Genomic DNA, 68024 nt, shown 5'->3' with positions numbered 1-68024 from the left:
TGTCCACTCAGGAGGCTCCGCAGGGGCAAGAGTCCTGGGAAGCTGGGAAGGGAGACTGGTAGAACCCACGGAAAAGCAGGCGGAGGCCTGGAACGTGTAGCCTGGCCCAGAAACTATGGATTCTGAGGCAGCGTAGGGCCAGCCGGGGCTGGGGGGCACTTATCACAGGCTCCACACCACCACCAAGCCCCTCACAGGACCTCAACAGGCCCTGTATCAGCACCAGGCCCACTGGGGCGTGGCTCCTCTAGGCTGGTCAGACCCTCAGAAATCATCTGCCTGGTCGGCCATAGCTGGAAAATGACAACGGAGCTAGGCCCAACATCAGTATCACCCATATGCCATGGGCTTATCGGGCTCAGCTTCCACCAGGCCTCCCTGCCTCCAGGCCTCCCCGTAGGGGTTGGCCATGCGGCAGTACAAGAGGTCAGTGGACACCCCGTCCCGCCCCAGCCCCCAACTGGGATTTCCCCCATTGCACAGACCTCCTGGGGGCTGAGTGCTAGCTGGGCACCGGGGCTGCAGAGGAGGGGACAGAGGCAGGTCTCTGCCAGCGGACGTCTCGGCCGGCGTGCCAGCCCTTTGTAACAGGCTGTTGCTGTTTCAGGTCACCTGCACGCTGCTGCTCCTTGCCGACCCCGAATCCCCCTCCCCCACGTTGACTCTGGCCTTACCCTTTGGTGCTGTGGTTGGACCTCTCCCCCACGGTGGCCTCTTGGGCCCCACAAACCCTGGAGACCCAGCTCAGGTCATAATGATGACCACGGAGACGGACAGAGCCCCCTCCTCAGCCCCCTCGCAGCATGACGGGGCTGTCCCGGGATTGTGAGAATGCTGGAGATGGCAGTGTTCTTGGAAAGGCACCGCACAAATGCCCAGCCAGCCTGCCAGCTAGCCTTGCACCCTCCATCTGGCATCCATGCCCACCCTGAAGGGGCTAACCTGGGCAGCATGGGCATGTGCTCGGGAAGGCAGGGAGCCACTCCTGAGGCTGGGCCACAAGCACAGCACCCCCTCCGCCCGCTTTGCTCTCGCAACCCTGGCACAGGGGAGGCAGCTACCACATCATCAGGATGCTCAGCAGCCTGTAAGCAGGCCCATGTGGGAGGAGCAGGGTCCCAGCCAACAGTGGCACTGACACTTGAGCCGCCCTGGAAGTAGGTCCCCTGAGTCAAGCCTTCAGGCGATGCAGCCGTGCTCCCAGGGCAGCCTTGGGGCAGCCCTGAGCCAGAACCCGTAGCCAAGCCACCACCCAGTCCCTCACCCCAGAAATCACATTTAAAATACATTTGTTTTACTTCCCTAAGTGCTAGGCGGTTTGTTCTGCAGCGGTTTATAACTAACACACAAACCATTTGCTTTGTGAACCAATATAATAACAACAGTGAAGTCTGTTTGTAGGACCCTGGAGGCCCCTTCCCTGGGAGCCACTCTGAGGTGTCAAGTGGGGCCTCCCTCTGAGGACAAGGGGCTTACATGGGCCTAAGGTGCGGAGGCCCCCAAACTTAGCAGCTTCGCCCAGGGAAGGGGCAGAGGAGCTGCTCAGAAGCCGCCTTTCTACCCCCTTCCACCCTATTCCCCACCCTCCCGTGTCCAATTACTGCCCCCTTTGGGGCAGGTAAAAGGCCCTCACAGTTTTCCACACTTTACAGCTCACACCAATAAAGCCTGTGTTCTCATTCAAAAACCCTTTCTTTCTCAAAAAGCCTTGCCCTTGCAAAAGAAATCCTTTGCGCTTTCAGAATATTGCCTCTGCTGAGTTTTTAAAAATTCATATAGAAAGTCAATTGATTTCTTTGTTCTTAGCTGTGTCTGCCTCCCCCCTGAGGCAGCCAGGGCCCTGATCCAATGGTCAAAGACCACAGAGCAACAAGAAAACTGTGGAAAATATTAAAAACCCCTGTTATTAACTCCAAACTATGTGGTACCATGACTGGAGCCAGGCTGCTCGGGACGTCAGGGCAAGGCAAGTCCCCCAGTCCTGCGGGAGATGGGGCTGGGGCGCGTGGGAAGGGGGTCAGCTGCCTCCACACCCTGCCCTGCCTCCCTTCTGCCTCAAGGACACCCCCTGGGAGGTTGACCCTGCCTAGCACAGCCTGGCCAGGGGCACAGCTGAGATGGGGAGGTACAGGCCAACATCCAATAGCAGTGCCCACAACCAGGCTGTAAGGCTGATGGTGGCATCGGCCCAGGAGCTCCAGATGCCCTGGGCCTGGACCCCCCTGGGGCAGGATAAGCCTGACCCTCTCGAGGCCCTGCCCTGCCCCCACTGCTGGTCTCAGTCCTCTGCCCTCAGTCGTGCTCCCTCCAGGTACTGTGGCTACAGAGGAAGGAGCAGGCTCCCACTGGGCACGGATGGCTAGGGATGCCCTCTGGGTGCCCAGTTAATGCTACCTGTGCCAACTGGGGCCATCTCCAGGATGCCCGCTGCACTTACCCTGTGATAGGGACCTCAGTGCCTGGGATGTCGGCTCAAATAGAGGTAAGTGGTAATCTGTGTGCGTGGGCGTCGGTGGGCATGGGACCCTCTCTCTGACTTGGCCCAGCTCCCTGTCCTTCTTGTGGTGAAGTGTGACCATGTCAGCCAGCGGTTCTGGATGTCCTTCCACAGAAGTCAAAGAAAAGCAGAATATAAAGGGCCCTAGGGAGTCTGTTCATTCAAGCCTCTCATTTAAAGACAGGGAGACAGGTCCTGGAAGGGGCCTCTGTGACCAAGGACCAGCACAGTCAGTGACCAGGAAGGGCTGGGTAGGGGGATGGGTGGGTCGATGGATGGGTCGGTGGATGGGTGGGTGAAGGGTTGGATGGATGGGTTGGTGGAGGGGTGAGAACTTGCAGCATTAAACAGCCCTACTAGCATCCTGATTTTAGTCTAGAATATAAAGGACTTGTCTGGAAATATGATCAAAGCCTTAAGAAAATTCTTCCACGCACCTGATCCTGCTGGCCTCTTTGTGGACTGCAGAGAAAACATGGTCCCAGCCCCACAACGCTCCGTGGGTAAGCAGGGGTCCGGTGTCGCAGTGTAGGGGAGACAAACGTGAATGCTTAAGTCCAAAGAAGGGACATGGAGGTGGAGGGGCCACATCAGGGGAAGACAGAAGCTCCTAGAAAGGTCAGCCAGCAGAAGAGGAAAGACCATAAACCACAGCGACTGCCAACTGCTGCAGGTCAGCACAAGACTGCCATGTTTTGTTTGGTTTGGTTCTGAGAAACTGACAAGCCATTTATGAAATTTATATGGAATGCAAACTACCTAGGAGAGCCAGAACAATCGAAAAAGAACAAGTTGGAGCTCTAACATGATCTAATTTCAAGACAAGCTGTAAAACAATAGTAATCAAGAGAGTGTGGTATTGATATAAATATAGACAAATAGATCAATGGGACAGAACAAGGAATCCAGAAAAATGCACACATATGTGGACACCTACCATTTGGTAAAGACACAAGGCAACTTTGTGGAGGAAAAGACAGTCTTTTGATCAGTTGGTGCTGTGACATTTGGATATCTGTATGCAAGAAAAATGAGCTTTGAGCCATACATCACACTATATACAAAGTTTAATTCAAAATGGATCACAGGCCTAATTATAAAACCTAGAATTAGAAAACTAGCAGAAAACAAAAGAGGAAGTGTTCATGACCTTCTCTTACAGAAGGATTGTTTAGCTATGACATCAGAAATATGATCCATAAAATAAAAATTAATAAATTGGACATCATCAAAATTAAAAATCTCCTGCTCCCTAAAGTCACAGTAAAGAGAATCAAAGGACAACTCACAGACTGGGAAAAAAATATTGCAAACCATATATCTGATAAAAGATTTATATATATAGTATATATTTTAAAAATCTCAAAATTCACCAGTAAGAAAACAGACAACTCAATTTAAAAATGGGCAGAAGATATAAACAGATATTTCACCAAAGAAGATCTACAAATGGCAAATAAGCACCTGAAATCATTAGGGAAATACACATTAAAACCACAATGAGATACATATTAGCACCTATTAGACCGGCTAAAATTAAAAAGACAGACCATAAAACTGTGCATTTTAAATCTTGGCAGCTGCTTCTAATTTTTGAAGAAATATTGTGCTTTTCAAACAAAGTCCCTGTCTGGGCCACCCTTCAGGACCCTTGGGAAAAGGGTGACTGACCGTGGCTGACCCCTGCCACTGGCCCCCTGGATTAGGCTGCCCCCTCCTCTCCTCCTCCCTGCCCCCAGGTGCCCACATGAAATCCCCTCAAGGTCAAAAGAAGTCCCCTGATACCCAGGGGCTCAGCAGCCTTGAGCTCACACAGTACCTCCTCTCACCCCTAATCTCCACTGTCCACCACTGCCAGGCCCACGTGGGACTGGGATTCTGGAGCCAGGAGCCAGGCTGAGGGAACCAAGGTGCGAGGCAAGCAGGGACGTCCTGTGTGGGCACCTCCCCACCTCCCCGCTCCAAGGCTCTACGTGGTCCCAGCCTGGGATCCCATCAGCCCTCCTTCGAGCCCCAGGCTGAGCTCAGCCTCCAGATCCGGTTCCAGGCCCAGGAGGAGCCCTTGGGGATGGGGCACAGCAGGGACCCTCCTGTTCCAGGCACCACACAGTGGTACCCAGCTCTGTAGCCTGCCAGGGACCCCTGGGTAAGGGGACACTGACCCACTGCAACTCGAGCCTTTCTCTCCTGGCATGGAGGAACTGGTCTTTTTCTGTGACTTCACCCCAAGCCCTGGGGGAAATGTGTGGCCCCCAGGAGAGGCAACGAGGCCCAGCCCCCATACAGGGTGGCCCAGAAAGCAAAGATAGACCAGGAAAGGGCCACATGTGCTTTCTCATGGCTCAGCTGATGGTTGGCCTTGAGGCACGGCTTCTCCTAGGTGGTCTGGGCCCCCTCCTGCCTCCTTGCAAAGTTGGTCGGAGTCCTTACTGGCAGGAGGAGGGGGTGGCATTGGATCTCTGCCTGCCACGGTGTGGTCTCCATCCTCAGAGGCCCCCAAGGCACCCTCATCACTGTGGTCACCTGGTCTCCAGGTCTCTCTGCTCCTCCTTCTCCACTCTGTGGCCCCAGGGACAGCATGCTGCCTACACCTGTCAGCAGGAGGGCCCTGGTGCTGCCCAAGGCCCCAGCGGACTGGACCTACCCCCCCGCACCAACACCCCCTCTGATACCATGCCCCCATTGCCCCACATGTCCCATGCGCCACACCCTGCACATGTCCGCCCAAACCCAGACCCCCCAACAAGGCTCAGAGCAGGTAACAAGGGTCAGGCCCCCCTGCTCTGAACCCCTGGCCCCAGCCCAGCCCCCACATCGCTCCCTCCCTGACCCCCTGTCACTGGCTAAGCGGTGTTCCTGAGTTGACATGTTGCAGCACTGACCCCCCACCCCTCAGCATGGACTGTATTTGAATTCAGTGCCTTAAAAGGCAGAGTTAAGGTAGATGAGGTCATGGCGTGGGTAGGTGATCTGGTGGAACTGGTGTCCCCATGAGAGACCAGGACACCAACGCACTGTGTAAGGACCCAGCGGGGAGATGGCGTCCACACAGGCAGAGCAGAGGCCCGCACCTGGGTATGGGACGTCCAGCCTCCAGGGGCCTGATACCCCATCCCAGGGCTCCTGCCTGCTGGGGCAGCCCCCCAGTGTCTCTGTCTGAGCCCAGTCAGCCTCCTGGACCCCTCTGGCATGACGACTCGGAGCTGGTGGCTGAGTGAGGGGGGGCCTCCGTGGGACAGACGTACCACCAGGGTTTCTGAGTACCCTCCCCTGGGTTGGGGTGGCTTGGGGCCCTTCTGGAAGCCCAGAGTCCTGGGGGTCTGCTTTGTCCTAACTCCCTGTGTGGCCTTGAGCAAGTGCCTGCCCTCGTGGGCCTTGGCCAGCAGCGGATGACAAGGCTGGGCTGACACTGAGAGCACACGGCCACTGTCCACCACACCTCAGGCCCGGCGGCGGGGGGCCGGCAGGAGGCCAGGGTTAGGGGACAGGTCCCACAGACAGGCCCACTGGGCCTCTGCTCTGCCCACCCCCAGAGGCCTGACCCCGGAGCAAAGCCTTTGTGTGTGAAGCAGACTCATCAGAAGGTTGGGGGGCCAATGAAGCACACATCACAGAACTCAGACAGCAGAGCCCACGCCATCTGTCCCTTCTGGATGTCCCCTTCTGGTTCGCTGCTGTTCCCGCACACCCTGCCCTGGGAATGGCCCTGCACCCACTCCCAGTGTCACAGCCACCCCCACCTGCTCCCTTGGGTTCCCACTGCTCTCTGCCCCTCTGTTTCCTAGGCTCCCCGACGGCTTCCAGAAACAGAAGGTGCCCTGTCTGCCATGACGAGATGATGAGCAGACCAGGACCCAGAAGGAAGCCACACGTGGGGCCTAATGAGGGCGGTTACACTAGTCAGGGGGAGACGGGCTGCGCAGTGAGTGGTCCGGGGACACCGGCTGGCTAGGCAAGCTCCCTACCTTGTACCTTTACAGCAGTCATCCCAGGTGGGCTGAGAGACGTGGAAGGGCAGAGCAAACTCTTTTTACAAGCTCTGGGCAAGGCAAGGCTTCTTATACAAACACAAAAGCACAAATCATGAAGGGAAAGATACATGAATCCAATGAGAGTGAAATTAGAAAATGCTGTATGACAAAGCACTCCATAAACGAAGCAATAAGACAACCACAGACACAGAGAAGATGTTTGCAATACAGATAACCAACCGAGGATTGATACCCAGGATAGATGAAGGCTCCTCCATGCCAGTAAAGACGCACAGTTGGGCTCCTGGCGACAAGGAAACGGCTCGTCCAGGAGGGGAAGCCTGGGGTCTGGAGCCACAGGAACTCTCCCGCTGATGGGCGTGGGGGGCACAGATTGCTACTGTCACTCTGGGATCCCTTTGGCTGTCCCTCCTACAGTGGTGCACACAGTGCCCCAAGGACACGGAGATTCCACTCCAACTATTGTGCGTGTGTCTCAAACAGTTTTGGAGCCAGCTCCCTGTGGCGCGTCTGTGAGAGTGAATTGTGCATTTCGGGGGAAATGAGGGAATGAGCTGGGTGGGGGTGCTCTGAGGCTGTTACAGAAACAGATGAGCAATCAGCTACACCCACAGCTTCCAACCTGGACAGAGCTGGGAAGGTTAACACTGAGCAGAAGGAAGGCAAGTTGCTGAATGTCAGGGACAGCAAGATACCGTTTGTATAAAGCTCAGCAATATGTCCAGTGGGTTGTTTGGGTGTAGGCCTGTGTTCTTAATACCAGGGATATATGTGTGGGACTTGACACACTGAAAAATCCCTGAAGGGACTGAGTCTGTCATTTGCTCAGCCTGAAGTGTGCACGGAGGTGTGTGTCTGTCACTGTCTTCTCCGCCAGCCTGGGCCCTTCTCCACCCCAAAATTTCCCAGTGTCAGCCCACAGCAGCACCCCCTCCCTTCCTCCCCACCCCTTGGTGCTAAGGCATGTGCAAGGCCCAGGGAGGAGAGGGGCTGCTCCCCCGACCTCTTCAGGACACAGACGTTCCTACACCAGATCTGGTTCTGGGTCACACTTGGTTTCTTTTTTCCACTGGCCACCCCGTTGGGGACATCTGTGTGCCGGGGCAGCACCCCTTCACTGAGACCCTCCTGAGCCCTGAAGGCTGCAGGGCAACAGCGGCCACAAGCGGCCCCCACCCAGGACAAGACCCTGCAGGTCCCAGATCCCAGGCCAACCTGATGGGCCCAGGTGCCTGGGCTCCTGGGCTAGTCTGGACAGGGGAGGAGAGAGTGGCAGAGGGGCCGTGCCACCAAGCCCAGTGCTTGGGGCACTGGAGCTGGCCACGGGTTAGGGTCTTGTTCACTACCTCCCCACAGGAGCAGGCACAGGCAGGTGGAGCCAGCCAGCACAGCAGCCACACCCAGGAGATGTGGCCCCGCCCATAGCCAGGGACATCACAACGCTGCCAAGTAGGTGTGCCCCCACTTCATGACCAGGAAACCGAGTCTCTGAGGCACCCTTGAGGGAGGAATGGACTTGGGTTTGAACTGGGTCTCTGCTCTCGCCACCCCTGCCCACTGATCCCCACTTGGTGTGCACGCTCCCCAGCCAGGCCAGCACTGTGGTGCCTGGCACTGCTCTCTGCCCCGCTCCCTGCCCAGCCCCATCCCAGCTTCTCCCCAGAGCTGTAGCTTCAGACCTACTCAAGTGTGTCCTAACCAAAGCTCACGTTCTCCGCATCTCTGCTGTGCCACTAACCCCCCAGCGGCTCGGGCCAAAGCCATTCATTGTTGCTCTTAACCTCCCCCAATCCCGGAGTCCCGGAGCAAGCCCAGCGAGCTCACCTCACAAAGAACCTCCAGCCTCCCACTTCCAGCTAGTGGCCACCCCACTGATCCACCCAGTCACTGTGGCGGTCCTTCCCTCTGCTCCTTTCCCCAGCTTGCCTCCTCTGCAGAGAAGCCAGGTCCACCTCCTAGAGCAGGATGGGGTCACTCCCACTGCAGCCTGAAGAGAGGCGCCAATAGCCTTGTCTGACTATCTTCCAACTTCTTACTTACGCGCAGTTCACCATGCTCCCCTGAACCCACGGCCACCTTCTGGACCCACCCCAGGGCCTTTGCATTTGCCTGAATGCTTGTCCTCCAGGTTGACACTTGGCCGTCTGAAGGCTGCTCCAAAGCAGCCTCCTTCCTGGCTCTGTGTTGGGCCATCCTGAGCCCATTGTTGAGCACCTTTCCCCGCCTGAAACTGTCTTTATTGTTGGTTTACTTGTTTATGACTGTCTCTCCTAGCTAGGTATATGGCCCAGGTGTGGCGAATGCTGGATAAATGAATGAAACCCCCCAGTTGTGCTGTTCTGATGGAAGCTGCCACCTTCCTACAGCCTTCTCTCCACAGGCACTCACAGCACTGGTCCACTAACAGCCCAGGCCTTTCAGGAACAGAAGCTTGGGATCCCCACCAGTCACACTGCATAAGGCCCACCCTGACGTCCCCATCTTAACTCAGTCGTGTCTTCAAGGCATGATCTTCAAATACATTCTGAGGCTCTGGACATCAGGGATTTTATATGAATTTTAAGGGGAACGCACTACAGCCCCCAACAACAGGCTGCCACAGTAGCTTGGGGTGAGGCCTGACAGGGCAGTATAAGTTGTCAGCCCTGGGATTTTCCAACCAGAGCTAGAGGAAGAGAAGCAGATCCTGTCTGACAGGATGGTATGGGATGCAGGGCTCCTGGAAGCTCAGGGGCTACATGCCCTGCTCGCCCACACACCCTGCCCAGGAGGCTGCCCCGAGGGAGGCCGTGGCCCCAGAGCAGCAGGGTAGAGAGGCGGGGAGCACTCATGGTGGCTTTGCAGACGCTGGAAGCCTGTTTTCCTGTAAATTCTTTGCCTTGCCCATTCAACCTCAGTCTCCATTATTTGCAAACAAAGAGTGGGCACAAAACGTGCAGGGTGGGAGGAGTGGTGGGCTCTCTGTCACAAGAGGGGCTGATGCTAGTCACTGGCTGAGTGCTGGAGAGGGTTTGGATCAGACCCACCTCTAGGGCCTGTTTCAGCCACTTGGACCTCCGTTTCTCCCGTTGTAAAATGAAGGGGTCAACTGGATGGCCCCTTGGGGCCAAGTCTGATGGGATTGGGATATTTGGAACCCATCTCCCAGTAGACAGCCAAGCAGTCTGGCCCATCACCCCAGGAGAAAGGGCGGTCACATGGGGACCCGCACTGGCCAGTCGGGAGGCCGAAGCCCTCGCCGTGGCTGGTTAAGCTGTATCTGCCTGTGCTGTGCCAGTTTAGTCAGCCCCGGCCCTATTACAGCCTGTCGATGCCCAGCTTCTCCTGCCCGGATGACTGGCAGGCCACTCGAGTGGATCTAAGGCCCCCTAATTGGATTCCCAATGACTTGGAAACTAGCGCTGTGCTCAGCTCATCTTTAATTGGCATGGTGCCACCTGAGTGGCCTGCGCGGGCAAGAGCCACGGGGCCAGCGCTGACGTGGCATCATCATTAGTGCTCTTCAGGTGGCACTCTGCGATGAGGGACTGGCCCCCCCAGAGCCATCGTCCTGCAGGGCCTACTCCACCCCCTCTCCCCAGGCTTTTCTCTGCCAGCTGGGCCCCTGGTAGATCTTCTCTCTGGCTCCCCTGGACCCCGGGCCTGTCCCACAGTGGACCTTGGGAAGCCAGTCAAACTCTTGGGTGCTGAGGGGTGTGTCCTTCCCTCCTTGCCAGCACTGGCCTCAGCCATCCGGAAGCAGGTCTCATTAAGTGTGTGGGGAAAGACCACGCAGAGCACTGGGACCTGGACCCTGCCTTCCTCCGAGAGGTCAGGGCTTCCTGGCTCTAAGCTCCATCCAGCACACAGTTCCTTCCCCCTTTTGAGCCTCAGTTTCCTCATATGCAAAACTGGGGTGAAATCTCCTGCCAGCCTCCCCTGCAGAGGCTGGCAGGCAATAGTCATTTTGTGGCCAGAGCCCCAGAAAGACCAAGGGGCATGTGAGGGGTCTGCCACCCACCTCCTTCCATGTGTCCGGGCTGACCACGCATGCACAGCAAGCTCTGGGGGACCTGAGGACAGCCTGAGTCGACGGGCAGCCCAGCACGAGGGGTCCGTGAAAAGCCCAGTGTTGCGTCTGTGCAGTGGGAGGGATCAGGCCCTCCAGGAAAGGGCTACAAGGCAAGCTGGGGGCCCGGGGATGCCACTGGCACCATCCCGCTGACCCCAGCCTGTGACCATCCCCAGCCTGCCTGGTGCCCCTGCTCTGAGCCCAGATGCCCACATCACTCCACACCTTCTCCTCTCCCAGGGGCCCAGCATCTCTGCCATTGCCACCAGCTCCCTCCAAGGCTGTTGCAAGGGTCCCCAGCCCAGGCACAGAGGCTGCTGGGGCAATGCAACAACTGGTTGACCACCTTCACCACATATGAACACTGTTCCCCTGGCTCTGGGATATGAGCACTCACCCTGCTTCCCCTGCCCTCACGGACCTGGCCAGCAGATGCTGGGACTCCTCAGGGCCCACTGACCAACTGAATGACCCCCTCTCCCAGCCATAATGACTGGCTCAGGGATGGCGTATGCCCGATCTTTTCCAAGATTTCTCTTCCGGAGATGATGATTGCTCTTGCTTTCTGGCTCACAGTACTAGAGGGTGTAAGGTGGGAAATCCTGGCGGTCATTGCCCCCAGCTACATGGAGGACACTCATTCTCAGGAGGAGGAGCTCAGGGAGGGGAGGGACAGAGAGAAAGAATACCTTCCACTGTGCTCTTGGACCCAGCCATGCCTGAAGCCGTGGATGTCCAGGTAGGTGAGCACCAGCCTCCCTTTTCCACTTGATCTTGGTGGAGCCCGGCTCTCCTCACTCAAGTCCTGAGCAGCATCTCCCGCAACGGCACCTCGGCTGCCTCGTGCCTTGGTCTATTCTCTGAGAGCTTCCAAAGCACAAACCTGACCTCTTGCCCCACCGTTCAGCAGCTGCTGCTACAGGGTACAGTCCAAACGCTCTGATGTGGCTTCTAAACCAGAGCTGTACCCCCGCCCCCACTGTCCTGTCCCCTTCAGGCTAAAGGCTCGGTTTGGAAGGAACATCCCCCAGCTCTCCAAGGACTCTGGCCTCTGTACCTGTTTCATCTACTTAGAACACTCCTGCAGACCACGTGCCCACGGCATGGCTACCTCCCGGCCGTCCTCCTAGCCTATTCTGCCCCGACCAACCAGGATGGGTGGGTCACAAGGCCCTTCCATGCACCCTGAGCCACTGGGTCCACCCCAGCTAACTACCTGTAGGTTCATCCTCCTCTCCTTTCGGCTGTGCCCCCGCGGCACCCTCCACTCCCGTGCAGTGAGTGTCAATCCTCCACACGGCTATTGGACAGCTGGGAGAACTGTGGGCTCCAGGATGCAGCAGCTCTAGCCACTGCCCTAGCTCTGCCACACCCTGACTGTGGCTTTGGGTAGGTTTCGGGCCTTCCTGAGCCTGGCTGCTCATCTGTAAGTCCAGAGTGGGCACAGCTGACCTCCAGCACTTCCACCATGCATTTCCACACTCTCCAGCCCCGCGTCCTGCACACAGTAGGAACCCAGTAAACATAAAGCTGCCGCTGGTGTACATGCTCCGAGGAGCCCACTTCTCTGGTGGGGCCTCTGGGCTCTCTCCGGACTTGGAGTTCTGGACCAAGGCCACTGCCCAGCCCCCAGCCCGTGGCCGTGCCACCAGCTGCCTGAGACCAAGAACACCACCCCTTGCCCCTCGGGCCCAGGCAGGGTGACTCAGCTCAAGCCTCGGAGGCACACTGGGCACCCCAGGTGGGTCTGGAGGGGCTGATACAGTGATTAATATCAGAGATTAATATCAGAGATGACCTCCTGGTCCTTCCCTGAATTTCCACTGTTTCAAATCCCTTCCTTTCTATTTCTGATTCTCTCTCTTTTGTTGAATTGTTCTGGCTTTGCCTTTAATAAATCTCATTTTATTCTTCTAATTGACGCCAAGTTGGATAGTTTTAATATCATCTAAATTATTAGCCTTTCTGTCAGTTTAATGGTACCTGAAAATGTTCACCCATGGATTTGCCAGCCTGTCCTCTGGGTCAGAACTCCCCAAGCTTAATGGAGGGAGCCCCCAGCCTCAAGGGTGCCCGTCCACCCAAATCACCTGAAGCAGGGAGCAAGCACAGCACAGGGGAGTGGCTGCATGCATGCACACGTGTGACTGGCTGCTGGCCTCACCTGGGTCTGAAGGCCCAGGGCAGCAGGGGAGCTCGGGGTCTGAGGTGAGCAAGTTCGGGCAGGCAAGGATTGGGCACTCCCCAAAGGGGCCGAGTTATCAGAGTGCTGGGCCTGGTGGGCTAGGGCAGGGAGAGGAAGCCAGTGCCAGGGCCCTCAAAGGTCTCTCTGAGACTATGGACAGAAGTGTCTGTGCCTGAAACCCAGAGGTTAAAAAAGATAAAAGGGGTGGGTGGCCATGGACAGTGTCCAGGCCTAGCAGACTTCCTGGAGGAGGCTAGATGTCAAGGGCTTAAAAGGAGCTTACAGTTTCTTAATAGCTAACATTTATTGAGCATTTAACATGGGCCTAGCCCTATTTTAAATATTTTATAGAAAATAACGAATACCCTTAATAACCCCATGAAGATAGGACTGCTATTTTTTAATAGCTCTGCTGAAGCATAACCCACATGCCATGAGGTTCACCCACTCGGAGCGTGCAATTTGATGGCTTTAGTACATCCACGGGGCTGTGCATTCCCCAGCAATAATGTTAGAACAGTTTCATTACCTGGAAGGAAACCCTGCACTCCTTAGCCAACCCCCAACCCCCAGCCCCACTTTCATCTGTGGATTTGCCTGCTCTGGACACTTCATAGAAATGGAATTTCACCCTGGGTGGTCTTTTATGGCTGGATTTTACCGACCACTGTGTTTTCAGGATTCATCCATGCTGAAGCATATATCAAAACATCACTCCTTTTCTCTACTGTATAATATCCCACTCTGCAGGTGGAACTGCATTTATGGCCTATGATCCATTGATGGACATTTGGCGAATATGCTGCTATGAATATTTGAACAGAAATCTTTGTGTGAACAGACATTTCCATTTTTCTTGGCCATACACGGAGGAGCAGACTTGCTGGTCATAGGACAAGTAGTGAGTCTGTGCTTCACTGCCTGAACTGCCTGTTTTAAAAGGAATCTATTTTCGAGATAAATGATAGGAGACAAAAGAAGGGTACGTTAGAGCACAGGCGTGTTCTTCTTCACCTCTGTGTCCTCCAGCACTGATGGGCCCTTCCTGAAGGAAGCGGGGAGGAAGGATGGGAAATGGGAGAAGGGACCCAGGGAAAGAGGGGAGAAGCTAGTTTTCATGGTTGGAAGCTGCTGGTCAGGCTGAAGGAGGGCCAGCCCACTCCACCTGGCCATGCAGCAATGGGGCTCAGACCTGCATCTCGCCCACTGAGTCATTCTCTCTAACCTCTCTCTAACGACACCCCCAGGAAGTGTCATTTCACTCCTTCCCACACCAGCTGCAACAGCCCCTTAGATGGAGTAATGAGAGCCCCAGGCTCACCTCCCGGTTCCTACCACTGCTGGGCTTAGAGAAGCCAGTGGAGTCCTAGGGAGTGACTGCAGGAGGCCAGGTCCTCAGCAGCCCTCCAGGCCCCGTGTCCTGTTACAGGGTTTGGAGCCCCTGCTCTAAGGGGTCCCAGCTGCAGTCCCCACCTGATGCTGGGCCTAGGCACGTGGCTACCCCACAGCTGCCTCCTCTCTGCCCATCACCCTCCCAAGCCCAGGGAACTGCTGTATATGGCACACTGTCCTTCCACAAATCGTGTGCCCATGCCCCATGCTCCCCCAGAGCCCTCCCTTCAAAGGGGGTCTTCTGTGTCCCCTCCTTTAACTTAGGCCTTTGTCACTACCTTGGTGGATAGAGAGCAGCCAGAGATGCTCCACCCATCAGCTCAGGTGCCATAAATGCCACACACCAGGAGGCTTAACCAACAGAAATCCTCCATCTCACAATCTGGAGGCCAGCAGGCCCAGGTGTGGGCAGGGCCGGTTCCTCCTGGGCATGTGGCTGCTGTCTTCCCTGCGTCCTCACAAGGTCGTCCCACTGCGCATGTCTGTGTCCTGATATCCTCTAATAAGGACACCAGCCTGACTGGATTAGGATACATCCATACAAGTTCAGTTTAATTAATCACCTCTCTAAAGACTCCGTCTCCAAACACAGTCCATTCTGAAGTCCGAGGGATTAGGGCTTCAACTTATGAATATGGAGGAGACAGTTCAGCCCATCACAGATGCTGACATCTGACACTGGGTCATGAAAAGGGGATACACTTGCCTTTGGATCCAGGGACCAGTTGTCAGGGAGCCCAGGCCACATGGAGAGGCCCACTGGGAAGGAAATGAGGCCTCTGGTGCCCCACAAAGCTCCCATCCAACAGCCAGCAGCAGCGTGCCAGCCATCTGAGCACCGTCTTTAAAGGCATACTGGCATGGTGGCGGGTGCCTTCTATGGGACGGTCCTGTGCCAGGCGCTCTGCCTATGTGGGTCCCAGAACTGCTGCAGCCTGTGGGTAGGGGACATTACTGTGTCCCTTGTGCAGAGGAGAGAACGGCGACTGGGGGAAGGCAGGGCCCTGTGCACACAGGATGGAGCCCACTGGCCTCAGCCACCTGGGCCAGGCTCTTCATCCCACCGTCTGAACCTGGGCTGTCATCCCCTGGCTCGAGATGTCCACTGGCCCCTCAGCTGGGCAGGTGCAGGGCAAGTAGCCAATGAACATTCCCAAGAAGTGGCTGGAAACCGGTAACCAGAGGCACGACACAACACAGACAGGAGGAGCCCCAGGCAGTGGGCTGCTGGCCCCCAATGGGCCACACCTGCCTCACTAGGGAGGCAGCAGGAAGGGCAGGGCCCGGAAGGCAGGGCCTCAGGAGGGCTTGATCCGCCCACAGGCCTGAGAAGGGTTCCAAGGCCACTGGAGAATCCTGGCACCAGGAAGGGCCAAGGACTCAGGATGCAATGCCAGGACTCCTCTGCCCATGGGACCTGCTGGGTCTGCGGGCCGGGAGGCAGGGTCACAGGTGGGCTCTGCCTCTGCCCTGTGGTTTGCTCTTCTTCTCCCAGTGCTTCCCCACCTCATCTCTCCTCTCTCTGTGCACAGACCTCAGATTTCCCAAACCCCTTGGGGAATGAAGCCCCCCTTCAGCCACCTGCAGGTACTGCCTGCTGTGCCCATCTCCCCATCTGATGGTCTAGCTGGAGCTGGGTGAGCAGCTCTGGTCCAATCACCACAGGGCCACCATGGGTTAGCAGGCTTGTCCCGACAACAGCAGCCATTCATGCCACGTCCATGCTGGACTGGACCCACCCTTCCTGCCCTGCCCCCAACAGTGACCGGCATGGGACCCGGCAAAGCGGCTTTCCATGGATGCCCACTGTGGGCTGGCAGGACACTTCAGCTCACTGTGAACGTGATTGTCAGTCATCTCTCTAGAGGCACGGTGTCCAGAAGTAGGAAAATGATAGGATTCTTGGCTGGTTCGTTGGGAAAAGGAACATGAAGTTTGGTCCTGAGGGCCTCACTTTCAGACCAGAGCATCCCCAGGATCAGGATGGTGGGACCTGGACATGGGCTTAGGGACATAGGTTGAGGAGTCAGAGGCATTTGGCAGAAGAGGAAGGTGAGTTTGCGACCTTCAAAGGCTGGCAGGGCCTGAGTGAGGGGGAAAGGGAGATGAGTTTGTGCATATTCCGAGGTCAGGACGCAATCAGGAAAACCAGATTTTACCAAACCTGGCGAAGACCCCCAGCCAGCCAGGCCAGGCCCAGGCCAGCCACTCCTGGGGTAGTGAGCTGGCCCTTGGTTGGGGGTGTGCAAACCGGCAGGACAGCTCTGGTCAGGGACACAGTACAAGGTGAGTGGCTAGCTGGTGTGCTCCCTCAGGCTCTTCCCTTTGGATGGCCACCCCAGGCGTGTGCTGGGGAGGGAGCCTGCATTTCTTTCTGTCTGAAAATGCATCTTAGTGCATCATTTCTGTCACACTGAGCCCACAGCAACAGCTGTTCAGAAATCACATTTGTACCTTCTCAGGAGCTCTCTTGAACTTGGAGTGCAAATTAACTGCATGTGATCTGAAATAGAAAAGGTCGCTTCTCCCACAAATTAAGAGCTGGGAGATGCCTGCCAAGCTCAGGAGCATATCAGGCTCTGCGGGGACGTGGCGGGGGGAGTGCTTGGCATCTGTCCAGCTGCCACATTCACCAGGAAGGCCCTGCAGCTTCCTCTCCCAAGGCTGTCTGCCCTGGTCACAGCGCCCTCCCAGGCTGCGGCCTCTTCAGCCCCAATAGCCCATTTCTGCTGCTGAGCCAGCTCCTCAGAGCTTCCCAATGCCCTCAATGCCCACACAGGGAGTGGAGCCAGGACCCTGTCCCCGGCTGTCTTCCTGGCTTCTCCCCACAGATCCTCCCAAGGCCCTGCCCTTCCCAGTTCTCCTAGGGCCCCACCCCCAGCTGCATGTGGCTAAAGGCCTGTGGGCCTCAGCCTCAAAGCAGGGAGCGGCCCGGCTCCTCTCCTGCCTCTTCCTCACCTCCCTGCCTTCCCATCCTGGGGACCAGAGCACCTTCCTGCTGCCCCACATCCAGTGTACTCTGGACCCACACATTCAGCAAGACTCTAGGACATCATTAGCCAGGCCTGGCCCTTGAAACTCTAAATGGGAGCTGAAGGAATTGAGGAAATCCTTTTCTGGCATCTGCCTGGCTGCCACATTCCCCAAGAAGGCTCATGGTTGACAGACCCTGGCTGTCAGGAAGCTTCCCTCACCATGAGCTCCACAGGGCAGCTCTGTGGTCCCAGGCAGACCCTCAAGTCTGTTCTGGGTGATACCCTCCCCCTTCCTGGCCCTGGGGCCTCAAGGCTCTGGGCTCAGCCCTGGGGAAGGGAGACAGCAAGGGGACATGAAAATACAGCTGTTGTGATAGCGTTAGAACTAAGGCCATTGCAGGAGTGGGAACAGGCAGGTGCTGGCGTGGTGTGGGCGCCGGGCATCGATTCAGAGGTTCGGGACGTCTGCTTCCATGGACCTTGGTGCTCTCATCCATAAAGAGGTTCCATGCAGCCCAACTTCAGAGGGTCTGATGAATGAGGCGCCATGTCAAGAGCTCAGCTCCGTGCCTGGTGCCCCGCCGAGTTCTGATACAACCCATAAGGGTGAGGGAGGCAGGCCCGGGGCGGGGCACAGACAGTCTGTCCGGAACCCAGACAGACTCGGAAGGGTGCAGGATGATCAAGGCCGCCTCCTGGCAGGTGCCCATGTCTGGCATTCTAATGTGGGCGGGGGGCCAGTTATAGGCCTCTCTCTCCTGACTCAGCACCTCTCCATGCCTCTGATGCCCAGCTCACCAAAGACCCTTCTAGAGTGAGGTCTGATGTTCCATGGCCCTTCCAGCACCAGTCCAGAGCCCCTTCCTCTCTTCGCTCCAGAAGCCCACTCCCAATCGCCACAACCTTGCATACAAACAGCCTCCAGTCACTACCAGGGTGGCGCCACCATCAGAGGGGCACTGAGCCAGCATACCCCACCCTGGGCTCCCATGTAGGACCCTCAGCCTTGGACTTCTGTCCAGCAAAAGTCCACTCCAGTCCACTCTGGCCACCAACCCAGACAAGGGGCCTGATCCTCCAAGCACCTCCCAGCCCCTGCACTCTGCTAAGTCAAGCTTAGCCATGAGGGTCCTGCCAAGCTGGTGCTTGCAAAGCAGTCTTTTGTGGACGTTCTGCAGACAGTCCCCAGTTCCAGGGACTGCTAAGGAGTCCTTCTGGATATAGCCCTGTGCTTGGGGCGCCTGGCCAGCATATGCCTGTCCTCGAGCAGCCACCAGGCCCTGCAGGCCGGGACCCCTGGCCTCCTAGATCTCAGGGTGTGGACGCCACACATACGCATGCACACGCCACTTGTGTGGCCCCCAGCCAGGAGGGCCCTGGCTCCCCCAACGCGTCTCTGCATCTGACACCCACTGAGCCTGCCCAGGACGGCCCTGAGGAAGGCCTACAGCCTGGCCACCTGCTTTCCACAGGCCACATTTCTGACATTGTCGCCTACAAACCTGGAGAACATAATAAACCCGGAGAACCTTCATTATTAGTTCAACCTTTTAGCTGAAGTGGAGTTTACACCAGAGAGCAAGCCTGGTGGGGCAGTGGTGTGCCGGAAGCTCCTCTCGGATCTGAGAGGAATCACAGGGCATGGGGGTGGGAAGGAGTCCTAGAGACCGTGAGAGAGGGTCTGAGGGGACCAGGCCCTCACTGGGGTTGCACAGGGAGGGGCACCTGCACCAGCCTCCGCCTCCTCAAGTCCCCTGAAGATAGTGCAAGCATGGTGACAGTGCCCGACAAGGGGGCAAACGGTTTGCTTTTTTTTTTTTGAGAGGGCATCTCTCATATTTATTGATCAAATGGTTGTTAACAACAATAAAATTCTGTATAGGGGACTCAATGCACAATCATTAATCAACCCCAAGCCTAATTCTCAACAGTCTCCAATCTTCTGAAGCATAACAAACAAGTTCTTACATGGTGAACAAATTCTTACATAGTGAATAATTTCTTGCATGGTGAACAGTGCAAGGGCAGTCATCACAGAAACTTTCGGTTTTGATAATGCATCATGAACTATAAACAATCAGGTCAAATATGATTATTCGTTTGATTTTTATACTTGATTTATATGTGAATCCCGCATTTCTCCCTTATTATTATTATTTTTAATAAAATGCTTAAGTGGTAGGTAGATGCAAGATAAAGGTAGAAAACATAGTTTAGTGCTGTAAGAGGGCAAATGTAGATGATCAGGTGTGTGCCTATATACTAAGTATTAATCCAAGCTAGAGGTTTGCTTTTTAATGAATGCAGTTTTACAGCAGTACAGCCTCCTGTCCAGCCTTGGGCCTCAGGATTGCCCAGGCCCTTCTCCAGGCCTGCCACACAGAAGGTGCTGGAGGTGCAGGAAAGGCACTGAGCCTGCTCGTCTTTCTGGCCCACGGTGCCTGGAAAGGACAGAGGGACACAAGACAGACAGAAGGAATGGAACTTCCGTCTCACCATTTCAGATGGACAGTCCTAGAGTAAGCACCAGGAGCCGGACCCTGCACACATACACATACGTGCACACACATGCTCACATGTTCAGTGAGGCCCCCGCCCTCCCTCAGCTCCCCTGCTTCCTCCTCCTGAACTAAGGAAGCAGGTGTAGGAGACAAGTTCAGCAAGTTGTAAGAAAGTAAGCGGATTTCTGAGAACCCCAGGTGCAGCTTAACCTACAAATAAGAAATTATGGTGCTGAGGAAGAAGGAATATTTGATGAGGCCGTCTTGGGGGAATCGTGTCTTGGCTGACGAGCAAGCAGAAGAAGGCAGGCTGGCAGGGGCACGAGCTGGGCTGCAGGGAGCAGAGGTGGCAGACATGGGGGTGGCTGGGGGGTGCCCCACATCCTCACAGGTGCCCAGGACAGGCTGCAGGCCCATACCCTGCTGCAAGAGCCAGGGGAGCACCGAGTGGGGCCAAGGGTCCATCCACACCCCACATCTCATGCCATGAGTGCACCTAAGCCTACTGCCTGCTCCCGGCAGCCCCATGCAGCCCTAGGCAGGCCCTCTGAGCTTTTTTCTCAGGCCACCCACCCACCCAAGGCCGCTTTCCCTGCCCTGAAGGCTGGGCCATCCGGGGCTCACTGTGGCCTCCCTGTGCAGCAGGAGTGATGTTACAGGAGGTGACAAGCTAGGCCCTAAGAGACCCCAGGGGGCTGGTCCAGCTTCCAGCAGGCAGGCAGAGGCTGCATGGACGAGGGAACCCGGGCCCTGCAGAGGGCCCTGTAGGCAGCTGCCAGCCAACTGCAAACTGTCCGTGGCACCAGGGCTCTGGACCAGGCTCGGGGACAGCTTTGACTCCCCTCTCCCCACCCTCCCCACCTCGGTCCAGCAGCACAACTCCAACCCTGCAGGCACGCTGCCTTTGGACCAAGAAAGCAAGTCCAGGGGGCCCCTCTCATCACCTCCCAGCTGACTCTGAGCCAAGCAAGAGGTTCCCAGGGATCCCCCCTGAATTCTCCTGTGCCCCAAGAGGGTGGCCCTGCTACCTTTCCTGTCTGGTGAAGAAGGGCATTTGAGAGCTGAGGACTTGAGCTGAGGTCACCAAGTCCTGGGGGTGGAGCCCAGACTCACCGGGGCTCTCAGATTCCCCTCCAGAGCCTCCCCTGAAGCCACACCCAGCCCCTCTAGGCTCCGCCCTCCCCAGGGGCCTCCACCCCTGCTTTCACTCTCCAGACATGGGCCCATCTCCCCTTTCCTCTGCCGTCTGGCCCTCTCTGTGGCTGCTCTTGGTCAGGTTCATGGCCCAAGCCTCAGGCCCGCTCTCTGCAGGGCATGGTGCGGTGGGCTAAAGTCGGCAGCACGCTCCTGCCTCTCCTTGCTTTGACAGAGAGTCTGCACCTTCTCCCCTCAAATCTGTGTCTCCGTGTCTGCTTATCAAGAGCATACGGGGACTCAGACTGTCAGCCATGGTCACAGCAGCTTATTCACAGCAGCCAAAAGGTGGACGTGACCCCACCATCTGTCCAGATGAAGGATGAACACAGTGTGGTCCCTCCCCACACTGGCACATGATTCAGGCTCAGCCAGGAAGGAGAGTCTGATGCCTGCTCCAGCGTGGATGGGCCCTGGGGACATGATGCTGAGACATGCCAGTCACAGAGGGACACCCACAGTGGGATTCCCCCTGTAGGAGGCCCCTGGAGTCCTCAAGTTCAGAGGCAGAAAGCAGAGCATGGTGGTGTAACGGCTGGGGAGGCGTGGGGAGCAGGGAGTTTAATAATGACACAGTTTTTGTGGAGACGAAGCCTTTTTGGGCTGAGTGTGATGCTTACTCAACATTGCAAGGGTATTGAATGCGGCTGGACTGTATACTTACAAACGGTGAAAATGATAAACATTATGTTCTCTGTGTTTTACCACAATGCGGGGCAGGTGGGGGAAAGTTGCTGTGGTCCCAGCCGCAGGACACGGGCTCTGGAAGCCTTGATCATTAGGTGACAAGTCCAGCTGTCCCGGGGAGGACAAGGGTGGGAACCGCAGTGGGCAGTCCCCACTGAGCCCAGCCTTCCCATAGTCCCGGCAAAGGTGCCAGGCATGTGACTGAAGCCACCTCAGACCCTCCAGACCCGCCCACCCCCCATTGAGTACCACCGGGTGGCCGTGGAGCAGAACCACCTAGTGAGCTCAGCCAAATTCTCGACCCACAAAATCATGAGCTGTAGTGAGGCAGCTGGGACGGCTTGTTAGGCAGTGTGGATAACCAGAATACGTGGAAAGGCAGACTGCCAGATACTGACCCGGAGTGGGCCCCACTTCTCCCTGTGCCGGTGTGCTGGGAGCTGAAACACAGCCTGCTCGCCAGGCCCACAGCCTGGCGGGACACTTACAGGTGCCCAGGTGATCATCCCGTAATGCCATCAGGGTGATGGTGGTGGAAGCACAGGCAGCGCAGATGAGGCCCCCAACCTGGCTGGGGAAAGCCGGGGTGGATTCCCGCACTCACGGCGCTTTGTGCTCTGACCTGAGCACGACCCTCAGAGCCTGGGTTTCTCCATTTGTGAAATGGGGACCATGAGACCTCACAAGGGTGGCAGGAGATGACCCTGGAGTTCAGGTGCCCACTATGCCTAAGGAGCTGGTGCCAATAGCCCCGTACACGGGGGGCGGCCCTGACGGTGCTGGTGCTTCGCCTCCCGCATCCCCACTGCAGTTCCCAAGAGCCCCCGAGTCTCCCCCAGACCTCCAGAGCTTCCAGCTGCTCACCTGTGGAAACAGGAAACCATTCCTGCCCCTCAGGGGGCTGCTTGAGGGACAACAAGCCCAAGTTCTAGAGGGCATGCACAGCTCCTGGCTAGTACCACCGTCTTCCACGTGTGGCTCTCTGGATTAGTCCCTGCCCTGCCCCTGACATGCTGTGTGACCTTGGAGGCACTGCTTCCCCTCTCTGGGCCTCAGATACCCCCATTGTTCAGCTAAGCAGTTGGTCTAAATCACAAGAGCCCCTTGAGCTCTCAGAATACTGGGCGTTCTCTCAGGAAATGCCACCAAGGGGAACTCCACTCTGGATTTGGTTTCTTTCCTGGGAGGAATGGGAAGACAAGCCTGCCAGTTCCAAGGCTCTCACTGGGGGTTGAGGAACGGGGTGGGGGTCCTTGCCCCTAGACCCTTTCTCCATCTTGCCCCACTCTGGGCTCCTGTACCAGAGATGTGAATAATGACTAGCCTTGCTTCTGTCCTGCCTCTCAGAACTCCCAACCCTCTTGGAAACATCTGGGGGGCCCAGATTCTCCTTGGGGAACATCTGCCATCCTTCACTCATCTCCCTTCATCTTAGTTGCTATAGCCTCCAGTTGTGCCCAGAACCCTCTACCTTCCCCCAATGTGCTTGCTGGGGCCAGAGAACCTGCTGGCTGGGGCGTGGGACTGAGGGCAGCCCTGGGGACCACTCACCCTGTGGCACAGGGATGGGGCCCCCCACATGCCCACCCTTTGCCCCAAGTACAAACCCAGGGGACAGGGTAGAAGGTTACAGGACTGGTAAGAGGCACCAGGCATGGCACCTGACCCTAGGCAGCAAACTGGCAAGCTGCTAGTCCCACTCATCTGGGACTGGCCCTGTGGCACTGTCAGTCATTCACCGCTGCCCAGAGAGCAATCCCAGCTCCAGGTAGTGCGCCCGGCCAGTGGCTGACCCCTGCCTGCCCTCCTGTGACCACCACAGGCACAAGTCATGGGCAGGAAAGGGGGCTGCGCTCATGTGAGCTTACCCAGCCTGGGAAGCCCACCCCAGGAGGTGGCAAGAGGGAAGATGGCTGTTCCCAGTGTATGGATGAGAAAACTGAGGACCAGGGAGGTGGGCACCTGTAGGTTCCTCCTGGGGGTGAGTGCAGGAAAGCAGGCCACCCAGCTTATTAGAATGGTTATGCGGCAAGTAGAACCGGTCACCAGAACCAGGTCTCAGATTCTCTGCATGGTGCCCACCCCCAAGCCAGACTGCATCCAGAAATTGGGGCACTGGGCTGGATGCTTGGGAAGGCGGAGGAGAGGAGTCCATGGGAGTGGTCGTCCCCCTAATGAAGCTATCTCACGCCATAATGAAGACCTCATGTACCTCCAACAGCACTTAGCAAATCTGGGCACAAAGTTCAGCTGAATTAACTGACCTCCAACTGGTCAACACAGCTAGGAAATCACCCTGCCGCCTCAGTACAGCCTGAGATGACTGGATGGGAGGGTTCGTGGGTTTAACAACTTTAAGTCAAACCTCCATGTTCTTTTGTCTGGTGGAGGCTGCTCTGCTCCCAGAGTGCAGGCTTTTGGGGGCCACGGCCATTGGGGGGCTGCAGAGGGGAATCAGATGCACAGCCAGGAAAGAAAGCAGGCCAAGGGCAACAGGCGTCAGCCCTTCATATGCAGGAAAGGAGATGTGGGGGGCTGTGGCCAGCCTGACCCCAGGCCCCGGCCGACCCCAAGAGGGACCTGCTTTATAAGATCTAGGCCCAGAATTCTGTTTCTCCCACTTGCCCCAGCCCCATACAGAGGATGGCTGGAGTCTCCCCCAAGACAAATAGGGGATGGAGATGCCCCCTCGGTGGGCACCACAGTGGTGCAAAGCCGGCATTCCAACAATCATCACAAACAAGATGCAGCCCACCCGTCTCAGGCCTGAGCCTCCCCACGCTCTGTGCAGCCTCTCTTCCCAGCTGTCGTGATGTGCTCACCTCAGAACACAGAGGGCCGGGGGCTCTGCCACCTCAGCGCAGGAAAAGGTCCTTCAGCTGACGAGTGTGCGGCAGATGTTATGTCTGGCCCTCTGCAGAGAGACAGGAGCTGGGAAGGTGAGCCACAGAGGGAAGCAAAGAGCCTGCTTGCAAGAGTGCCCAATGGCACAGCCCTTCCACTCCAACCAGCAGCTGGAACATCAAATTAGGTTGTGGTGGTGGACTGCCCAGGCATGTACTCGAATTTCTGGAAGTAGAGACATGAAAACGTATTCGCACTCCCACAGTCAGAGCCCATTATCCATGATAACCAAAAGTTGGAAGCAACCCAGGTCCATCGATGGATGAATGGGTAAGAAAATGGGGCCCATCCACACTGTGGAATATTACTCAGCCCTAAACAGGAAGGCAATTCTGACAGCTGCTCCAGCCCTCAGGATGAGATCAGCCTGAAAGTACCACAGAAAGACACACACCACCAAATGATTGTACTTCTATGAGGTCCCTGGGGGAATCACAGTTACAGGGACAGTGGTGGGGCCAGGGGCTGTGAGGGATGCTCAGTGGGGACAGAGGATCAGTGTGGGGAGATGGACAGGCCTGGAAATGGTGGAGGGGCTGCTCACAGCAGTGTGAATGTGCTTAAAAATGGTTAAAGTGGTACGTTTTGCATTTATTTTCCCACAATTAAAAAACTTTTTTTTTTAATATTTTAATTTTGTGTGTGACTCCTGAGCCAAGAAAGGCAGATGAGGAAGAATGAAGGTGGTCAGTGGACAGTATGAGGGCGGGGGCTTGTGCTCAGTAGCAGAGGCAATTGTAGGGAGGGTGTCTCACAGGGAAGATGCTGAAGGCAAGGGCTCTGGGCAGGAAGTGCCCGCGGGGACCCAGTGTGCACTGCTAGGTAGGGACGGGGAGCCAGGATGGAGCCCCAGGCCCACACAGCACTGGTTCTGCCGACCCACTAGCTACATGTGCACACACACACGTGCACACACATGAAACAGATATGTACCAGCACATACACACAGCCCTGCTAGCACTTCCCATGTGGTTCCTTCAGATGGGATTCTGGAAAAGGCAAAGCTATAGGGACAGAGAACAGACCAGGGCTCACAGTGGCTGGGGTTGAGCTCTGTTCTATATTTGGTTGGGGTTGTGGTTACATGACCATGCATGTCTGCCAAAGTCATTCAGTGGCACACCAGGTGCATTTCTCTGTATGTAACTTATGCTTTCATTTTTAAAGTTATCCAAAAAACCCAGGCCCAGCCAAGAGCCCTGCTATTTCTCCAGAGACTGTCAAAGCCCTCAATGTTCTCAGGGCTCAGTGAGGCTGGGTCCTTGCTCCCTCTCCCTCCTCCTATCCCACTGTCCTGTCTGAGCGATGCTTTGGGGCTACATCCCAGGCAAGGAGCAGGAAGAGCCTGCTGCCCCAGATGCCAGACAGAGCATTGCCCCAACACTTCAGTGTCCCCTCCAGAAAGCTCTGCGGGGGACCGTCATCCCCCTGAAACTGGAAAGCCTTGTGCTTCTGACCCGGGAGAATGAGGGAGGTACATGGGTACCTGATTTTGTTCCCCATCACCAGGAGGGTCCCAGCAAATCTGAGGCCCAGTAATAGCAGCTGTGGGGGACCTGAGCCAGCCCACACCCACTTTGCATCTTCATTATGCCTTGACAGTCGAGTCCGGCTGGTATTTCCTAGCCCTGATTCTGAGAGCTCATGCTCTGGTCTGCTTTATAATCCTCCTACCTATGGGTACCCAACTGTGTCAATAGGGGACCACAGCGAGGCCTGTGTCTTCTTACTACCCCCACAGTGCATAGCACCAGGCCTGGGCTTCAGGATAGGCTCGGCAGGTGCCTGTGACAAAATTACAGGTATCAACACCTTCAAAGGACAAAGAGCTTTGTCGTTAGGTGACTGGATGGGGAGAAGACGTGAGATAGGAGAGAGACAGAGACAGAGTGAGAATGAACAGGCTCCTGGCCTCTGGAGAAGATGCAGGTCTCCAAGGGCAGCAGGCCTGAGGGAAGGAGACCCTTCCCCAGAAGGGAGTGAGGAGGACAGGACACCTCAGCTCCTCCGCCCTCCCTGGGCTCAGCCCAGAGCGTTCTGTGGCCTCTGCTGCCCCCTGGAGGTGTTCACTGGTGACACGGGCTCTCCCACTCAGCTTCCCTGGGGCTGGGGCCACCCTAACCCTGCTACTTGCCTGCCTGGCCCCTCCCGCTCTGTGGTGCACCTACACCTTGCGAGACCCCCGCCCCAACAGTCACAGGTTCGCCTCTTTCTCCCTGGTTTGTTCTTTCTGATTTTAGAAGTGAAGTATGCTCGCTATAAAAAAATGCAAATAGAACATAAATGTGTGATGCTGAAAGTCCCACCTAATCCCACACCCCCACCCCAAAGGGACCTTGGTGACGCTGGCCTTTGCCATGGGCAGCAGACCCGTGTTTCCAGGGCCTCTGCCTGTCCTCCTCTTCCACAGCTGCTTTCCCAGGGGAGTGTTTGCTCCCCTTCAACCCTCTTGGGAATTTTGCCATCCCATTTGGTGGGGGGTAGGGGGCTATTCGGGCTTTTACCTGACTCTGCCTCCACCTGCAGCTGTTTGATCACCTGTTTTGTCTGGCAGTGAGGTTGAGAGCCCCACCGACCAGCCTCTGGCAGGACGTGCTCATCAAGCAAATGACAAAGCAAACACTTCTCTCCTGGATGGAAGGAAGGAAGGATGGACAGATGGATGGGTGGGTAAGTGGGTGGATGCATGGGTGGGGAGGATGGGTGGGGGAGGGTGGGGGTGGCTGTGGGGAGAGGACAGGGACTTCAGCACTTGCAGAGGAAGCTCCCAGCAATGCAATGCAGTCACCAGCAGTGGGACTCAGCCCTGGGTGCACAGAGGTGGAGAGGATGATGGTGTGTGGGCAGGATACTGGCTCACCTGCTGTAGACGGAGGCTGACTTCACACTGTGCACCCTTCATGTTCTGCGATATTGTAGGGCATGAATATACTGACTGCTCTAACAGCAGTAACACTGAATTTAAGGAAGAAGATAAGTAATACTCAGTCCACTTGGGCCCCGGTGCAGAACTAAATCTGAAACCTTAGCACCTGGCGCTTGCCTACCTTCCCACGGCTCACCTGCTGGTGCATCCCAGACACCATCTGGGACCTGGCTGGGGTGCAGCTTCCTGAGGACAGCTGGGCAGCCCCCCCGTGGGTCCTGGCACGAGCCCCAACCCTGCCCTGCTCCCACATTTGCTCTTTGAGACCCTGCTTTCAATTCTTTGGGGTCTCAAAGACCCAGAGGTGGGATCGTCTGTTTTATTTTCTGAGGGACCTCCACACAGGTTCCCACAGTGGCCATACCATCTCACCTCCCCGCCAGTAGCATCTGGGGCCCCACACTGTGTGTCCTCATGACACTCGCTGTTTACTGGTCATTGATTTTTTTTAAATATTGCAGCTGTCCTAGTGGGTGTGACAGGCCTTCATTTAAAGCAAGAGCTGCCTTGGGTTGGAGGTGGGATTTTTCTATCAGTTCTCAAGTTCATTTGCCCGACTTATTTACTCGCTGTTTTTTACAGACCCTAGAATTCACTCCTGCATGATGTCCAGTTCTGAGTGCCAGATGCGCACTGTCACACAGCCACCACCACAGTCCAGGTACAGAGCTTCCATCCTCCTTTGGAAGTTCCTCGTACCACCAGTGCATAGTCAAACCGCCCTCTCCCCTACTCTGTAGTGTCTGACCTGTTTTCTGTTCTATAGTCTTGCCTCTTCCAGAATGTGATATGGATGGAATCATACAGTGGGGGAGCTTCTGCACTTGGCCTCTCCTACTTAGTGTACTGTTTCTAAGCTCAGTCCTTGCGTGGCACCACCAGCCAAGAGCTCCCCCCCTTAACTGCAGGGCAACCGGTTGAAAATATTTGCATTGTGTCCAGTTTGGGGCTATTATAAAGAAAGCCGCTGTAAATAGTCATGTGAACATAAATTTCCATTTCTCTGGGGTAACTACCTAACAGTGGTGAATACCTAGAGTCATATACTAGGTATGCGGCGTGTCAGGGCACCCGTGCCCTGTGCACCCCCAGGACACGAGAGTGGTCCAGCTGCACAGCATCCTTGCCAGCACGTGGAGCCACCAGTTCTTGCCTGGTGGAGTTCCATGTTCCACTTTCTTTTGAACATTCTAGTAGAACTAATAGGATCTCATGGCGGCTATCAGTTCTGCCTTAACTTACAGAACTGTGGACATTGTAAAAGACTTCCAAACTCTGAATCCAAACCCCCCAGTGTGGACATCCTGGTTCCAATACCTTATCCCAGACAACCCCTTGGTCTCAGCTCCTCTGAGGGAGGGCGCTCGCCACCTCCTGGAAGGCCCGGACATTACTGGGAAGCTGCAGTGGCCAGAAAGTCTTGTGGTCCATGGGGTACAGGCGTCTGGCCTAGCCCACAGACACAGGATGGTGAGGTCACCTTCAACCATCGCAGCTCACTCCACCACCTCCCTGCTTGCACAAAATCTACTCCAGGTCCATCCCCCAAATCGTTTTCCCAGGCGCTTCTTCCTCTGGGACACCATCCATATCCCAGGACAAGAACTAAGAGGTGTGGGTCAAAGGCAGCAGGAAGCCACCTGGCCAATTTTGCCCATTTTACAGATAAGAAAACTGAGGCCCAGAGAGGGGAAGAGAATTTCCCAAAGTTATCGGCAAGTCAGTGCCAGAGCCCTGGGCCAGGGCTTGGGTTTCTTTCAGCTGCATCCTGTCCCCCTGCCCTTCCGCCTCCCCACCCCACCTCGGTCCATCGAACTGTGCCCCAACTCAGTTCAATGCCATTTGATGCCTGTTCCTCAGGCACCATGACACGCAGACCGGCTTTCTGTCCTCTCCTTGGGCAGGAAGATGGCTTCAACAGCCACGAGGGGCATGCAGACGGGCAAGGACACTGGCAGCTTCTTAAAATATTGAAAGAAAAGCTTTCAGAAAGGATACATGGATCAAGGTTTCATTTATTAAAGATTAAACAAGTAGAGCAAAATGCGAGGGCAAGGCAGTTTTCAGTATTCCTAAAGAGGGCAGAAAGCCTTGCTTGAGGGACGAGGGCACCGTAGTAGCTGGGCAGCAGCAGACACACATGCTGGGCTCTCCGTCTGGGCCATGATGGACCTGGGCCAAAGACAGGGTTTTCTTCATATGTGCTGTGTGTTATTGAATAAACATACTCCTGTTGGCAAAATCCTCCAAAGCTCGGGGCTTTGCTGGGCCACGCAGCCCTGGCTTACCTCAGCCAAGCTGAGACTACACCCACAGGAAACACCACCAGCCTCTAGAAAAATGATGTTTTCACTTCAGACCCTGTGCTGCAGGCTTCTCAGAAATGATCTTTAAATGCTCCCTGGGAAGAGAATTTATTCCCTTTCTGGATGAATCGAACTGCTCCCTGGATCCTTATAAACTGGACTCGGTTTTAATGGTATTCATTAATTTCCCTTGGGAAAAATTTAAATTTCACATAGACCTGGGGTTTTGTTTTTGTAATAAAATATATGCGATTTTCAATTGCTTGCCTTTAATCTTTTTTTCTGCAGAAACCCCAGTGGCAAACGTGTTTCTCATATCCAGCCCCCTACCTCGACTTGGGTAATCCTAGTTGGGGAAAAAATTAATTGTTCATCATATTGTTCTAGATAACTGGGTGCAGCTAATGGTAATTCCTGCCTTATGAAGGACCCTAATTAGAATTGTTTATACTTCTGAACTGTGGCTCATTCACAGGTCTTCGTGGCAGTAAAGCGTGGGAATGCTGTGCCGCACAAGAACTTTATAGGTGTGGCCACATCACCAGGTTGAGTTACACCGATGGGGGGCAAACACAGGCAGTGGTGGGCTGGGTCCACAGGACACAAAGTCTGTGTCCTTAGCAGCAGGGCTGCCAGGCGGGGGGCAGCCTACAGACAGCATGAAGTAGGCCACTGTGGCCGCCTGGTCTACATCTTCTAGGTCTACTTATTAACGGACAATAGCACGACACAGTTTCCCACTGCCAAACTTTCCCCAGAGGCCGGACTGTGGCATTAGGGATCCTGCCTTAACTGGGCCCTTTGGCAAATGCAATGTCATTGAATCCTCCCAGTTAATAAGCAGTCAAGAACCAGTTTCTCCGGAAGGAATGAAGTACTAACGTGTGACCGATGAACCTGGAAAACATCGTGCAGAGTGACAGGAGCCACACAAGGGGCCTCAATGTCTGAGCCCGTTTATGGGAAATGTCCGAATAGTCATGGCCTCAGAAACACAAAGGAGATTAAGGGTTTTAGGGGCCATGAGGAGGAGAGTGGAGAGTCCTAAATATTTAATAACATCCGTTATGCTCTCTTCTTTGACATATATTACCTAGAAGTAGCTTTTCACCCCCAAATGCACGGACAGTTGATTTCACATTAATTAATTTTTCCAGACAGTGGTTTTTGGGGGGAACATGTGACCCAGAACTGGCCAGCAAGGGCATTCCGTCTGCTGGCCTTACAATCGCTAAGGACAGGCAGGCTCCACAGGCTAGCCTAACGACACTCAGTCCTGGGACTTTGGGAAATCAGGGCAGAAGGGCCACTGTGCAGAGGCTGGCAATTTTGCCACAGCGTGGGGATGACCCGCCTGAGGGTGAGGAGGGGTCAAGAGGTGGACAGGAAACCACAGCCCCCCTCTTCAGCAGGTCAGTGAGCCTGTCTTTTCTCCTTTTGGGGCATTAGATGGTTTCCTAAGGTGTCTGCCACCTGTGCTTGAAAGAATCCTAATGGAGTCCAAAATATCTATCGTCCAAATTTAATAAAACATCCACATCTAATCCCTATGTTTCAGGTCTGTCTGCTATCCAGCTTGTCCTCTGAGACTGGCCAGAAGGCATGGGAGCAACAGCCATTTGTGTGAACGTAGTGGTTCCACCTATTACCACATCCCCCAGAAGCCTGGAGGGCATGTCATCTCTACAAGATGGTTCCCAGGGCAGACCCTGCATCTCCTGGAGAGCCTGGGGGCTGCTGGCCCTGAAGCTTGGAGAGAGTCTCCAGCAAGGCCGGGGTGTCCTGGGTATTCAGGTCCAGGGTAACAAAGAGCGTCTTGAATGTGAGTCCCTCTGTGTCCCAAAGCTGCTCCTTCTCTGGCATATGGCAGTAGGATTTTACTTATTTAGGGATGAAAGAACAGTCAGTTAATAATTAATGTAATTGCTAAATCCATAAAGTTCCAGGGATCACTGCCCCGGGCCACCTCACTCACTCCTGAGGCAGGCTTACTCAATGCCTCAGTTTTTCAGTTGAGAAACTGAGGCCGACAGGGCATGTTGCCCAAGAGCACAAAGGTGGTAAGATCCAAAGAGGTTGGTCTGGAGCCTGTAGCCCTACTCACTCTGCCTGTCACACCCAGGAGGCCCCTACTGCTAGATTCTGGTTACCTGAGCTCTGGCAGTAATGAGGTTGCAAGGAAAATAGAATCGTTGTAACAGGAAAAGGTTTACAAATGAATTGACTGTATAATTGAGCTTCACCCGAATATCCCTCCAGCTCTGGCTCCCAGGTCTCTCACACACTCCTGACATTGATGGGCTGGGAAATCATGGGGGCAAGCCAGTAACATACAGTGCATATCAGCTGCAAAGTCCTATCATATGTCTGATGAAAGATGCGCGATCTCAGAAAGCCTATAAACGTGACTGTGGCATGTTCACATGGAGCCCAAAGCCACTTGCAAGGGCAGCAGGAGGGCCTGGCAGGGCTAGACGGGCAGGGAACTGAGAATGGGGAAGCTGGCAAGGCTGATGACAGGATGGCACTTCAACGAGGAAGGATTTGAGTGTCTCCAAGGATTAAGAGAGGCTCTTTGGAAAATGGGTGGTGCCCGCCATAGTTCAGTGAAGCCCATCCTTTTCACAGCAGAGCTGGGAAAGTCACACATGGTGTGGCCATCGTACAGTTTGTTGGAAACATTATAGTCTTGCCGTATCAACACTTGACTGATTCTCTCTTGGTTCTACAGATTAATGTGTAATTGCATTCGTAAACTAAAATTCCTTGAATGTTAGACAAATTCAAGATATTTTCCTTTTTTTTTCATTTTACAAGATACGTTTGCCAATTCTTTTACCCCTCTATTGACGCTATGACTGATTTCCATTGAAAGTGAATTCAGCTAAGGGATCTTTCTTTCCAGTCCAATTTCTACCTTGCCCTGTAAACAGTCAGCAGCAGGGATGAGTTCCCCCACCACTCTGGGTGTGTAAGCTCTGCCCACATGTCCATTTAGGCGCCAGGAACCCCTCCCTGGATGGTCACCACTTCTACCCAGGCTGGCCTTCCCACCGCCTGCTTCCCTCACACTGTCTCTGTACAGACTTGCACAGAAACAGACCAGCGCAAGTGCTTACCTAATTGCTTAACGGGGTCATCGAACCGTCATCCACTTTGTTCATCTCTTTTATAAAGGTGGTACATTTGTATCAAGAGTTGGGATTTTGTGGGGGGGGGGCTCAGATTTCTTGTGTCTACTTGCCTACAAAGAATGCACAAATAGTTGAATAAAAGTGAATTAACTGTTGGTTTCACGTGGAAAAGCAACCCATTGGCAATTTACCTGGGGAGGGGGGCTGTGTGGGTAGATGTGTTTAAATTTAGAACCAAAAACTTAAGACTCTGCGGAGAAATTGGTATGTTGCCTCCTTTTTGAATGTTGGAACCATGAAACTTGTAATCTTTCCCTCTGTGAACTGGCTACAAGAAAGCTCAAAAACAAGTTTCCTCCTGATTTTTATGTCTATTTTGATAATGTTTTGTATCCACACCAGAAATACTTTTAGAAGGAGCACGCTTCATTTGACTTGACTTGGATTAAAGAGTCTTCAGATCAAGAGAAAAGGGAGTAAGGACATTAGGGATGTTGAGGCTTCCTAAGGGTTGAGCGGTGTGACGGTGTGACGTGACAGACGAGGCTGCGGGACAGGAAGGCTTCCGAGCAGGGGGTTTGAAGGTAAATTAATCCCAAGGAAGGGTCTCAAGGCTCAAATCTGCAGAATAAGCATGAGACTCCCTCACCTGCAGAGAAAACGTCCAGCTTCGAGAACGCCAGGTGTGAGTCTGGGGAAAGGAAATCCCAGGGCAAAATACCTCTAAAAACCGAAATCAGTCAAAGGGAGAAATACAGTTTAAAACTCGTTTATTGCTTACAAACTGCAGTCCACCGCCGTCTCTCCCCTGCTCTGGAAAGAAGCAAGCAAGCCCGCCCCTCCCTTTAAACTCTCAAGTTCAGACACGCCCTCAGTTGCCCAGGTAATTACCCACTGACATGGAGATGAACTTCTCTCCACCCCTGAGGATATGCAAATGAAGTAAAGCCGGGCGAGATAATCTGGAAATGTTGCAATTTTATCCACAGCAGGGTAAGCAGTAGGGGTTCTCAGGGATCCCTGGGAGTAACCAGAAACCATCCTGCTGCCCTCCTCTTCCCCTGTACTTGGGCGTAGGGATCGCCACGCCGGTCATTAAGGGTAAAGGCTGAAGCCTAGATCCCGCCCTTATCGGCTTTGTGGCCTGGGTGGAGCAAATTCTGTGAACCTGAACTTCCTGTCTACAACACGGGTAACAGTGTTTCTACTTAACGGGGTTAAGATTAAGTGAATTACTATAATACTTAAAGCACTTCGAATAATACCTGGTACACTGTGGGTAAAATTACAATATTTCCAGAATATCTCTCCTGGCTTTAGTGTATTTGCTATCTTCAGGGGTGGAGAGAAGTTCATCTCCACATCAATAGGAAATTATCTGAGCAACCGAGGGCGTGTCTGAACCTGAGACGTTAAGGGGAGGGGGCTGGGTTGCGTGCTTGCTGGCTTCTTCCAGAGAAGAGAAAAACGGCCCGGGACTGCAGTTTATGAGCAATAAACGGGTTTTACACTTTTTTCTCCCTTTGATTTCGGTTTTTAGAGGTATTTTGCCCTGGGATTTTCTCTCTCCGGACTAACACACACTAAGTGCCAAATAAGCGTTTATTCTTACTCCCTGGACGTGGAGGGTATCCTTCAGCGGCCTTTGAGGATAGAGACCTCCGGACATCCAGAGGGGTTCCAAGGGCCCCTGGCTTCTCCCAGGCAGGCACAGCTCCCCTCCAGGACTGAACTGCCCAGACTGCCCCCAATTCTCTTACAGCTCGGCCTGGACTTTGGACTTCGGTGTTGTCATCGCATTTCCCAGTTTGGGCAAAAACCCCCTTCGCCGATGAGGCGGCAGAGGCACCGGTCGAGCCGGTCCTTGGCAAGAGCCCCCTACCCGCCGCCCCCGGCTGCGCGTCCCCGGGGACCCCTGCCCCGCTGGACCGAGCCCGGGGGGAGTCCCGGAAGAAACCCGCTTCCCGAGCGCTTTGACCCCGCCTGGCTCTGCCTCCGCCCACCTCTGCGCGTCAGAAGGGATCGGGGGCCCACGACGACCCCTCCGGAGAAGCCTGAGGCCCCTGTCCGGAAAGCCCGGGGCCGAGGCCAGTGGGTGGAGCCGCAGCGTCGTCCCAGCACAGCGAGCCCTTTTCCGGAGCACGGAACCCAGCGGCTCAGGGCTGGACGCCCCGCAGGGACCCGAGGCCCCGCAGATTGCACTTCCGGTGGTGGCAGCCGGGCGAGCGGGCAGGCCCGCATAGCCCCCGTGCGTCACTTCCGGTTGCGGCCCGGTGAGCGGGGACGGCGTGGCTGGCGGCGCGCGGTTGTGGCGGTTGGCATCCGCGCCGCGCCCGCATCTCCCCCCTGCGCTCATCCCTTTGCGCCGCTGGGATAGCGGTGCTGCTCCCTCCGGTGGCGCCGGTCGTTCCCCCGACGCATACGGTGAGGCCTCAGCACGGCGGGGCTGCAGTAGCGAGGGACGGCCCGCGGCGTATGGTGTGTTGCCCACCTGCCTGTAGACAGACGTGTGTTTGTTTGACCTGCCGCCGGCCTTGCCCGGCCTGCCTGTCTGTGCCGCGTGCCTGCTCTAGGACTCCAGAAAGTTCAGGTGCAGCCCTGAAGTGCCCATAGACTGATGCTTTGAATGGGCTTGCTTGTGTTTGTGGATTACGGTCAAAGGGTGGTTATCTCGGAGCCCCAGGGCGATCTGGCACTGACTGACTCCTTTTTCTCCCTTTTAAACGTAAAGTGCCATTGAAGAGACCCAGCCATGGAAGGGAAACCCTTGGTGACATCAAAGCAGAAGACTGCCGAGGTGTGTGGGGTCCCCACCCAGGTGGTCTGCACAGCGTTCAGCAGTCACGTCCTAGTGGTGGTGACCCAGTTCGGGAAGATGGGTACCCTAGTCGCCTTGGAACCCACCAGTGTGGCCGGTGACATCAGCAAGCCCATACTCACCACCAGAGTCCTTCTGGGACAGGATGAGGTAAAATGGGCAGGGATCCCTGCAGTGCAGGAAAAAATGCTTTGGTGGCCATAGCTTTGCCAATGTGGGCGTGGAGCTTCTGGTAGACGCGCCCCCCTCACCGGGTAACAGCATTTTCCGTGGCCTTTGTGGGGCCGAGGGCATCCATCTGCCCTTGTTGGATGCTCTTCCAAGCCCATCTGCAGTTTACCCAAAAGACAGAAGGGGTATTGATTTTGTAATGCGGGCCTCCCCTTCAGTCTGACCCTTTCATGATACAGTAATGAGCAGCTGTCTGCTCTGTTCTGCAAAGGTTGCCTGTGAGATTTGACAGTTCCGCTCTGCAGACTTGTCTCTCATGAGTCCTTGCAGATTAGAAATAGCAGGATGATACAGAGGAATCAAGGCACTAAGAAATTCTTGATGCCTTTTTAAAAGCAGCTCATTTGTAACGGGTGTGTTCAGGAGTCTCATTGAACTCTGAATCACTGTTGACATCCAACATATGGGGCAATGTTTTACTGGAGGAACCGGAAGCCAGTCTGGTTTCCTGAGGGCTGTGTAGTGAAGGCATTAAGGGAAAGTTTACATTTGAAATAGGTTTCTCCCCTTCCCTTCACCAGCCTCTCATCCATGTCTTTGCAAAGAACCTGGTGACGTCTGTGTCTCAAGAAGCCGGAAACAAAGCCATCCTCCTTGCTATGGCTGTGAAGGACAGAAGCATGGAGGTGCTGAAGGCCTTGAAGGAGGTGATCCAGGCGTGCCAGGTGTGGTGACCTTAGAGTTAGCCGTACCTGCTGCTCAGCAGGGCCGTATGGAGGCTCAGGCACCCCCTTGGTGATTTGAAGACACCACCTTTGATCATTCAGAAATAGGAACATTCTATGGAAACCAGAAGACATAGGCACATTTCAGGTAGACATTTTGGCCACTAATGTCATCCGTGGATGGAAGGAAGACACATAATGTGTCTGGGGAAGTTGTGAATGATTCTCACTGGGGTCCACAGGATGGCATGTATTCGAGAATGGCGAGAAAGAGGTGTTAGGCATGAGCCACGGTTCTCGGTGCAGGGTCAGCTGGAGGGAATTTTTTGTATTAGAAATAAATGCATATCCTTAAATACTTCACCATACTTATTAAAAATACTGGGAAATCTCAGTCACACAGTGTAAGCTTGGTTTAGTGCACCGCAGATGGGAGGGAAACTTTTCTGTAGTTCACATGGATGAGACAGGTTCCCGTAGTTGGCTGGCACACACTCTTCTTACCTGCTGCTCTTCCTGTGACTTCACTGAGGTTCCTGGGGAGCTGGGTGGCTGTTAACCTGCATTCCAGAAGCATCTCTTACCGCTGTGCTAGGGCAGGAGCAGCCTTAGGAGCCACATCCTCAAAAGCTGGGGAACAGGTACATGTCACCCCCCCCAGGCCAGGTGGGGCCGATGAGGCATCCCTACTGCCCAGGGGCTCCCTGTGAGGGCATTCTGGATGATGGGAGAAGGGCCTTTCCAGCAGAGGCTGGGAGGGAGGCGGAGGGAGCACAACAAGGGCAGGGTATTTGGGGCTGGCTGAGTGTGACACCCGAGGCAGGGCCTTCTGTGCTGTGCTGAAGCCATGGGACTCCATCCTGAGCTCACAAGTTGCTGCTAAGGTTTCTAGTTAGGTTGGTTTGCCCTTCAGAAGCAATCCCAGAAAATATTTCCAAGGATTGGCTGAAGTATGGGGCAGTATGTTGGCCTCAGGTGCATTTACGGCGCAGAAGTCAGTCTGTGGCTGCACAGCCCTGCAGGGGCAGCCTGGGGTCTCCTGGGTCTGCCCTGTCCCTGCAGCTGCAGTGGTGGTGGGAGTCGTTGTGGGGACAGGAAACTTGTGCCGTCTGACTCAGGCTCGTGGGGAATCGGGCACTGGGAGAACTGGGTGAGGTGTGGGGCGGGGTCTGAAAACAGGAACTCCCACCAGGATGCCCCCGAAGTGCTGTAAGTGGTGCTGTGTTCACGGGATTAGAAGGGCTTGCTTTTGTTTTCTTTCAGAACCAGCAGTTTCTAAAGTCCTGAGAGTTTCTTGATGTTAGAAACATGTGATGGGAAAGACTGGCTCACACCGCTGGTCCAGTTTAAAAGAATTCAGAGTGAATTTACTGAAGACGGGACAGATGAAAACTCTGCAGGGGCTCATTCCCTCAGCAGGCTGCCTGTGTGCCAGCACTGGGTCACCATCAGCCCTGGTTTCTGCCCTGTCAGAGCCCATAGTCTCGTCCAGGCACCGACCAGACAACCTCAGCGTGGGGAGAGCCACAGAGACCCATGTGGGGACCCGCCTGATGTCCAGAGGAGGTGCTGCCACTTTAGTGGAGAGACTGCATGGAGGGTGCCACAGCAGGGAACCCGAGTGACCGAGGCCCTGCCCCCACAGCCGCCCCTTGTCACACAGGCCTCACAGCACGGAAGCAGGCAGGCTCATCCCTGGGAGACAGGCCTCCTTTGTGGCCCACTCTGGCTCCAGGGCTCCCAGCCCACTTTGCTCCACTGTCCTGCCATGGGTTTCCACCCTGGGCAAGTTCACTATAGATTCATTGAGACCAAAGACATGGAACATTCTTGGGGTGAAAGGGTTTATACCCAAGTTTATTCCCACGGTGGCAGGTCAATCACTAGAATTCTATCCACTCAGAGTGAGTCTGCATGCAGCAGGCCAGTCTCTGCCTCTGGGCCTCTCCGCCTCCACAGCTGTCTCAGTCTCTGTCCTTGGCACTGCCACCACTCTAGTCTCTGTTCTCCTGCAGTCATTCGGCCATGCCACCATGTCACTCAGAGCACTGGGCAGAGCTCTTTATATAGTCTATAGCAACATATTGCCTATGTGTATGTAGTGAGGTAGCCAACCAGGGCCAGGTGAGAATCCTGGCCATACAAACCTTCACTTTATCCACACTCCACCCCTCCAGGATCCTCGCGTCTTCCATCTGTGTGCCCTCAATCCTCTGCAGTCATCCTTGTGCAAGGAGGCTGGAACATTGTAACCAAATTCCATAATAACAGAGGCTACCACAATATACAAATAACAAAAATTACGATAAATTATAATAACCCTCAAGCCTGAGGAGATCCATTGCCTCCAAGTGGTCATCCTGGCTGTATTCAAACCAGTTCTACTCAAATGAGTTAACCAAAAGGACCATGGGTGGGCCTTATAATACCCACCTTCCCTAGCAGAAAATCTTGCGCACAGGCTGATCTTGTTGCCTTTGGCTTCTGCTTCTCCGTCCTCAGTGGCCAGAACTGCTGCCCTGGTTTCAGTTGTTGCCACAGCTTCAGTAAGATTCTATTAGACTTTCCATCCAGTTTCTCTCTGTTCCTGCCTTTATCAAATCAAACCACATCTGGGTCCTCGTGACCTTCACAAGGCCCTTTAAATTCTTCCTTTGAAGGGCAGACCATATTTCGTTTTGTGCTTTCATTTCTTGGACCTGAGTACAGGAGCATAGCATAGGGTGCTCCACGAACTGGGGAGGGGGCTGCACCTCTCCTGGAGGAATCCGTGGTTGCTGAGTCTTTATTTTTCTCAGGCTTTCCACCAACTTTCAACCAGATGGGGTTTCAGCTGAGGAGGGGCTGATGTCTCTGGCACCAGCAGGCCTCCCCTCAGCCTGTTCACCAAACCCTCCGCTCCTCCATTTCTGGGGCTGACAGCTCCACTACATCCTTCACCTGCCCCACGGCACCTGTCAGCCTGCATTCTTATGCTGCTGCTGCTCAGGCCACTGCTCCTTCTCGGGCTACCACGACATCCTTTACCATCTCCACAGCACCTCATAGTGATGCCATTTCAATCACCAACAAATTTTTTTACCTTGACGGCACCTTGCAGCTCATGTTCTTGTGCTGCCTCTTCTCATGCTTCCTGCGGGAGGATGTCTTTCTCCCTTACAGCTTTTCTCAATATTGTGAGAAGTCTCCCACAGTTCCCACAGCCACTCTGTTTCCTTAAGGAATTCCCTATTTTGCTGAGGGTCAACTTTATGGCCTCAGGTGTTGCCTCCACCCCTTCCCAGTCATGGTGGAGCCTAGTCCTCTAGGAGGCAAGCCATGTAAGACCACACATCCACTAGGGGACACTTGAATGTCTCCCCGTCCATAGGGGCAGCCCACTGAAGCACCCCTCCCATAAGGGCAGCCAGTTCTTTTCCTTGGCCAACAGTGAATCCTGCCGACTACACCAGTTGTCTTACCAGTGGGTTTTAGTTTCATGCAAGTTCACTATGGATTCAATGAGACCAAAAAAAATGACAGTGGAACATTTTTGGAGTTAAAGGGTTTATACCCAACTTTATTCTCACAGTAGCAGGTCATTCACTAGAATCCCATCCACTCAGAGTGAGTCTGCACGCAGCAAGCTGGTCTCTGCCTCTGGGCCTCTCTGCCCCCACAACTGTCTCAGTATCAGTTCTCAATGCTGCCACCACACCAGTGTCTGCTCTCCTGCAGCCCTGCAGCTGTGTGGTCATGCCACAGTGTCGCCCAGAGCAGGCAGAGCTCTTTAGAGTCAACGGCAACATAGTGCCCATGCGTGTGTAGTGAGCTAGGCAACTAGGGCCAGGTGAGAATCCTGGCCATAAGAACCTTCACTTTATCCACACCCACCTTCCTGGTTGGGCTTGGCCTTGGCCCACATACCTCCTACCCCTGGGGCACTCTGGGACTGCTGTCTGCCAGCTCCCTCTCCACTTGTGTCCACACTGGCATTTCCCCCAGTAAGGTTCTGTGTACCAAACCCCACTTGGTGTCTGTCTCTTGAAGGACCTCGGCTAACACAATAAGGATACAAAGGACCTGACAGAAGGGAAGGGACTGTCCACCCAAGTGACCCCAGAGGTGGGGTGTGTGTCATGACTGGTGTGGGTAACAGTTACCCAAAATGAGAGCTGGCTGGGAGCAGAAGCAGAGTGTGGCATCAGAGGCTGACACTACCACAGGCTCCCCAGAGTCCCAGTTCTAGGCTGACCTGGGTCAGTCACATGCGTCATCTAAACCCTGAGGCTTTTGTCCCTGGAGCATTGGCCCCTTCACGTACATGGGGACTTGCAGCAGGGACAGGGCTCCAGTCTGGGTGTACATTTAGATTTGCAGTGTAACCATGGGCCTAGCTTACTGCCCAGCACCTGCCTGGCTCTGGTCAGCCCTTGTCACACATGTGGTAACTCAGTTCTCATGCACCCCAGGTGAGGCCACAGGCACTGAATCACACAGCTGCTGCTGAGTGGCAGAGCTGGGATTTGAACCCTGGGCAGAGAGCCTTGAGGGCCACACTGTTTACCATCATGTCCCCCTCCTCCCCTGAGCTCTGATCGCACTGAGAAGCCAGCCCTGTGGGTGCTCCAGGACTAATTGCCTCTGTGTCCCTGCCTGATTCTGACCCAGTGGGCCAGGCGCTGGCAGTGGCTGCATCTTCCAACCAGCCCATATAGCCACCCTTAGGAGGCAGGTAGGGAGTGGAGAAAACTGCTTCTCAGACCAGAAGAGTAGCTCAGAGACACAGGGTGCTTGGTGGCCCCAGGATGTACATGCAGCTGTGTCCCGTGTTATCTGCACAGTGCCTTGGCTGGCTGCCTGGACGGGGCTGGTGTAACTGATGTATAATTGAAACCAGGGTCCCCAGTGCTTCCTCTAAGTCATACTATTTACAGCTGCCTGGAGCTGTCTGGTAGCTATTAAATAATACAGACTGAGACTAAATGCTTTGGTCATTTAAGCCAGTGCCTAACTGCTCTGCTCTGCCCTATAAATCAAGACATGTGACTTGTGTGAAAGGGCACTTGGCCCCTGGCTTTGCAGCACTCTGCTCCCAGCTGCTATAATTCAAGAAGAGAGATACATGCTCCAATAAAGAGATCTATAAAGCTGTAGTTTCCACAGGCAGGGCTGTCTGTTTTGTGGAAATTGTTATTCCTTTAGATGGAAAGGCTGCATATGGCGCTTACCCAGTGATCAAACTGTAATTACAACTTCCAGCAATTTACAGCCAAATGTAAATAATGAACACTGGGCTGCCAGCCCCTGCAGCAGTGGGCTGGTAGATGAAGCTCTCTTTCAGTACCATGCCCTTGAACCGACATGGTGTGATTTGTCCAACAGTTTTCTGCTGAGCTGCAAGCAGAAGGCCCCCTGCTCCTCCTCCCTCCCACTCCCCCCCTTTTCCAGCTCAGAGCCAAGGGCAAGTGGGTACCCTTGGAGGTCAAGAGAAGCCAGAGAGGGCAGCCGCTCTTCGTTATTTATCATTCTGAGCAGCTTATCCAGCGTTTTGACAGAATTGGATACCCTTGAACTAATTATGACAAACAGCCCACGGAGTAAGATAGCAGCACGGGGACTGGCTGAGATAGCTGGCATCAGCAATTTTGTTTAGTGCCTGGAAGTGAAACGAAGTCAGGGAGGGGCACTTGGGTAAGTGATGGGAGTGATGGCCACTTAAGAATGGAATGAGAGAAACCCAGGCCAGGAGAAGGGCCTGCAGAGAGGCGTCCTCCCATTGGGTGTGGTCTGGTTTCCCAACGACAATGGGACACACCCAGCCTCCTGCGGGTTTGGAAGGTGACTTGGGTGGAAATGACTCAAATTCGAGAAAGAGCGTGAGCAGGAAAAGTGGGAAAGCTTTTGGAACAGACCAAAGCTGAGGGACATTTCAGTGAGGACCGTATCCCAGAAAGCCCAGGGTGGGGTGGGAGTGGCCAGGCACTGTGTGTGGTGAGGACAGCAGCTGACAGTCTCCTCACATGGGCTCCCCGTGTCAGGTGAGACCCCCCCATGGGGGTGCTGCACGGAGCCTGAACCCCATCCTGCAGCCAAGAAGGGATGGACTGCAGGGCTGAGAATTGCTCCTGGCAGGATGGCAGTACCAGAATGCCCCCCACCCCTGTGCCCAGGCCTGTAGGAGGGGACACATGCTCTTGGCTTGATTGGCTGGGGCCAGGTGGGGGGGTGGCGGTGCAGAGGGAGAGAGGAGGCAGCTAGAAGGATAGTAGGTGGGGAAGGAAAGGGAGAAGGGGACAGAAATGGACGGGTTCCAAGGAAGAGACCAAGTAACACCAGCCCTCGAGCAGGATGTCACTGGCCGCAGCCTGCATGGTGCCTTTGTCCACATTCTTCAGCGCCCACACACCCATGAGCATAAGGACCATCGGGTCCCCTCAGAGGGACACAGACTCAGGGCTGTGCAGAAAGAGCCAGATTAGAGCCGCAGTCCTCAGTGCTGGCTAGGGGCCTGCACCCTGCAGCCCCGGCGTCTGCCCTGCCCCACTGCCCAAGGACTGAGGGGCTTGGTCCAGAGAAGGCCCTCCTTATGCGCTTATGAAATGGGCATCAGACCTCCACCTGCACAGATGGGCCACGGAGGTGCAGCACCCCACAGCCATACCTGGTCAGTGCCCCAGATGAGATCCACGCCTGGATGTCAGAGACTCGAGCAAGCTTGCGCCCCGCTGGACAGGGTGGAAGGGCCTGGCCCAGAAACGGGACAGGGCACGGGCAGGGTGTGGCCTGGGCCACACCCAGGTAGGCAGGGCTGCCCTGGCAGGGTGGGCGGGCTACAGGAGAGTGTTCTGGGCCTGAGGAGAGGCCAGTGCTTCCCCAGGAGCAGTAGGATTGGTTGACCTAGGCTGCTGTGAGGAGAGACAACAGAGGCTGGAGCCCCACCGTGGGCTGGATGCCCCTGCTGCCCTCCTGGGCCTGGCAGCCTGCGGCAGACCCTGAGGGAGCCACCAGGGAGGTGAGCTTCATGCATATCCTTGGGGTGTCCGAGTGGGAGGCTCACAGCTTGAGATTCTGAGTCACAGCTCCTCTGCCTTCAGCCCCTCTCCACCCCAGAGGCTGTGCCCCCTTCCAGGCTCCAGGATGCCACCTGGTAACTAAAAGGGTCCAGAGGCTGGCAAGTCCAGGCCAGGTGAGTGCCCTGCCCCAACTCCACCTGGGAGGGTTCCTCCAGTGCACACCCAGGGCTGGCAGCTCTCTCCGGGGCAGTGGGCAGATAAGGGCAGGCCTTGGTGCACACAGGCCAGGGAGGGGTGGGGGGTGGACACCAGTGGGCATAGCCAGGACAGAAAGCATGGGGGCCTATGGAGGAAGCCCATACAGGTCCCACTGGGCTGACCGTGCAGCCTGGAAGCCAGGGCATGTCGGAGAGACCTGCCCCCAGTGCACTTGATGGATGTGACACCAGCCGGCTGAGGCAGCTGGGTCCGAGCTCTCCTGGGCTGCAGTGGCCAGTGGCCCCCTTTAAGAGGAGCGGGTGGCAGGGAAGCCACTGCCCCGAGTCCTGCTGTGACCAGGGCTGACCAGTCACCAGTGGAAGCTGAGGCTCGGAGCAGCCCAAGGTTTGCCCAGGGTCACACAGGGAGGGGAAGGTGAGGGTCCCCACCCAGTGTGCCTTGTGCCTCCTGGCTTTGGGACCCGGTTTCCTGGCCCTAGTGAGGAACCGGCATCTTGGCCACCAGGAGGCAATGCTCGCCCACCACACGCGGGATCCAGTACTAGAGCTGGGAAGAGCTATGCCCTGCTTTAGGCCAAGAGGAATGGAAGGAATGGCTCAGGGCCCCAGGCAGGTGGGAGCCAGGCCAGGAGTCATCATCCAGGTGTTTCATAGCCTGTGGGACAGTTCTGGAGGGACAGAGGAGGCCCCCTGGGCCCAGCCACTGCCCCTGCCTGCTCTTCTCCCAGCTCCAGAGCTCTTGGCTAACGGGAGCCAGTCCAGCCAGTCCAGCCCTAGGCCCTGCTAGTGCTGAGTCAGCAGCCATTGTGTGGGCCGTGGCAAAAGCTCAGGGGCAGATCCTGTCTGCCACTCCCTGGGCACCAGTGGGAGGGCCAAGGGCCCTAGTGATGTCAACCGAGGGATGACCCCATTGCCCTGTCTGTGCTGGCCCCATAAGGAGAGTTCTTGGCTGTTTGGAGGGACTGGGGGCTTTGCAGGAGCCACAGATGTCCCCAGAGGGCAGGTGGCAGGGCCAGCAGGGAATGAGCTTCACACCAGCAGCAAGGCCACGGAGCCACAAGCACGAGGGGTGATGGGTGGAGGTCTGGGACCAGCTGGCAGGCTCTCAGCCACCCATAACCTGGCTGAGAGCTGCCAGGAGTGGGTCACCTGGCCAGAGCAAACAGTGGTCAGAGGCCATTAATACCCGGATCTGGGCGGGCAGGTCTGTCCTGTGACGTGCTTAGTCAGCGTCCAGCCCCAAGCAGGAATCAGGCTCAGCCGGCTGGGCTACCTCTCCTGTGTAGTGGCCCTGACACCCACCACCAGGGGTGGGGCCTCATCCAGCCAGAGAGCCCCATGGGAGGCCAAAAGGGCAGCCTATTCCCTCCTCAGCACCAAGGCTGACCCTTACTTCCCCAGACCTGGCCCCTTTGTTGCTGTGCACAGCTGGGCACAGCCTGCTCCTTCCCTCTCACCTCCCCACCCTCACCTGGGGTTCTGCTTGGGAGTTTGGGCCCCAGTGGGGACCATGTGGCCAGGGGCCTTCCCCTGAGCTTGGGGCGAGGCAAGGAGGTGGGTCCTGGCCACTAGCCATGGCAGAGACCTGTGTGCCACACCCCATGTAGGGAGGGGCCGGAGAGCTGGAAACTCATATTTACGGATGGAAAAGCAGAGGCCACAGAGGTGAAGGGGCCTGCCAAGGTGGCCAAGACTGTGGGGGACAAAGGGCTGAGTACTGAGGCTGCCTCTGAGTGAGGCTGTCAGGCAGCCAGAGAAGGAAAGGGCCCTCCCCCTGCAGTGTCCGGTTTACAAAAGACACACAGAGTGGGAGCTGGCAGGAAAGGAGGGGGCCGAAGCCAAAGCTGTCTTCTGAGGCAAAGACATTTCCCAGAGTGTGCAAGACATTCTGGAGAGGGGAGGCCTTAGGGCCAGAGCTCTCTGGAGGCCTTCCTGGGAGCAGTGGCTGAACAAGAACACACCAGCATGGGAAAAGGCAAGAACAACCCAGAAGCGACACTGGCCTTGAGCAAGTGGGGTTTCCCAAGAATCATGGACCCTTGGGGCCATGAACCCTGATGTCAGAGGCCCCATGCCCCAGCTTGCTGCTGGCAGAAAGATCAGTCCTCCCCACCCAGCATGCACCTGGCTGTATCAGAGGGCTCTGCCTTTTCCTGCTGAGTCCAGGGTCTCGTGCCTCCCTGGGGCCTGGCCCTGGTGACTTCCACTAGGGAAGTCCTCTGACCTCTAACCACAGTGCTTCCTGCTGTAGCATCAGCCTGGGAAGGACCTAGGCCTCAGTTTCCCCATCTGTAACACGAGTGCTTTCTCTGGGTCCTGCCAGCCCTGCCAGTGTCCCGATATCTCAGTCTTCGCCCACCAAGGTCCCTAAGCTTTGTCACCATGGCAGGGACAGCTGCTGTGGCCATGACTGCCTGAGGCGATGAGAACCATACCCCAGCTGGTGAGCACTGCTCTGCACATGCTGAGCCAACATACCTGCAGATCCTGGGCCCTGGCACGTGGGCAGTGAGGGCTTGGGGTGGAGAGCCACACAGGGAGGACCCAGCAGGTGTGGGCCAGGCACAGCGCCAGCTTCCAGAAGCCCCTATGGAAGGAAAGCCAGCACCTGACAGCCAACAGGCAGGGGGTTTGGGGATCACTTAAAGGGGACAAGCAGAAGGTGCTATCTGAGCCTCAGGACAAGGAGTCAGCTGGGAGACAAGTTGGTGCAGAAGGTTAGCGGCAGAGCATGGGCCAGGCCCACTCGGTATTGGTAGGGGAGGCCCAGGCAGGGGGCTCTCTCCGGGACAGTGTGGGCAGAGGGTGGGGGAGCAAGGCAGTGTGTCCCGGTGATTGACTGCCAGCCCTGGACCCTCCTGAACCCCTCAGGGGCTTTGGACATGCAGATGGGACCCTGGGAAGTCCCCATCCCCACACCTGAAAGAGGAACCATAATTTCAGCAACTCCAGCCTCAACCTCCTCTACCCAGGGCTGAGGGGAGGGTCACGTGGCCTGAAGGACGTGAATGTGCGGTCCCATCAAGGTTACAGAGCAACCCTGCACCCTGGCACCTGTGGGGCACCACCCGCCCGCCTGCACCAGTGTGCGGCACCACCCCCACCGGGGTAGGAATCCAGCCCCCAAGCCAGGGCTGGTCTGTCCTCCCCCACCCTCCATCCAAAACAAGAAATGTTTCCAGGGCGCCTCTGGGGGCTTGGCATTTCTAACTGAGGCGACAGTCTCACAACCTGGATTTACGCCCCCTTAGTACATCCACAATGCTGTGTGACGGCGGCCCTGCCTCCTTCCAGAACATTTCATCCCCCAATTGGAAACCTGTTCCCACTAGGCAGTCCCAGCCCGCCCTACCCACTGGGCCCCCTCCCACCTGTCTAGGGCCCTGGGCAGCAGCTGCCTGGCCACCTGGTGCGGGCAGGTGAGGGCACCTGGCGGTCAGCAGCCTCCTGGGAGTCAGCTGCCACGGAGCAAACAGCCGGGAGGGATAGAGTGTCACCAGCGGCAGGGCACAGGGCTTGGCTCCTCCCCCTCCCCTGGGCCCGCCCCGCAGCCTGAGCTCAGGTGGGCCTCCAGGGAGGGGAGCTGGTGCTGGCCCTCCCCAGGCAGGGACGGCCTCCAGATAGTGGCCTTGTCTCACCCCCAGTGGGGCTGCCAGTGAGGGCCACGTGGCTGCACAGAGACCAGCCAGGCTTCCTGGGCTGCTGGGTCTCCCAGTGCCAGGCCAGGAGCTTCCTGCCTGAGAGGTAAGTGCTGGGCCCAGGACCACAGGCTGGAAGGAGGCGGGAGGCTGGATCAGGGCCCCGAGCAGGGGGGAAGGGAGGCACTTGGTGCCCCAGCTGGATGATGAGCAGCTGACAGACAGGTACCCAGGGCTAGTGAGTGGGCTCGGCGTGTCCAAGCAGGACACCCAGTGGGTTGGGCAAGCCTCAGGGAGCTGGTGGGTGCTGTGCTGTACCCCCGTGTCTGCTGCTGTAGGTAGTGCCAGTCTGGCCCACTCCCCCGACTCCATCCGGGGCACTTTCCCAGATGCCTTTGGTCCCTAAAAAGCGGGCTCCCTACAAGCCCAGGGCATCAGAGGAGGGGACTGCCCCAAGTCAGGTGACATCTGCTCCTGGCGGCTGAGCCCCGGGAAGGAAGGCAGCCCAGGAAGGGCCCTGGAGCTGGGTCCCCGCGCACCAGGGACTCAGGGGAAGTGGACAGGTTGAAACTGAGACTGTCATAGACGGGACAGGGACTGATGCCCAGGGCATCCCTGGATGGGTCCACAGCCTGGAGGAGGGGCCCCTCCAGGCATACCGCCTGGCCCAGCCCCCACTCCCTCCCATCCCAGCTGCTCCCAGCTGCCCCATGTACCTTGCCCTCACTGTTCTTCCGTGTCCTTCCTTGCCCCTGCAGATGACTAATGCCTCAGGGCTCCTGGGAACAGCCAGCGCCCTGCTGGTATCAGCAACCTGGCCTCAGCCTAGCCCCCCACCAGCCATGCCCCCTGGGCCACAGATGGACCACGTGGGGAACGGCTCTCAGGGCACCTCCCGGCTCTTCCTCACCACCACGCTGGCACGCAGCATCTCAGGCATCTTTGTGTGGACTGCCCTGGTGCTCACCTGCCACCAGGTAAGCCCTCCCTCCTGTAGCTCCCCAGGGTCCCCACTGCCCTGGCCGAACCCCACCTCAGGGCAGACATCAGAGGCCTGGCTGCTGCAGGAGCTGTGCCTGGCAGCTCTTAGAGGCAGCATCAGGGGAGGGGAGGGGGCTTTCTCCTAGAACGTGGCATGTGGGAGCCAGGCAGCCTCAGCAGGAGGAAGGCAGAGCACCAGCCATGTGCCAGGCCTCACCCTGTTCACTGAGGGCAGCAGTATTGTCCCATTTCACAGAGGAGAATGAGGCTAGGAGAGGCCAGGGGTCTTTCCCAGGCTCATGCAGCCTGGAGGGGAATGCTCCTCTTACCTCCAGAAACATACCATTCCTTGGAAGGCTGGCAAGGGCTTGGACTTTGCTCTGTGGGGACCTGAGAGCCGGGAGCCAGGACAGAGCTTGGCTGGAGGGGACAGGGCACCCTTCCTGAGGGAAGCAGAGGAGAGAAGGAACATGCCCAAATCCTGAGCCACAATCAGTCCCTGTCTGGGGTAGTCCCAACTGGGGAGATATGGCAGCCCCCCAGCTGGATTGGCACCAGGCCTAAGCAAGGGGCAGTTGGGGTGCATGGCAGCAGGAGGTGTGCCTGAGTGCAGGGGCTGGCTGCCAAGGGCCTGAGAGCAGTCAGATAGCTGGAGGGGGCAGGGAGGACTGCCTGGAGGACGCAACCTTTCCCCTGAGTCTCACCAAACTGTGCTTGGTCTTTGGGACAGGTGGGGGCGGTGCACCTGCCTTTGCATGGAAGCCATGCCTTACTCCTTGGTGGCTGTGCGGCTTAAGGTTTGGTGCAGGCTGTGATCTATAGGACAGGGAGCAGCAAGGTGCAGGCGCTTGGGGTCTGGGGTCAGGGCCTTGGGTTTCTCTCTGTCTAGCCCTGACCTTCTGTGATTCTGGGACCAGCTGTGCACGTGTCTGTGCTTCCTGGGGCCCTACAGCCGGAGGCTGACAAAGCCGACAGAGACCCTGTGGTTGAAGCTCCGAGGCCCCACCCTCCACTCCTGCCCCAAGACTCCCACCCACGGAGCCCAGCAGGACAGGGAGGGACTCAACCCCTTGCTTTTAAGACAGGCAGCTAAGGCTGGAGAGGACAGCAGCTTGCCACGGCCACCCGGCCAGGTAGTGCCTACGCCAGGGCAGAACTCAGGTCCCCTGATGGCGGCTCATGCCGTGCCCTCGCCCTGCACCAGCTGGGGACTGAGTGACTGATGAGGCATTCCTATGCCACCTGCCCCCTCACTGCGCTAGGAAGCTGGATGCACCCAGGCCTCTGACACGGCCTGCCCTGTCCTCTTTCCGCCTGTGCTCACTGCACCTCGGGAAGCCTTCCAGAGGTACCGTGGGAGCACAGCCAGCTGCCTGTGCTTCATCCTCTTGAAGACCCTGTTACTGTTTTTCATGTCCTCATAGAAAACATGGAATATCCAAAAAGGTTTATGGATGAACTAAGAGTATTCCATTTCTGCCGTGCATTTTGACAGGCATAGGGTCCGGCTTGGTTTGCACCTTCTACATGCCACCCTGTATCACAGCACTGCGGGATGTCACTTTGGCCGTGTGACCCCCTTGTGAGGGTGCGCCACAGTGGCTGCCATCTGCCGGGCCCTACCACCACACTTGGACGTGCCCTGCTTGGGTCCAGCCACACTGAGCTCCTGCGTGCACACACCCTTTCTGTAGTTCTGTATTCCCATCTGTTCCATAGGATGAATCCCTAGAAGGGGCCAAGGTTTCAGCCCTTTTAGTGCCCCCATGTGGAATACCAGAGTGCTTTCCGGAATGTCTGTGCCCATTAGGGGCCATGGGTGCCCCTTGGGAAGCTCTTCTTGAACAAATGAATGAGCATGTGAGTGAACCGGTGCCAGGAGCAGGGGAGACCTGCCCACTCACACAGAGGGGCGGTGGTGGCCTGCTGGTCCCCCACCTGCTCCTGCTCTGCCTGACAGATCTACCTGCACCTGCGCTCCTACACCGTCCCCAGTGAGCAACGTTACATCATCCGCCTGCTCTTCATTGTGCCCATCTATGCCTTCGACTCCTGGCTCAGCCTCCTGCTCCTCGGGGGCCACCAGCACTACGTCTACTTTGACTCTGTGCGGGACTGCTATGAAGGTGGGTGCCGCCGGGCTCCAGCTGGAGGCCCGAGAGTGCACGGAGGAGCCTGGAGTCGGGCTGGTGCTGGAGGCCGTGGGAGGGGACCTAGGGTGCTCCTGTGGCCAGTCCTGGTGCACCCCACCCTCCAGGCTGAATCTGGCTTAGCGTGGGCCAGCAGCATAGAATATAAGGCTCCCAGGCTCCCAAGGTGGGGGCTGCAGCCGCGCTGGCCCAGAGCCCATACAGGGGAGATGGGGGAGCCCTAGACAGGGTGGGGGGGCATCAGGATGGCAGGAACAGCTGCAGGCCCCACCCCACTGGAGACACCTGGTGGTGTGTAGCTCCAGAGCTGGCTTGGAGCCCCTGTGAGGGGAGGTGGGCTGTGTGGCGTGAGCTTGGCTTGCCCCAGGAAACAGGCATGGAGACGTTCTGTGGGGCTCTGCAGGGGTCAGGGAACCTCCGTGTGTGGCTGTCAGGGCTCACTGCCGCCCGCCCCACTCTTCTGCTTGGCAGCCTTTGTCATTTACAGCTTCCTGAGCCTCTGTTTCCAGTACCTGGGGGGTGAGAGTGCCATCATGGCTGAAATCCGGGGAAAGCCCATACAGTAAGTGCTCACCTGGAGCCCGCTGGGGCTCCTTCTTGCCCAGGGCAGTGGGTGGTCTGGGCAGGGCTCCTCCACAGCTGGCCTCAGGGACCCCCACCCCGCAGGTCCAGCTGCTTCTACAGCACCTGCTGCCTGCGAGGCAGGTCCTACTCCATCGGCTTCCTACGCTTCTGCAAGCAGGTAAGCAGGGTCTCACTGCCCCTGCCCCGCCCCTCTCCACCACCTCCAGCCACCCGCTGACCACCCCTCACTGCCCAGGGTCCAGGGTGGAGGTGGGGGTGGGAGGCAGCTTCCTGCCCATCAGGCTGGCCCCTCATCCCCCTGCTGCCCTCTCCCAGGCCACACTGCAGTTCTGCGTTGTGAAGCCCGCCATGGCCTTGGTCACCATCATCCTGCAGGCATTTGGCAAATACCACGATGGGGACTTCAAGTAAGGCCAGGCTGCGGTGCCAGCAGGGAGGGCTGGGTCGGGCCTGGAGGGCTCCTGGTGTAGCAGAGGGGGCAGGACTCAGTGGAGAGCTCAGCTGGGGGCCCAGTACTCGGAGAAAGACAAGCCCACCCATCATGCCCTCCAGCCCACCAACCTGGGAAACTGCCAGGGTCAGGCTGTGGCAAATAGACCCAGAGGATGGGACCCTTGTCACACAAGTGCCCAGAGAACCCCAGGCTGTGTGGCCCAAACAGCAGTGGGCTGCCTCCCCCAGCCCCACACTGCAGCAGGCCCCCCTGAAGGAGAGCGAGGCAGGATTTCGGGCAATGGGGAGGCAGGCAGCACCTCTCTGGCATTCCGGAAGGAACCTTGCACCAGGTCCACATGCATGCACACATGTGTGCACACATGCAGGCACATGTCTGCTCTGACGGGAGCACATGCACACACCTGCTCATGTGCACACAGCCTGCTCACACGTGCACACACAGACAGCCATAGGTCATGTGCATACACACAGGTGTGTGTGCATACACACGTGCACACACCTGCCTGTGTGTCCACAAGGCAGAGGCCTGTTCCTTAGGCTGTGCCCAGCAGGTGGAGGGAGGAGCAGGGAGGTTCGTAGAAGGGCCAAATCTTTACCACTGCATTGGGCCCTCTGCAACTCCTCAGCTCCCTGGCCACTTCCTTTAAGTGCCATCTGGCTGCCCCAGAGGGAGAATCCAGGTCTGGGCCACTGCTGGTGGGCACAGCTGATGGGGGGCCAGGGCCACACTTACCCTCTGTACCTGCTCTGTCCCTAGCATCCACAGCGGCTACCTGTACGTCACCCTCATCTACAACATCTCAGTCAGCCTGGCCCTCTATGCCCTGTTCCTTTTCTACTTTGCCACCAGGGAGCTCCTGCAGCCCTTTGAGCCCATCCTCAAGTTCCTCACCATCAAGGCCATCATCTTCCTCTCCTTCTGGCAGGGTGGGTACGCTGCTAGACAAGGTGTGGGGCCTGTGTCCCCATGCCCCCAGTCCTGGGCATCCCCAGGCCCAGCCTTTTCCCCAGTGGTAGCACAGGCTGGTTCCCACCTCAGTGGGAAGCCGTGAACCCTGGGCAAGCAGGCCGCTGTGGGTGAGGCGGACATGCAGAGGGCCAGGAGCCTGCCCCACTGGGCCCCGGGCCATGCTGTGGTCACTCCCAGGCCACACTGTGCAGAGGAGAATGCCACTAAATAGTGACGGTGGGCCCCACACCTGGGTTGGAGAACTCAGAGCAGACATGAGCTCCTGGCTGTCCGCTGTACCTACACTCCAGCTTGGAGGCACCCAGCCCCTCAGAACCTCACTCTCCCCCTCCATGGAGCAAGCCCCAATGGACGGGACATCCCTGGGCTGGCTGGAGGAGCCTCTGAGGGGGCCTGAACCGCCTCCTCCCCTGCAGACCCCACCAAGCCCATGTATCCAGCCTCAGTCCAGCCTCCTGTATAAGGTGGGTGTCTGAGTGATGTCACCATCTCCCAGGGATGCTGATGGCCATCCTGGAGAGGTGTGGGGTCATCCCCGAGGTCCAGGTCATCGATGGAAGCAAGGTGGGAGCTGGCACACTGGCCGCTGGCTACCAGAACTTCATCGTCTGCATTGAGATGCTCTTTGCCTCCATTGCCCTGCGCTATGCCTTCACCTGCCAGGTGTACTCAGAGAAGAAAGAGAACTCCCCAGGTATGCTGGGCCCTGTAGCTGGGCAGGGGGTGCAGCGTGAGGCGGCAGAGGGGACAGCACACAGCACAGGTTCAGGCTGGAGTGGAGCAGGCCAGCCTGGCCTTCCTAAGGGTGCCAGCAGCACCATGTCTCTGTTCCCTATTCCATATATGGCCTGGGGGTGGGGGGTATCAGCTTGAGGGGCACAGCCCCACGGGAGGCCAGGGCCATGGACAGGTGCCGTCTCTGCTGTTGGCCCAGAAGAGGGCAGGCAGGCCAGTAGCAGGGGCTGGCGGGTAACTCTGAGTGAGCTGGGCTGGACAGGCCCAGTCCTCGTGGTGAGCCAGGTGGGTGCTGCCCGAGCCTGGGGTGCTGGCGTACCCACCCAGGTGCCTAGTCTGGCCTGATGAGAGGGGCTGCCTAGCAAATGGCTCATTTGGGCAGCGATGGCCTGTGGCTGCTCCAGTCGGCTTGGAGTGGCCACAGGTGTGAAGGGACCACCCCAGGCTGGACAGAAGATAGGAGCCAAGGTGCTCTGCCTGCTGTGGCCCCTGGAAGGGTCTGGGCTGGGACAGCCTCAGGGTGGGGGGCCTAGGTTGGATTTGGGGGTTCCAGCAGCCGCCTGCTCTGGCGAGGCCAGGACCTGCAGCTGCAGGAGCCCTGTGCAGCCCAAGGGCAGCGGGGCGCAGGCCATGAGCCCCAGGTTGAGAGCCAGCCCCCACCTGCCTGCCGCTTTCCCACAGCCCCCACAGGCCCCATGCACAGCATCTCCAGCGGCCTCAAGGAAACCATGAGCCCCCAGGACATTGTGCAGGATGCCATCCACAACTTCTCACCTGCCTACCAGCACTACACGCAGCAGGCCACACACGAGGCCCCCGTGCCCAGCCCCAACGCCAGCGTGGCCAGCACCTCTGGTAGGGGCAGGAAGAGCCGCCACCTGGAGAAAAGGATGCTGATTCCTGGGGAGGAGCCGTAGGAGGGCGAGGTTGCCTCTCCTGGCTGGGCCCAGGCTGTCCAGGCCTCTGGGAGAGGACAGGGCCCTCACCCACCAGTGCTCTTGCCAAAGGCCAAACCTCTCCTGGGAGCCCTCCTGGCAAGCCCAGGGAGCCCACTTCCATCCTGCCTCTGGCCAGTGGGTCTGGAGCCCCAGGAGGGGGCAGTGGGCTTGTCTGACAAGCCCTGAGACCAGGGCTCATCTGGCCATCAGCTCAGGTGGCCACCATGGGGCAGGGAGCCAGTGTAGCCTCCTGGGTGGACAGATCCCAAGCTGGGCAGCTGCAGGGGAAGACGCCAGGGAAGAGCCAGGCAGCCGGCCCTGGGAGGATGGGAACTGTGGGCATCCGGGCCTGTGAGGTCTACGCAGGGGTCGGGGTGGGGCCTCGCTGTGGCCTCTTGGGTCTGTGGGAGATGGGCCAATGCTGCTCTACATCCCCTCCAGCAGTGGAGAGCCCTAGCAAGCTGCCTACCCCGGGGAGAATGTGCCCAGGGCCCCCTGCATGGAGACTTTGCCGTACGGAACTCCTGGCAAATTGGGTTTATTTGTCCATGAACACCTGGGTTTTCTGGCGACTCATGCCAAGTTGGGGTGTTGTTGGGGGAGGGTCCCGCTGATGCTCAGAGCAGGGCAAGGAGAGCTCACACTGGAGCCCACGTACCGAGACCTGGAAGTCTTTGCTCTAGAAAACACCTGTGCATGGAGCCTGCCACCCCCTCCCCGCCCACATGCCAGGTCAGTGCCCAAAGAGCTTTGAGAGCCGAACCTGGGATGTGGGCCCTGCCCTGCGGAAGCTTCGAAGGGCCCAAGCTGCTAGGGGAGAGGGAGGCCTCTGCAAGGCAGCTTCTGGGGCAGGAGGGCTGGCCAGGGACCTGGAAGCCCAAGGGCCCATAGATGTGAGCGCCAGGGCCAGGGAGGTCCGGTGGGCTCCACCCAGCGGCATGAGATGGAAAGGTGCTGATGCTCTGGGAGACTCAGCAGGGCGGGAACTGACCCGCCGGTCCAGGCCGGAGCATGGTCGCCCTCTGCCTCCTTGCTTCCTGGGCCTGGGGACCTGGACCCGAGGCTGGAAGCCTCTCCCAGGGCCCAGCCAGGCTGCCTGATGAGATGGGCCACCGCCTGCATGTCCCCACCCACCCACCTTGTCATGCCCCCTGCAACAGGCAGGCCCACAGCTGGCCCAGCTCCGACCCCTGCACAATCCCATCAGCAGGTTTGGAGAGGGCACAACGCTCCCCAGAGGCCTGCCAGCCAAGCAGGGAGGTTTTCTGGGGCTGCAGGAGAGATGCCGGGCTCCTCTGTGGGCAAAGGCAGGCAGGGCTGCTCTGAGGCCTCATCAGACAGGCCACCCTGTGGGCCTGACTTGCCCAAAGCTGAGTGCACGGAGGGTAAGTGGGCCAGAGCCCCCTTCTGGAGACCCAGACACAGCGTGGGCTCCGGCTGCAGGGGTGTCCCAGGCCTGGCCTGTGCATGGAGACAGCCTGATCAGGCCTGGCATTTGGGAGGTAGGGAGACAGCATTCACGGAGCACGCGCTGCATGCCAAGGGCGAGGCCAGACACCCCACATACTCAGTCCTCACAAAAGCCCGAGGAAGGTGGCCCGAGGTCACAGAACCAGCAAGGGGTGGCCAGCCCACCCACCTACCCACTTAGTCACAGACATCTCAACCTGAGGACTTGGCAGGCTTTTCTTCCTGACATAGAAGCCCTGGAATGAAATGCAGTCGCCTCTGACGGGGCAGGTGGAGGTGCTGGCCCTGCCCACTGGCCCACCCTCCCCAGGGGACAAGGACAAGGGTTTGGAGGGGCACCTGGCCACCCCTGAGAAAGCGGGCAGGTCCCAAGCCAGGGGGTATCTGACTGGTCTTGGCCTCAGTGTTCTTACCTGTGAAGTGGCCCCCAGGATGCACACCCGAGGGAAGCAGCCTAGATGGCAGGCCAGCGGCCAGGGCGGCAGAGCCTTTACTGACTTGCCAGGAGCCCATTGGGGTCACACCCCCCTCACTGCCAGCTCTGGGGGCCTTCCCAGGGCAGCTGTGAGAAACATCCATGGTTGCCACTGCCAAGTGTGGGGCTCAGTGACCACACAGTGCTGGGCTCATGCATGCTCAGACTTTGAGGGAAGGGGCTTGAGGGAAGGAACTGGCCTGTGGTCACCCAGAAGTTAGGGGCTGCTGCAGTAAGCTCGGCCAGAGGGCAGAAGGGCTTCGGGTTTCAGAAACCCTCGGCATCAGGTGTCACCTGCAGCTCGACCCTGCTTCAGAGGCCAAGGCCAGGGCTGCCCCAGCTGCCCCCCAGAGATGGTGGTACAGGGCTGCTCATCACAGAAGGCCCAACAAGGCGGCAGCACCAAGGACAGGGCCCTGCCAGGTGCTCACTTGCGGCCACTGTGCAGGGTGTGGCTCTTCCCCCAGGGCAGACCCTGTCCCTCAAGCCCTACAAGCTCCAGCCCAAGGAAGGGGGCAAGGCCTGGCCCACCACAGGAGCACACCGCCCAGCAGAGGGGCCCCTCCCGGCCAGAGGGCCTGGCAGCTGCAGGTCAGAATAGGCACTCATTCTGCCCAGCACACAGAAAGCAAGCCCTCCCAAACGTGGACCCAGGGCCTACTCAGGCCGCTCTCCCGGTGAGGGCTCTGGGGCCTGGGCCCAAAGCACCAAGTAGGCAATGAGGTGGGTCTGCAGCCAGAAAGTCTTTATTGCAAAGGTACAAAAGGTCACAGCAGAGATGTACAGCAATAAATTAGGTGGTGGCCATGAGGGTTGCAGGTGCTCGCCATGTGAGCAAGGGCCCCGGCAGAGCGTCTCTCCTCAATAACTTACGTCACGACAAAAGCAGCACAAAAATAAATATGGAAATTAAACCACGGAGCTGCCAGAGGCGAGGGGCGCAGGCTATGCTCACACAGGGCCCTCCGGGGAGGCAGAGGTGGCATGTGGCAGGACAAACCCACGCCCCAGGCCCCTGCCTTTTCTTAAATAAAAACCCATATATTAAATCGTGACAATGAAATCTCAATGGTCTCAACGGGAGAAGCATGTGGGAACACGCTGGCCTGCCCTCCAGGGCCCCAGGCCCCACTAGGCACACTGGGCCAGCGCCCAGCACTGCCAGCACGCTGCGCAGAGGGCGGGGGGAGACAAGGGAGCGGTGGGGCCTGCATCCCATCCGCAGAGCCAAGCCAGCCCCAGGAGCCAGGCAGGGGGCCACAGCCACGCACCTGCCGCACTCAGCAGCTCTGTTCCATTAAGAGATTTACAGTATCAAACAGGAAAAAGGTATGAAAATCTGTACGATAAAATGTGTATATACTTTTATATATATATACTTCTTTCTCTTAAATATTTCCCGTGGTCCTTATTGATATCCAATGTGGATTACCTGCCACGACCGTGGTATCAATAGCTTTGTTACACACTGGGCCTGTGGCTCCCTGCGGGTCCAGGGCCCCAGCCCTCCGTCTTCCCCCAGGACCACAGTGAGGCTGCTGCAGAGCCAGAGGCTTTCAGTCCCTCCTGACAGCAGGCGCATGGGCAGGAATGTGGCCCTTGGGGCCATCTGTCCTTGCCCACCTCCCCTCCCGGCTGACACCCATGCCTACTTGGCAGCCTGCTCTGGTCTTACTGTGGGGTGGGGGTCGGCCAAGGGAAAACCAGGAGGCAGAGCCAGCAGCTTCCAGCCTGTGGAGGGGCGGGGGCAGCAGCCCACCCAGACAGCAGCCGGGGACCCACGCCCTGCCCCAATGGAGAGCCCCTGCCCAGTTCTCAGGGACAGGAAGCCCCAGCAGAGGTCACTGAGGTCATCAGGGGCTCCACATGCCAAAAGGCAGTGAAGGTTCCAGGCCAGTACCCAGCCCTCATCCTCTCTGCCCAACAGACCACCCAGGTACTCCTGGGAGGCCAGTCTAGGCCTTGCCGGCCCGAGCCCACCTTCTTGCCCTCCTCGTCCTGACCTCTGCTGGCAGGACCAGGGGCAGCCAGGCGCCCCCGCCCCATGGCTGCTCCAGAGGCCAGAGCACTGCCCCCCACACCTGCCCCACATAGAGCATGTCCCTTCTGTCCCACCATGCCCTCCCTGCTTGGAGCTCCCCCGGCCAGCCAGTCACTGCTCCTCGGTGGGCTCCTCAATCCCAGAGGGAGACCTCACAACACTCGTGCACCTCCCTGCCCCAGAGCTCCCGGGACCACGTGTGATAGCTGCTCCTCCAGGCCCCAGGCTGCTGGCACACCCGTGTGAGAGTGGGCGTGTCCCCCTGTACACCCACACCCACACCCAGGCAAGTCACCTCCCTCCACCTCATGGGGCACGGGCCTCTGGCTACGGATAAAGCAGGATCATGGTGCATCTCAACACCAGGAAGAACTGGCTCCCCTCAGGCACCAGAGCTTAGGGCAGGGAGGAGGGTCCTGCACCAGCTGGTAGAGCAACACCGCAGGGACAGACACCTGGGCTGGTTGGCTGGCTGCTCACGGGAAGGGTGGTAGGCGGAGCCCCTGCCGTCCAGGCCACAGGGCCAGGGACCTTCTGAGGGCCCTCTCCTCATACAGCGCAACTCCCCCCAAGCAAGACACATGTCCCTTAACACAGGCAGTCAGGACAGAGCTGGCAAGCCCCAAAGTAAGGCCAGTGCATGTGCGCGTGTGAGCATGTATGTGCGTGTAGGAAGGCGTGCAGCACCCGGGGTCACAAGACCCCACCTTCATTTGGCACCCACAGCCTCGTCCTCACTGGGAGCCTGCCTGAGTCTGCTCCCGACCCTCTGCTGAGCACGGGACAGGGCCTTCGGCCAGCCCCGGGTGCACACTAGGAAGCAGCTGAGAACGGCACAGAGGTGGCAATCTCGGCAGACTTGACGATGGTGATGACGCTGGTGGTGGCCACCTTTGTGGGTGCCATGGACCCGCGGGCCACGGTGCGGGCGAAGGTCTGCAGGGCCTCATACTTGGAGCGCAGGGCATCCAGCTCCAGCTTCATGCTGCTGTTCTCACGCGCCAGCTTCTCCACCTCCTGCTGCAGCTCCACCCGCTGCCGCTCCAGCTCCTCCTTCTGCGTCACCCGCTTGATGCGGCAGCTGGCTGCGTAGCCCCGGTTCTTAAGAGTGCGCCGCCGCTGCTTCAGGCGGACCACCTCCTCCTTGGTGAGGCCCCGCAAGTGCTGGTTCAACTCCCGCACCGACATGGACACCAGCTCATCGTCGCTGAGCACTGGGGCGTTCTCGCCCGCCTCCTTCTTGACCTGCAGGGGCCACGGCACAGGGTCAGCGCCAGGAATGCTGGGCTCAGGGTGCAAAGTGGGCAGCGAGGAGGGCTCGCCACAGTGACCCTGGAGGACAGCTTGGGGTGTCCACTCTGGAGTAAACACCGCATGGATAAGGGCCTGGTGCCAGCATCAGGAGGCCTGCATCCCAGGCTGGCCTCAGCCCCTCTAGCAGGGAATGGGGCCACACAGTGAATGCAGGCTGCTCCCTGGTGGGGGTCTCTGGCTACACCCAGCCATTCTCCAGTCACTGTCAGCTGCCCAAACCCTGTGAGGCTACAGCTCCCATGCGTGTGGCCCTCTGTGACTCTCCAGCCTAGCACAAGACTGATACAGGCAGGTGAGGGGTAAGAGGCAGCCTGCGCTGTGGACAGCAGGAGGCGGTCCTAGGAGCTGAAGCACGCCCTTCCCATGGCCCTGTGGCTCTGGCCCCCTGCTGGGCATGGGGGAATGAACACACCCTGGCCAGTGGGCACTTGTCCCCACCCAAGCCCCAGCCTGGGAGTCACCTTCCTGGGTGTCCTGGGACCGTGACCCTTGACTGTCTCCACCTCTCCATGGCACTTCCTCCAGCCAACAGCCTCTCCCTATGGAGAGGCCTTTCCCAGGCCTGCACCCCACCTCCCCCCACCCCGCTTACCTTTAATGCCTTGTTGGGCTTGGGGTTAGTCGTCATAACCTGGGCACGGGCACCGGGACAGAATGGTGCAGGAATCCTGACTGGGAAATCACAGAACACGGAAGCCGGCCAGGTGAGGTTCTAGGCAGGGACGGGGCATGACCCGCGGACGAGGACAGCCCCACTGCAGAGGTGCTCAAGAAGCCTCCTCCTCCTGACAGGGTGCCCTGAGGGCGAGGTGGGGCCCAGCCCTCCGCAGGGCTTCCCAGCGGGCACCCTGTCCAGGCCTGGGCCTCTGCCAAGCCCACCCCCAACTCCTGCACCAGCCCACAGAGCAGCCCAGACCCACCTGGGCCTGGATCTCGGCAGCCACACGGCTGTCCCACGCTGCCCCCCGCCAGGCCCGTGCTGGAGGCGCCAGCACCACAGCTGCTGCTTCCTGTTCTGGTTCCCCTGAGCTCAGATGTTTGCACCTGTGAGCACAGGATGCCATGCTGCAGGGCCCTGGCGCATGGCCGCAGAGCCCCTCCTAGAAGGCGCACCTGCCAGATGCCCTGCTGCTCCAGGCCTGGCTGACTCCTCACAGGAGGGGCCCTCAAGGAGCCCCTGCCCCACCAAGCTCACCCCAAGGAGGGAAGGGTGGGGCCCTGCGCCTAGCCCTGCCCACCCCAGCAGACCTGCCTCCGCCTTGGGCAAGCAGCTGTGACGTCACTGCCTCCACCGAGGCCACCCGCGGCCATGACCCGGGACCCACAGGGCAGGGGGCTCCCTATGTCAGCCAGCGGACAGGAGGTGGGGAGCTGCCACCTCAAGAGCTCAGCAACTGTCTGGCAGGAGCTGTCTCCGCTGCCCGCCCGCCCTTCTCATTTTCGCGTCTGCATTGTGTCACACATTCTAATCATTCATGAAAAAGCCAGCCAAAGCATCCCAAGCATGATTCCCCTCTGATAGTTGCCATGGCGACCTTGGGAAGTAGCCAACCCCTGATGGTCGCCATGGCAACACAGAAGCCCACAGCAACAATGGCTTCAGGGGGGTCAGTGCAGATATCACAGGTTGTGGGGCAGGAACAACTCCCGGGAGGCCAGAGGGAATAGGCACTAGGCTCCCTGCACACTGTGCCCCTGCCCTACAGGATCAGGGCCTGCCCCCCATGTTCCAAATGCCAGACGAGGTAAACTGAGCAGACAGCATCAGAGAAACACAGCCGGGGGATCTTCAAGCTGAGATGGAACCCCATCAAAGCCCCATCTCGCAGGAGCAAGGCTGGGGTGTCTCTACCCCACCTGCCCACACCTGCAGTCCTGGGACCCTCGCGGTAGTGCTACCCTGCCTCTGACGGCCACCCAGCCCTTACTACCAGAGGCTGCAAATGCAACAGAGAGGCTCAGCACCCAGGCCTGTGGACGAGTCACCCCTTTCAACCCGCAGCTCTCCTGGTGCTGATGCTGGAGGCCGGAGAGCCGGACAGCCACAGGCCAGGTAGGTGTGACCACCAAGGACCCCGGGCTTCTCTGCACCCCTCACTCAGTTGCGTATGTGTACCTGAAACATACACACAGCAGTCTGGGCGATCCTAGCAGGGAGGCAAGAGCTGCTTCCTGACAGTGGCTTGACCCCCAGCATCTGGAGGGGACCCAAGTGCTCCACAGCCCCACACTGCCCTCCGGTGCCTGTCTAAGCTGAACTAGAGAGGCCCCCTGCCAGGCAGCCGGGAGAGCCATGAGAAACTTTTCTATGTCCAGGTGGGGCAGCAGTGTCATCCCAGCTCACACTCAGAGCACGTCAGCACATGAGGGCCTGGAGCGGCCAGGGCATAGCTGCGCGGTGAGTCACCATCTGTTTACAGAGCTGGGAGCTCACATTCCCACAGACCCAAGGCCCCTCCCACCCTGCAAGGCCCTGCTCCAGCCCAATGGGAAAAGGCAGGCCCCAGAGAAGGACCCCGACCAGAAAGGGCTTCTGTGCCTCAACCGGAGGTATGCCATCTCAGCAGGACTCAGGCACTTGGCACAGAGGCACCTCGGGGCCCCGTCCACTATGACACTGTGATGGGGAGCCGAGGGAACCAGCACGCAATTGGGACTGGGCCTCAGCACATGTGGGCCCAGCCCCCTCCTTGCCACACAGGCCCCAGAGGGTCAGTCACCCACACCTGCAAGGTCAAGGTTGCCTGTGCTCAGCCCCACGTCAGCCAGCTCTGAGCCCACCTGGCCTTCCAGGGACCCAGAACCACAGACGAGGAGTCTCAGCAGAGGCGGGAGGAGAGTGGCCCCAGGTCCTGCCTCTATGAGAGGCACAGGTGGGCTCTGACCTCTGGGGACTTTGTTTAGTCCTCAGACCTTCTGTTTAATGAGAATATCATGGGGACAAAAGCAAAAGGTAGAGCAGGGAACCACTAAGTGGTCCTCTTCTCTCTAGGTCTTACTCTCCTCTTCTGAAAAACAAGGGGATAGGAACCAAGAAGCCAGTGATACCAGGGAGACCCTAACTCAGGCCCATTCCCAATCCCCAGGGGGTCAGACCAGTGCTGGCACCCCCACCAGGACCTGATACCCAGAAGAGGTGGGCAGGTCACAGACGGAAACAGCCCCGTCCCATGGCTCCATGCTCAGGAACACGACCCCGCGACCTGGGCAACCCTGTGGCCTGGGCATCCTGGGCTCGGCTTCTCCCCCTCTTTGGAGACCCACTCTGTGGGGCTCTCCACCAACTGCTGAGCATGGTCCCCTCAAAGCAGCACCCTGGTGGCCTGCCCAGGAGCTGTGGACCCAGCCCAGGATGGAACACATCTCTACCCAGAACACAGAAAACACAGGCAGCACTGACCTAAAGTCACTCCAAACCCTGAAGGCAAGAAATGTGACAACTCACCTTTGGAAAGAGGTTCAGAGAACAATACCATACCTACGAAAGAGTTCGTAAAACTCATCTTAAAACAACTGCCCTAAAAATGGGTATCTGGGTACCACTGCACCTGGGGAAGCTCAGGGCCCGCAGACCGCACATGGGAAAGACTATCTTCTGAGACTGGGTTGGAGCCCCCCTAGGGCCCAAGACTGCAGCTGGAGGGTCAGGCCAGGCATAGCGCCCCCCAGAGCCGGGTTCAGCATCAGCATTGAAGAGCCCTTCAAAACCTTCCCAGAACAGCCAAGTGCCCTGTTCCCTCCATGGACTGACAGGACTTTAGCAATGCCATGTGCAGACCACCCACACTCCTGGGGGCTTTCCTGAACTCCAGCAAGGTCGCCTGGGTTGGAAGGCTAGTACCAGGCTGGCCCAGAACGCCAGCTGCCTACACTTTTCACCTGCCGAGCTGAGTGAGGGCAGTGACGTGGCTCCACAGCCCAGAGGCGGTGCTGGTCCAGCAAGGCTGCACCGTCAACACTTTAAACGAACACCTTTTAGGCGACTATTTTTCTAACCAAAGACATTGGTTTTCAACCCACAGCCAGGAGCTTCCTTCTGACATACATCTAAACAAGGGTAGCAGGAAAGATCATTTCCTCTAAGAGGAAAGGAAGCACCCAAGCAGGCCGGAGTCTGCTCCTGAGACTACATCATTTGGAATGAGTAAGAGGGAGCCGGGTGTCCCTCCGTCTGGGTTCCATGAAGAACAGCAGGGCTGCTCTGCCCAGGAGAGGCTGGAAACTGTCTGTGGACATCCTGGAGGGCAGGGCAGGTAGCCCAGGTCAAACAGTCCAGGACTGCCTTTCCAGAAGAGACCTTCTAGTCACTTCTCACTCTCCAACTCCCAGCTAACACCTACTGTCCACCCACCATGTGACTTAGCCTGTCGGGGCGACTCACGGTCCTAGCCAGCACCAGTGTGCTCTGGCCCTCAATGGGCTGTCCCCAGGTTCGGGGCCCAGGTGGAGGACGTGTTCTCCATCATAAAGCTAGGTGGCTGCTGGGAGCAATGACCCCACCCAAAGAGCCCAAAGTTCAGACACTCCAGCAGAGAAGGTGTTAGAGTCTCAAAGGGCTCCATTTCTTACCGAGATTGAACATTGAACCACTAGCCTAGACCATGGGCTGCATGTGTCAGGAGCTGAACTCGCACCTAGCAGGGTGGGCCCTCAAAGAACACCAGCACTGTTGAGTGTGGAGAGGACGTGACCGCCCCATCCCTGCTGCCCCACTCGGCCTCCCAGTCAGCTGGTAGAGGGGTACCCCTTCCACCCCATTCTCCCAGGTCTCAGGATGCCAGACCCAGGAGGGGGGAGGGGCAGGAGGACGAGGAAGGCAGGAAGGGGCTCCACCCTCGAGGGCAGATTTCTGCTCTGGACCGCAGGGCAGCAGCTGACACCCTGACAGGCACCAGCACCAAAGCCAGAAGCCACTGTGATGCAGCCACCCCTGCCCTGGGTTGGGTGCTGAAGGCCTTTCACAAGTGACCCAGGTCAAGCACCCTCCCAGCTGGTGGGGCCACACAGCAGGCACCTACCTGTCAAGCACAAAACGAGCTGACGTCTTGGTTCAGCTGAAGACAGGTCCCAGAACAAGGGGTTGGGGGTTCCCTAATGCCCCATACACTCTGGGCACTGAGCACCGATGTCCACCCAACTGCCCTCAACATCAGGGTGCGACCTGCAGGTCCTTGGTGGGCACCCACCAGCCCGACTCACACCCAGTTTGCAGGCTAGCCCTGGCTGGCTGCCCTCCCGCCAAGACATGACTGTCTGCCTGGCTTAGAGGACGTCTGGTCACCTTGCGTTTGCAGTTTGAGGAAGCTGTGTCATCCTGGCTATGTCCAGAGGTGACTCAGATGGCTGCAGGCTGACAGGCCATACAGCCCTGGCCCCTCACTCAACACCCCAGCTTCAAAGTGGGGCCCCACTTCCCTCCAACCCCTCTGGGTGGCCCTTCTGCCTCCAGGTTCCCCTTTGGGGTCCTGCTCTCTTCTCGGCAGATCTCACGCTGCCCAGGGTTTCAACTTGCCCCAATCACCACATCCAGCCGGGATGCCCCTGGAAAACCCAACAGCCTACACACTGTCCAGGCCCCAGGGATGCGCCCTCTGCCCACACCTGCCCTCGTCCTGCGTCCCTAGCTCAGGTAATGGTCCTCTGCAGCATTCACACAAAAATCCCCGGCCTCGCCTCTCCTGCCATGTCCACTCTCTGGGCCAGACCTGCTGCCCCACAGCACCGCCCCGGCTCAGGCCCCTGGCTTCTCCCGTCTGGACTCTGATCTCAGCCCCTCAAATGCAGCTCCCGAGGCAGGCAGAAGGACCCCTGCTCAGAATCCCTCCTGAGCCCCTCCTCAGCCCCCAACTCCTAGGGCCACCTGTTGCACTGCAGGTCTCCTCTGGCTTCTCTCCCAGTCTTGTCCTCCATTGCCCCCTGGCCTCCTCCCTCAACCCTTGCTCACCAGAAAGCCCCCTCCTGCCTTCCCTGTGATGGGCGGCTTCACCCAAGCCCTGATCTGGTCTTTCTGTCCAAGACCTGCCTCCCTCTCAAAGACACCTTCCCTACATCCACTCCCCTGAGCTCCTGACAGGTAAAAACCAGGGGAAGCTCCCCCGCCAAAACCCCTCAATACCCCCTTGCCCAGAGCAGTGACAGGAAGCACAGAAAGGCAGGCAGAGCCCTACACGAGACCCAATACTTGGCTCTGCCTCAGGCTTGGTTTCCTCCTCTGACATGGGGTGTGCTTGTGGACTATGTGACCCTCGGGTTCTTTCCTATCTGCTCTCAAATTCCACGATTTTAAAATTACACTTTCAATTTCCTGAAACTGTAAGAGGAAACATGAGGAGTCTGTGACTTATAAAAAGCAAAAGTAAATACAGGAGCAATGCGTCTCCCATTAGCAGTGAGCAGGGAGGCGGGGAGCAGAGAGGGTGAGTCACTGTTTACGGCTCTGAGGAGCAGCACAGAGAATGCTCCCAGCTGGCCGGGGTTCCATTTTCCGTGCGGACTGGACCCTAAATCCAGAAAGTCCACTCCAGAAACCTTTAGACTCAGGAAGAGCAAGACACAGGCAAGTATTCCAGGCTGCCCAAGACCATAAACAAACTGCCTTGCAGAGCCGGGCAGCAGAAGGGCACACGGTAACAGACACCCGACGGAGAGTGGTCAGGAACACAGCCTCCCTCAGCAGCAAGCCCTGGAGCTGACATCCCCCAGCAGCCTCGACTCAACTCCCATTTTTAGCAACCACCTTAAAAGTAAGCAACACTGAACTTGGAAGTGGCCCTTTAAAGTCCAGCTGTGCTCAACCACAGAAAGCAAACGTTCCAGAAAGTCTCACGTTGTGTGTTTAAATTAATAAACATTTTATTTTGGAATAATGAGGAGCCAGTTTTAAGTTCTAAAAGCAGATCCCCTCCCCTGCCCCCCCACTGAGCTCAAACTTAAACATTTTTCCTGAATTAGCCATGGAGGGAAATTCTCATAAAGGTGTCAGCTACTCACAATGCAACAGGTTGTAGGTGTGACCCACACACCTGCAGAGGCCAACTCTAATTTCCCAGTCCTTCACCTGCTTAGACTTTTTAAGAAAGTGCCATCTCCCCTGAAGACATCGGGCTTGGAAAGCCAGCCAGCACGTGGCACACAGCTGCCCTTTATGGGAATACCTGTGACAGAAAAACCTCACCGATGAGAATAAAGGGGACAAGGAAGGTGGCTGGGCAGGCAAGCCGCGCTGGCATGGAAACCCACTGACTGTCACGCTGTGCCGGGCACGGGTGCACAAGTCACGGGACCTCCCAAGGCCAGGCACCTGGCAAGAGAAGATGGGTGAAGGCTGGACAACTGCTGAATGAATTATTAGGTGGAAGATCCCATTTTTGCCTTGGCTACAAGAGCTGTTCCTAAAGTAAACAAGAGCGTAATCATTAACACAAGGTAGAGAGCAGGGAACTTCCAGTAACCCAACTGCTCCACGAAAGTGTTGTTTGGGAAAAGATGGCACAACATGAGGCGAGTGGGAATAGGAGGGAGACACATAGGAAAGCTTTTTGCTTTTCCTAAGTGTACCTGGGTGGACAGCCGCACACCTACGATCCCTTTCCCAGGCTCGGGGAATGTGGATACAGGCCGGCGGACACACTGCCTGTTTCCTAAGCTCGGAAGAATCACAGAAGAACCGCACTGAGAGTTAGGAGAGAGGAAGACCCCCGCTCACAAATGAGAAAATGACGCCCAGCAGGATTTGGGGGAAGTGACACGTTCGCCCTGTCCACTGTCCCGCGAAAAGCTTTCACACGGAGGCCTCCCTCCAGGGACCGGGACAGGTTAGCTGTTTGAACCTGATGGGGGTCCCAGTCTCCTCTTCTGGCTCTTCCCCGGCGCGGGCGGGGCCGCAGGGCGGGTAGCGGCGGGGCCCCAGAACAGGCCCGCCGCCACGCGTCCCCTGCACGTGGTCGCCGTGTGCGCCCCCGCCTTCCCGCTCCAGGTGGGCCGGCGCAGACCGGGCCGGGCAGGTGCCACCCCGGGGCGCCCACCGCCTCTCGCTCGACGCGGCGGGGGTCGGGGCCGACGGGAGCCCCGCCCGCGCGCGCTCGGGCGCATACCTGACGGCAGGTGCTCCGTCGCGGTCCCGGGCGGCCGGGCCCCGCCCCTGCCCCGGCTGCCCGCGCCCGCGCCTTCGGCCGGGCCCGTGCGGCCCTCCTCACCTGGCGGCGCGCGCGGGGCGCGGGCGCGCGGCGGCTCCTCGCGGGCACGCGCTCTCGCGGTCTCGCTCACTTTCGCGCTCTCCGTCGACTGCCGCCTCCGCCGCGCACTGGGGTTCCGACTTCGCGAAGAACAGCAAGTCCCCACCGCCAACCCGCCCGCCGCCTGCCCGGCTCCCCAGCATCTGACACCGCTTCCGGGATTGGCGTCTGGTGCGTCACGGCGCCCCGCCCCCGCGGCCCCGCCCCCGCGCCGGCCCGATGCTACGCCCCCGCCCCGCCCCCGAGGCCCTGCCACGCCCCCCGCGGCGCCCGTGGAGCGCAGTTCCGGACCTCGCAGCTTCTGGCCGACCCGCCAGCCATACCAGCCCTCAGAGTCCCCACTAGGGCGCTGCCAACCCGCCGCTC

General features: G+C 57.5%; 3 protein-coding genes and 2 long non-coding RNA genes across 20 annotated transcripts; 3 read left to right on the top strand and 2 right to left on the bottom strand.

Moving 5' to 3' along the window:
* Positions 1–29307: 29307 nt before the first annotated feature.
* Positions 29308–34885, bottom strand: LOC140844018 (uncharacterized). Its single transcript, XR_012122087.1, has 3 exons — positions 34748–34885; positions 32730–32854; positions 29308–29476 (listed from the first exon to the last, which is right to left on the bottom strand). It is a non-coding gene; the product is annotated as an uncharacterized lncRNA (long non-coding RNA).
* On the top strand, positions 33560–36852 carry PSMG3 (proteasome assembly chaperone 3). 5 transcript variants are annotated; one of them, XM_073214933.1, is made up of 3 exons: positions 33560–35017; positions 35476–35541; positions 36339–36852. In XM_073214933.1, the coding sequence occupies exons 1-3, from the start codon at positions 34576–34578 to the stop codon at positions 36530–36532; spliced, it is 702 nt and encodes a 233-aa protein (XP_073071034.1). In that variant the 5' UTR covers positions 33560–34575; the 3' UTR covers positions 36533–36852. The 5 variants fall into 5 exon arrangements, with proteins under 5 accessions (XP_073071034.1, XP_017511817.1, XP_017511815.1 ...); XM_017656328.3 differs by having other exon boundaries at positions 34873–35017; positions 35476–35712; positions 36315–36852; XM_017656326.3 differs by having other exon boundaries at positions 35001–35168; positions 35476–35712; positions 36315–36852.
* A 6411-nt stretch (positions 36853–43263) lies between these two features.
* TMEM184A (transmembrane protein 184A) lies at positions 43264–56804 on the top strand. Of its 8 annotated transcripts, none has more exons than XM_073214929.1 (11): positions 43264–43452; positions 43535–43626; positions 46061–46114; positions 48068–48286; positions 50251–50416; positions 50912–51002; positions 51107–51182; positions 51341–51432; positions 52239–52408; positions 52948–53145; positions 53868–56804. In XM_073214929.1, the coding sequence occupies exons 3-11, from the start codon at positions 46094–46096 to the stop codon at positions 54101–54103; spliced, it is 1269 nt and encodes a 422-aa protein (XP_073071030.1). In that variant the 5' UTR covers positions 43264–43452; positions 43535–43626; positions 46061–46093; the 3' UTR covers positions 54104–56804. The 8 variants fall into 8 exon arrangements, with proteins under 8 accessions (XP_073071030.1, XP_017511821.2, XP_017511822.2 ...); XM_017656332.3 differs by having other exon boundaries at positions 45995–46114; XM_073214931.1 differs by having other exon boundaries at positions 43300–43452; positions 43520–43626; positions 45995–46114.
* Positions 56800–67800, bottom strand: MAFK (MAF bZIP transcription factor K). Of its 5 annotated transcripts, none has more exons than XM_037008661.2 (4): positions 67620–67788; positions 60345–60468; positions 60017–60096; positions 56800–59355 (listed from the first exon to the last, which is right to left on the bottom strand). In XM_037008661.2, exons 3-4 carry the CDS (start codon positions 60050–60052, stop codon positions 58924–58926), a joined length of 468 nt encoding a protein of 155 aa, XP_036864556.1. In that variant the 5' UTR covers positions 60053–60096; positions 60345–60468; positions 67620–67788; the 3' UTR covers positions 56800–58923. The 5 variants fall into 5 exon arrangements, with proteins under 5 accessions (XP_036864556.1, XP_036864568.1, XP_036864546.1 ...); XM_037008673.2 differs by lacking the exon at positions 67620–67788 and adding an exon at positions 67518–67535; XM_037008651.2 differs by lacking the exon at positions 60345–60468 and having other exon boundaries at positions 67620–67800.
* LOC140844017 (uncharacterized) lies at positions 61349–66160 on the top strand. The gene is made up of 4 exons (XR_012122086.1): positions 61349–61477; positions 61741–61822; positions 63447–63568; positions 66027–66160. It is a non-coding gene; the product is annotated as an uncharacterized lncRNA (long non-coding RNA).
* Positions 67801–68024: the final 224 nt, after the last annotated feature.

Source organism: Manis javanica, chromosome 10 (assembly GCF_040802235.1).
Source record: "Manis javanica isolate MJ-LG chromosome 10, MJ_LKY, whole genome shotgun sequence".
In the NCBI taxonomy this organism is placed as follows: domain Eukaryota; kingdom Metazoa; phylum Chordata; class Mammalia; order Pholidota; family Manidae; genus Manis; species Manis javanica.
The sequence above is the reverse complement of the archived record's forward strand: the minus strand, read 5'-3'. Positions and strand labels throughout refer to the sequence as shown.

Excerpts from the sequence above, each read along its gene's own strand:
- PSMG3 (XM_073214933.1), top strand. The coding sequence starts at position 34,576 with ATGAGGCGGCAGAGGCACCGGTCGAGCCGGTCCTTGGCAAGAGCCCCC. Across the intron at positions 35,018-35,475 it reads TCACTTCCGGTTGCGGCCCG|TGCCATTGAAGAGACCCAGC; the intron begins GTGAGCGGGGAC and ends TTAAACGTAAAG. Across the intron at positions 35,542-36,338 it reads CAAAGCAGAAGACTGCCGAG|AACCTGGTGACGTCTGTGTC; the intron begins GTGTGTGGGGTC and ends GTCTTTGCAAAG.
- TMEM184A (XM_017656331.3), top strand. The coding sequence starts at position 43,390 with ATGCCCCTGCTGCCCTCCTGGGCCTGGCAGCCTGCGGCAGACCCTGAG. Across the intron at positions 51,003-51,106 it reads ATCCGGGGAAAGCCCATACA|GTCCAGCTGCTTCTACAGCA; the intron begins GTAAGTGCTCAC and ends CCCACCCCGCAG. Across the intron at positions 51,183-51,340 it reads TCCTACGCTTCTGCAAGCAG|GCCACACTGCAGTTCTGCGT; the intron begins GTAAGCAGGGTC and ends GCCCTCTCCCAG.
- MAFK (XM_037008651.2), bottom strand. The coding sequence starts at position 60,052 with ATGACGACTAACCCCAAGCCCAACAAGGCATTAAAG. Across the intron at positions 59,356-60,016 it reads AGCCCAACAAGGCATTAAAG|GTCAAGAAGGAGGCGGGCGA; the intron begins GTAAGCGGGGTG and ends TGGCCCCTGCAG.